Source organism: Caretta caretta, chromosome 2 (genome assembly GCF_965140235.1).
Source record: "Caretta caretta isolate rCarCar2 chromosome 2, rCarCar1.hap1, whole genome shotgun sequence".
Lineage (NCBI taxonomy): Eukaryota > Metazoa > Chordata > Testudines > Cheloniidae > Caretta > Caretta caretta.
In genome coordinates, this window is record NC_134207.1 from 32751374 (window position 1) to 32812321 (window position 60948).

At 40.2% G+C, this 60948-nt stretch overlaps 1 protein-coding gene across 2 annotated transcripts; it reads right to left on the reverse strand.

The window, feature by feature from the left end:
- Nucleotides 1-24278: 24278 nt before the first annotated feature.
- Nucleotides 24279-51185, reverse strand: TRHR (thyrotropin releasing hormone receptor). 2 transcript variants are annotated; one of them, XM_048841495.2, is made up of 3 exons: nucleotides 50046-51185; nucleotides 35289-35675; nucleotides 24279-33238 (listed from the first exon to the last, which is right to left on the reverse strand). In XM_048841495.2, exons 1-3 carry the CDS (start codon nucleotides 50835-50837, stop codon nucleotides 33230-33232), a joined length of 1188 nt encoding a protein of 395 aa, XP_048697452.1. In that variant the 5' UTR covers nucleotides 50838-51185; the 3' UTR covers nucleotides 24279-33229. The 2 variants fall into 2 exon arrangements, with proteins under 2 accessions (XP_048697452.1, XP_048697451.1); XM_048841494.2 differs by lacking the exon at nucleotides 24279-33238 and having other exon boundaries at nucleotides 35100-35675.
- Nucleotides 51186-60948: the final 9763 nt, after the last annotated feature.

Consider the following 60948-nt stretch of genomic DNA (forward strand, 5'->3'; position numbering starts at 1 on the left):
AATTGATGTGTACTAATGGCAAGAGAATTTAGAATTCATATTATGAGTAAGTCTAAGATTTTGTCAAGGTAATTTTTAGTAAAAGTCATGGACAGGTCACGGGCAAAAAAGAAAAATTCAGGGAAGCCCGTGACCAGCCTGTGACTTTTACTAAAAATAGCCCTGACAAAATGGGGAGTGGGGGGCAGAGATGGGGAAGAGGGGGTCCAGTACTCACTGCTGCTGCTGCTCACAGTGGCTGGGAGCTGCAGACCCCACTGCCCATGGAAGATCCAAGCTCCAGGACTGGCGTCTGGGAGTTGCCAGGCCCCCACCCCAGCTCAGAACTCTGGGGGACATCACATTTCTTGGAGCTCCAGGAAGCTGCCTGCCCCCCGCGTGGCTGGGAGCTCTGGGATCCCCCTGCATGGCATGGCTAGGAGCTCTGGGGCTGCCTAGTGTTCACAACAGCTGGGAGCTCTGGGGGCCACCCGTGGCACCTCAGACCTGCGGGGCCCTTGCTGTGGCTCAAAGCTCCAGCAGCTTGGAGCGCCGAGCAGACACCTGGAAGTGGGGATCCCCCACAGGGACTGGGAGCTGTGGGGAGTCCCCGCCACAGCTGGGAGCTCCAGGGGTTGCAGCTGGGAGCTGTGGGGCCTCACAGCTTAGAACTCTGGTGCCCCCACTGGCTGGCAGCTCCAGCTCCTCTGCCTGGGAGCTGATGCAGAAAATGCCATGGAGGTCCCTGAAAGTCACGGATTCCATGACTTCTGTGACATAATTGTAGCCTTAATTATGAGTATTTGCTCCTGTAACCCGAATTTAAGAGTTACCTTCTACTCATCAAGAAATAGAAGCATACTATGTGACCCAGTGTGTTCAATCAAAACAGCTTGTATTTTGAAGGTATATAACTTTCAAGGAACTCCCTTGAAACAAGCTACAGACCACAATCTATTTGCAGAACTTATTAATCAAGGGTGGGATTTCCAAAAGCATGCAGTGTTGGTCTAATTCTGCTCCCAATGATCAATGGGAATTCTAACGTTCACCTGAGTAGGGGCGGAGTTATTTCAAAGATGAGCACTTGTGACAATCTTACCCAAGTAAGTTAGAATAACTACTATACAAAACAAAACAAAAATTACAAATTGTTCACAGAGAATTTTCAAACTCAAAAAGAATAAGAATTCATTGAGTAAAGGAGTTCCTATGTATTATTCATCTATCTCTAGCCTTCATTATCTAAATCATTATTTTTAAATCACTCTGGGATACCTAGTGTATGAAAGGCAAACTAGTCTGTTCTAAAAAGCCTTGTATATACTTAAAACTATTTTCTTGTCCTCATTATAAATATTAATGCACAGTTTCTCCAAGTATTAGCTGTCCAACTTTAAACTGCTTGTTCACTATTCACTTGAGTTTTGATTGCATTATATTTATCAACTAAATGATAAATTCATTGCTAATGGAGCTGATTATCAGAAAAGTATGCCATGAGCTTTTAAATTATTCATGCTTCAGGAGACCTGCATCTTATTTAGGTATATTTAGGTATAATTAGGTAAAATTCTGCTGAAATGTAACATAAATAAATTTGTTAGTCTCTAAGGTGCCACAAGTACTCCTTTTCTTTTAATAGATTGTATGATTTTATCTTGCCTTTATTCTGTTCCTAGATATTTCAATATCTGTGTAGCATGTCCCTCGACCATACCTAAAAGTGTCAGTGTTTCTTTCCCCTGACTGAACCTTTAAATCACTAGTTCATTACTCCAATAAGCAATTGTGTGTATGGGATGTAAGCTTGCTCTCATTCCTTCTCTACAGTCTTCGGCTGAAGTGGATTTGCTTTTCCATTTGCAAATGGCTCCACTCTGAAAAGGTGTGGGACTTTGTGACATTACCCAGAGTACAATCTGGACTGTTAAACAGCTGTATCCCCTTAGTTGTCCAATCTGGGGTGCCTTTTACAATGTTTTGCTGTAAGAGCCTCCATTCCTGGTCCTGCTCACACATAGCCTCCAGCATACAAAATCACTCCCCGCTGAATTATAGAAATGCTTCTAGCAAGCCACTCCTGAATTACACGGCAGAGCAACATCAGCCAACTCCCAGTATCAGCCTTGTCCCCCAGAAATGAGCATCTTGCATTGCCAGGATCTCTACTGGGCAATGCTAGCTCATAGAAAGTCTGTCATTTCATGGAAAATGATATGCATAGGCCCTGTTATCTCAAGTGAAGATTCCCAAACACTTCAATCAAAACACACTGATTTTAGATAAAACAATAAAACAAGTTTACTAACTGCAGAAAGATACATTTTAAGTGGTTACAAGTAATGAGGCATAAAAGTCAGAACTGGTTATAAAGAAAATAAAAAAAATAAAATGCAAGCTAAATGCCTAACTTACAAAGTTAGGTGAACTCAAAAGCAAAACCTCAAAAAGGTTTCTCTCACCATAAGCTTACAACAGTCTGTACTGGATGAAAAGCCTCAGTCAAGACCTCCCCTTCCTCAGTTCAATGATGCTTCCTTAGTCTTTCAAGTGTTGTTGATGTTGTGAGCAGAGTTGGGGGGAGAGAGGTGATTTGGGATCCTCTGTTTCTCCTTATACCCTTCTCCCATCTTTGAGGATTGCCTCCGCTGGGGTTCAGGCAACAGCCAGTCTGTTTATATGGAAACTCCCAACAGTGTCTTTGCCAATATGTGCAGTCGTTACTCACACCCTTCTTCCTGCCAAGGAATGCCTGCTTCCCCAGCTAATAGCCCATGATACGTCATTTGATTATACTGATACCTGTCTGGGATGCCAGTGTGTCTTTGTCACAGAAAAATTAGTTTGGTCTGCTTTTTCTAAACTTGGAGCATGTCTCAACAAAGTCATACAGTAAAATGTTATACCTTTACATACAATGTTGTTACACACATTTTACCAATAATTTGCAGCAGATTATGAATTTTCAAATGATACTTCACAAAGGCATACCTTGTACAAAATTTATCATGGTCTTGTAAGAAGAATGAACACAGGGACACGGTCTGTCACAGACCTATACATGCAATTCCTGCTTTAAAGTGCTCCCAGAACAGGTGCCCAGGATCTTAGGGCTGTTCAGGGAAAACTCGTTTCATATGAAGTCGTGGGGGGTGGGGAAGATAAGAACCTCAATCTAAAACACCTGACTCTTGCTGATTTATTTAATCATGGAAATTTACCTTTAGTTCTGTATTTAATTACCTTAACTTATTGTATTTTAGGATATCGTTCTGGAAACATTGGAAACAGATTTGCTTTTCCAACGTCAGAGATATCCAGTGTCCTGTCTCTGATAGTGGCCAACACCAAATGTTTCAGAGAAAGGTGCAAGTCATAGTAGGTAGTATTGTAATAATTTTACCTATAAATTTACCGTGACTGTGAGATCAACTGTGGGAATGTAGATAAAAGTTTACTCAATATTCCAATCACACATCATGAGAAATGTTGATCAGAAAATGTGCAAAAGGGAAACAGACTGAATTAGTCCAAATATTTCATAAAGGCCTACTGATATAACTCAGTTAGTGTGTTGAGATCATGTCTGCCATAACAAAAGTGTGGGACTGGAAATGAATGAACCAAAATTAGTGTGTGAAAAATTCGACCTAATTGGTGGACAAAATAATGGGAGGATGGGCTATTCCACACACAACTCCCTTTTTGAGGAAAATAGGATATGAAGGAGCGCAACAATTGTTGAGTGAAAGAAGGAGAGAGTTTCATCTGTATGGCTACCACCCCCATCCTGAGATCCACTCTAACACTATAGGGTCTTTGTCATTCTGATCCTGTGAGATATCCTGATCAGACTGGATCAGAGAGATGAGACTGGGCCAGAGACTCAGATGACATCATCACCTCCACTGGCTCTGGCTAAATACCGAACACCATCTGGGAAGTGAGACTTGGTCACACACACGCCACCCTCCTGTGTGTCCGTTTCCTTTCTCACCTTATCTCTCGTCATTCCTATCCCTTTTCTTTTTCCTTCCAGTTGGCTGAGACTGTAAATTTTCCAACACTGCTCTGACCCTGTGACTGGAGAGGCAGTTAAAAACAATGCTCCAGACAGTACTGTACCAGTACAAATCTTTCAGGTCTTGGAGTGGCTAATAAGACTGCATGCCATACCTTTGTTCTCCAGCAATGACAGTGCAAGTGAGAGTCAATAATAGACACAGAAGTGGCATTCTCTCTCTTTGCCATTCTATTTTCTTTCGCTGTGCATTTGTGTGCAAGCGTGTGTGTTGGGGTGATCAGATGTCCTGATATTATCCAGACCACACCACTATTAGGAGCTTTGTCTTATATACCCAACTATACTCCATGGGCAGTGGGTATCAAGGCTAGACAAGGCTGAGCTTCCCCAAACAACCCTGTGTGGCTGTGCCCACACTTCACTCCCAGCCCAGGCCCCCTCCTGCTTTCTGCATGGTCTGCTGCACCTCTTCCCCCTTGGCTGGGGCCCAGGCTGGGGCTGAAGCTAGTGGGGGATTGCCTGCGGCCAAGGACTCTGGGCAGCAGGGCCTGGTGCTTGCTCTGCCCGCCTGCCTGGCACTCAGGGTCTGAGGGTGCTGGGGTACAGGCTGCCTGCCCCGTGCTCAGAGGGTATGTGGGGGGGTGGAGGCATTCAGGTGGCCCTGGGCTGGTGGGAAGGCCTCTGGGCTCTGGCGGGGCAAGGGGCCAGGGAGGGGCATGGCCCTGGGCAGAAGGGATGGGCCAGGCCGGGGGCTAGTCTCCCCGAGCCTGTGGTTCACCTCTCGCCCATGACTATACCCTCACCCCCACCCCCTGGGAAATTTTTTTTTTCATACTTGCTATCCGGTCACCCTAGTGTGTGTCTGTGTTTCTTGTTTTGTCATCTAGGAAATGGGACTGAACTTTAACAACAGCTCCAATAACAACAGCCCCAGCCCATTTCAACTAGTGCCTTTTCTTTTTCCCCAAAAAGGACATATAAAAGATTGTCAGTGAGGGTTTTTTTCCCTTTCTAAAACCCCACTACAGCTGAAGTGAAAGGGAGCAAGGGATGTTGTTAAAATGAAAGCCTTACTTAATACTTCAACATTTCAAATGTTTTGCCTGCTTTTCTTCCTAGTCTGTATCTTAAATAAAAGGTTAAAAAGATTCTTAATAATGTGTTTGCCATGGTACTAAGCAGGCTGAGGTCTCTGCATCGTACCTTCCTGAACCTTGTTTAAAACTGTTTAATGTTGGGCAATTACAGGATCATGTTAGCATCTTCAATTCCTTGGGTCCTTATATTTCATCAAAATTAATACAACAGAAATTATGGGACAATCTGGAGCACATGAGGCTGCTTCAGCTTTTGTTTTTGTCTTGCAGGATTACACATGTTGAATCGACACAGTCAAGGTTTATCTATTTTTAAAAACACATACCTAGCTCTTCTAATTGTACTTCACACCTTTTAAAACAGGTGTTTCTTTATACATAATATGTCTTTCTCTACTTATACAGCTCTGCACATTACTATGCTTGAGCTGTAAAGATGTGTTATTTTGTGGTTCACATTATCTCATGAGGAGGAGATGATAATTTAGATATTTGGATCAAATCTTACTTTCTAAAAGCTAGTAAGTATTGGTGCTTGTATTTGCCCCTAAATTATATGATATTGGAAGGATTAGATTGGGAATAATTTATTAGATATTTATGAGTAATGGAAAGAATTTCATACCTTTTTTGCAAGCCTCCTGACTACAGGAAAATAATAATTTCAAGTTAATGCCCTGCTCATTAGAGCAGATAACAATTTGACTGAAAATTAAACTAAGATGGAAGATTTTCTACTGTGTCTGATTTGGAAAGGACTTGGGAAGTTCACATCACTAGAGATGGTGCCTGACCCAAAGAGCTTGCAAGACAGATGGGGGTGGGGGGAGAAAGCATTATTCTTAGAGCAGGTTGGAAAAGGGATTTTCCATCCTATGAAATATTCCCAAGATTTTTTAAAAAATCATCCTTAATTGGGGCAAAAAGTCAAAATGTTCATGAAACGACATTTTAAAAAATCGTTTTGTGCCAATTGAAATATTTATTTTAGATAAATTTGAATTTTTTTGTTTTGATTTTGACTTTTTTCATTTTTTAATATCAAATAAACTTCAAAATAGAAAGTCCCTTGGAAACAAAGTATCACAACATTTTTCTGACTATGTTGAAATGGGATGTTTGAACATTTTCAAAATGTTTTTTTTAAATAAAATTTTGTTGAAATTGATACAATTTTGTGAACAATATCAAGTTTACTGAAACTTCATTTCCAAGCAAAAAACTGTTTTGATGGAAATTTTCTGACCGGCTCTATGTATTCTCTCATGTTGCATGTGGTGAACTAGATACGGAAATCTCAAGTAAGTGAGTCAAGGTCACACAGTAAGTGTGTGGTAGACCTGGAAATTCAACCCAGTTGTTCTGAGTTCCAATTCAAATCTTAATCATAAGACCACTATTCCTCTGCTGTACATTGGGTAGTTCCTTAGGCCCTGTGACTCCTGGCCTGGGCCTCAGACAGTTGTAATATTGAGAGAGAAATTCTGCATTTGGGGAAAGAAGGAGTAAACTCTGTCAGGTTGATTTTTTTAAAATGGTGGTGGTTTGAATCTGCTTAAGGGCTAGAATGTTAGAAGAAGTTGTGCAGAGGTAAATTAGTAGGCAGAAAGAAATGATGTGGTCAAAATGGTCAAAATTCACTTATCACATAGTTCTGCAGTTTATCATATGGATATCACTACTACAAATATACACAAAATATGCCAATATAAAATGAATTTTTCATTAGTGGGATTCAAAAACAAGAAAGCAAATCATTATATGCATGACAAAGTCAACAAATTTTTCAGTTTCCTGCAGGGTTAATTTTCTTTGTCACATTCTCTAATCACCTTATTCAGCGGCTATGAGTTATTTCCCTGCAGCTTTTTCTCTGTCTTTAAAGTGGATTCCTTGTGAGAGAACAAGATTATGTTCATTATGAGAGCTCTAGCAAGCTGTTTGCAAGAGATTCAAACTCTGGCAAGCAAATCCCTCCAAGCTCACTCCTGTTTGCCTCTGAAAACATCAGAGAAACATAGGAGGAGACACAAATGACAACAATAGCAACTCTTTCCTCTCAATTCCTTAGTAAATTGATCCTGTAGGATATGCCCACTGGACCCTGTCCCCACAGATGTTTAAGCCTATAGTGATCTATAACACTTGATCATGAGCTAGTTCCAAATGTGATTTTACTTCCCTTGTGTGGGCAAAAGAAGCTGAAGCGTCAGAAAACAAAGCAGGGAAAACTGCTGATTGAGCCACTGACTGAATTATAGTCAGACTTTACACTTCTTCAGAATCTTTCATCTGAGCACCTGAAAGCACTTCATAAACATCCATTAACCCTCACAGGTGTGTTGTGACACACTTAAGTATATTAAGGATAGAGAGAGATAAAGTGATTTGCCCAAAGCCACAGAGAAAGTCAATGGCAGAGCTAGGAAAAGAACACAAATTATTTTATTTTATTATTACTTAACACTTACTGCAGATCATAAAGCAATTCACAGAGGAAGGGCTTATCAATCCTATACCTGGACTATGAGGTGGATAGAAAGCTGGCTAGATCGTCAGGCTTAATGATTCGTGATCAATGGCTCCATGTCTAGTTGGTAGCCGGTATCAAGCGGAGTGCCCCAAGGGTCAGTCGTGGGGCCGGTTTTGTTCAATATCTTCATTAACGATCTGGAGGATGGCGTGGATTGCACCCTCAGCAAGTTTGCAGATGACACGAAACTGGGAGGAGAGATAGATACGCTGGAGGGTAGGAATAGGATCCAGAAGGACCTAGACAAATTAGAGGATTGGACCAAAAGAAATCTGATGAGGTTCAACAAGGACAAGTGCAGAGTCCTGCACTTAGGACAGAAGAATCCCATGCACTGCTATAGACTAGGAACCGAGTGGCTAGGCAGCAGTTCTGCAGAAAAAGGACCTAGGGGTTATAGTGGACGAGAAGCTGGATATGAGTCAACAGTGTGCCCTTGATGCCAAGAAGGCTAATGGCATTTTGGGATGTATAAGTAGGAGGATTGCCAGCAGATCGAGGGATGTGATCATTCCCCTCTCTTCGACATTGGTGACGCCTCATCTCGAGTACTGTGTCCAGTTTTGGGCCCCATGCTACAAGAAGGATGTGGAAAAATTGGAAAGAGTCCAGCAAAGGGCAACAAAAATGGTTAGGGGGCTGGAGCACATGACTTATGAGGAGAGGCTGAGGGAACTGGGATTATTTAGTCTGCAGAAGAGAAAAATGAGGGGGATTTGATAACTGCTTTCAGCTACCTGAAGGGGGGTTCCAAAGAGGATGGATCTAGACTGTTCTCAGTGGTAGCAGATGACAGAACAAGGAGTAATGGTCTCAAGTTGCAGTGGGGGAGGTTTAGGTTGGATGTTAGGAAAAACTTTTTCACTAGGAGAGTGGTGAAGCACTGGAATGGGTTACCTAGGGAGGTGGTGGAATCTCCTTCCTTAGAGATTCTCTCAATTCTTTTAACCAGCTGTAGTTCAAGGGAACCTAAGAATATAATAAATGACTAATCAGCATAAGTATGTGTGGCAGAATCTGGTCCAGTGCTAGCAATAGTGATTGTCTTCATTTATGTTTCTTCTGGTTTGCAGTTGCTGTTGCACTATAATCAAACTTCAGACAGAGTCAAAGATAATTCCTTTAGGAAACCAGGGATTTAGTGAATATTTCTTGTTCCATATCTAACCATCAGATTAAAAGAACCTTTATATTCTTCAAGAAGAAAATGTGTTAACCTTCTATTTGACATATACAAGCCTGGGAACCCCAAGAGGCCTTTCAACTTAATACCAGAGGGACATGATTAGACAGCACCTTATCTTCTTAACTGTGCCTGCATCTAAACTTCAACAATGATGATGTACTTTTTTTTTTCTGTGTAAGAGCTAGTTCTGAAGTTGGAGTTCTGTTTCTCTGTCTTGTGACTCATTTTAAAAGATCATAATAAGCTATTTGTATTTTAAAAGAGTGAATTAATGAAACCTATCCAAAATTAAAATACTTCACAGATGAAAAGGAAGGTGCAAAGAAAGCAGCCAGTTCTATTATGATAAGTAAGCACTTAATGTTGCTAATTTTCAAAGTACTGCCCAAATATTAACCTAAAGAATTAATCTGCAGCTTTTGATAACATTCTTTCTTTTGGCTGACAGCAGATTCTGCAAGTGTGAGTAAAACATACTACTGCTGACATTCTTAGCCTGTTTTCATTTTGTCCGTGTATCATCACAGATGTACCTAAAGGATTTTTCGAATCCAGTTCTAGCAGTGCACTACAAACAAATAAAAGAAAACAAAAAAACACCTTCATATTTCCTACCCCGAAAAGCTCAGTACACAAAGAGGATGACGTCTTTCAATAAAAAGGTGAAAACCTATAGATGCTATGTCTGACATACTGAATGTTATGCTATGTACTTTTAAAACTGTACCACTAGCACTGTAAGGTGAATATGTATTTCACCCCCTTTTTAAACCTGGGGAATCTGAGGCAGACAGTTTAAGGGTTTTGACTAAGGCAACAGAATTAATCTGTGCCAAAACTGGAGTTAGAAATAGGGAACGCCAGGTCCCAGTCTTGTGATCATACCATTTCCTTTACAGCATGAGTACTTTGCTTCTTGCAACATACTCATTTATCCAGTACATGCGACATAAGACTCCTATGCCAATGAATTCACTGCTACTTCTATTCCCAAGGGAAATCTGGAACATACCAGAGCTGAATGAGTAGTCTGTAGGGCAGAGGGAAACCCACCTATTTCTGCTTTAGATTTTGCTTTAGATGCTCAGAGCTTCACAAAGCACAACGCCCCTTTTCTTGGGAGCTCGCTGTCTACATATATGGGTAAATAACTTTGAGACAAATACCTGGGATGATCCAGGATGGTTTATTTCAGTGCACTGCATTGTATGACAGTGTTTCTTTCCACACTGTGTAAGGAGAGATGTGAACGAAGCAGATGGTTGCTTTATGGAACAGATGAGAGAGGTGTTTGAAGTATAAAAGGCTGCATGGAAGCAGCCGCAAGCAGGGGCGGATTAACGCACAAACCCATAGGGCCTGTGCCCAGGAGCCCCGGCTAATTTGGGGGCCCTGCAGGAGTCCCAGAACATGGGAAGAAGTTGGAGTGGGGCACCGGTGCCAGAGCTGTGGCCCCACCCTGCTCCTCCTCTTCCCCGAGGCCCCATCCCCAGCTCCTCTTCTTCCCCCTGGAGCCACACCCCCGTTAGGCCAGAAGCTGGAGCTGGAGTCAGACCAGGGTAAGAGCTGCCCAGGGAGCTGTGGGGAGCCCTGGACCCTCCACCTCCTCTCAGGGGGCCTGGCAAGGGAGTATGTGGGGGGGCAAAAAGTTCTTTGTGCCCTGCGCCCCAATAAATCTTAATCTGCCTCTGCATCAGGATGCAAGTGGGAGAAAGATACAAATGGAGCAGTGAGATTATAGGGTTGGGTGGACTGAATGGGTGGTAGAGGGAGAGCAGGAAGAAATGAGAGCAGAGATACAGAGAGGAACTGGCTTGAGCAGATCCTTTCTTGAAGATCAAGGGAGCAATTGAAACTTGACATGGTGACCAACTAAAGTTTTATCTCTAGTGCTAAATCCATCCAGCAGGCTTCTGAGGTCAGCTGAGACAGAGATATCATTGTTTTGCAGTCTTTTTAGGCTCCATGTGTCAGAATCAGAAAATCTTATCACATTTTGCCAATCTCAGTAAAATTATTGTGCCACATTTTACCCTCATTTGCACCTAGTGCAACTCCACTGAAGTTGGTATAGAATCTGACTTATCTATTTCTGGTTAATTTGTAATAACAGTCTGTAAAATAGTAATCACAATTTCAAAATGGTCCATCTTTCTATGGGAGGCATATTGCTAATGCTAGGGGAAGAGGGTACATACCTTACAATAAAAATAAGGATAAATATCTAGTGTCTTGGGTTGCTTTTGTGGGAGTGTGTTATTAATATTTTAACAATAGGCACCAAACTGTGGCTAATTCACTAGACTCAACTCTCTTGCCATCTGCAAGCATTCCCAAGATGAGGGAGCATTCAGATTTTAATTTCTCGAGAGCAGGGACTAGCTTCATTGTGAGTTGTTTATAGTGCTGAGCATGTTGTTGGTGCTTAACACATAATAATTAATGAGAAATAATTGTCTAACCCAAACCCATCAGAGCCAAGCACTGGTTTTCTTTGAGACTTGCCTCTGTGTTTTCCCACTTATGGGAGGGAGCCCTGGTGACACTGACTGGAGAGCAGATCCTCACTGGGACCAAATGAATGCCCTTTCATGGCATCAAAATTTGGAGTCAAGGCTGTAAATGGACAATGTGGTCCCAACAGGCCCAATTCCTGTTTCTCCATATAGGTGCAAGCATAGAGACCTGGGGTGACATTCTCATCCCAGCTCCAGCCCCGTCATACTTGATAGCAGGGCAGGAATGGTGTAAAGGGGCTTTAATAACTCTGGATCTGGCAGGTGGAGAATTCCCCTGATGCAGGAAGTAAAGATGCTGTTGCTGTCCTCTCAGGACTCCTTTTCAAGCTATGATGAGGGTGGGGTTGGGGGAAAGGCTGCTGTAACAGTCTTGAAAGGGGAGAAGAGGTTTGCACTGCCAGTTTTGACTGGTCAGCATAAGTTTCATGGTGGGATTTTTTCCAAAGCCAATACTTTTCAGCTTGGACATTTCATTTCTCAAAATGACAACTTTCAAACATGAAAACAAAAAGTTCCATAAACTTTCCACAGAAATGTTCAAACCCTGAGTCCCAGATCTGTCTCTACATCATAAAATAAACACAGTGGGGAATTTTTTGACCAGGCATTGGGCATTTGTGCATCCATGCTTTTGGACCTTCCTTTCTAGAGACATCAGTGCCTGTCTCTTACACCTTCAAACACAAAAGCCAAAAGAAACAGACCACTGGAAGGAGGGGGCTCCTAGGCCTTGAACCTAAGCACTGCCTGATGGATCCAACGTATCATTTCCTACCATATCAGTTTCCAAAGTGCATTTAGCTGCTGTCTCTATTTGAATGGCTTTAAACTGACCCATGATATCATCAGGAATTATTCTTTTGAATGGCTCCAGGGTAAGTCTCACAGCTGAGGTAACAAACATTCTATATACGTTCTTCCTGGGGGGACTCTGAGACATTCAAGAGTCTGGTTTGTTTATGAGGTTTCCTGTTGCCCACCAGGATAGGGGGTCTCTGCCTCAGGCTGTCTCAGCTTTGCAGACCAGCCTCTATGTGCATCCCTTACCCTTACAAAGATTCAGACATAGAGAAAGGGATAACAATTTAATCTGGTTTTAGTGAAAAAACAGATTGACAGAGCCAGAAGAGTACCCAGAAGTCACCTACTACAGGGCAGGCCCAACAAAGAAAATAACAGAACACCACTAGCTGTCACCTTCAGCCCCCAACTAAAAACTCTCCAACGCATCATCAAAGATTTACAACCTATCCTGAAAAATGATCCCTCACTCTCACAGATCTTGGGAGACAGACCAGTCCTCGCTTACAGACAGCCCCCCAACCTGAAGCAAATACTCTCCAGCAACCACACAACAAACACACTAACCCAGGAACCTATCCTTGCAACAAAGCCCGATGCCAACTCTGTCCATATATTTATTCAAGTGACACCATCATAGGACCTCATCACATTAGCCATGACATCAGGCGCTCGTTCACCTGCACATCTACCAATGTGATACATGCCATCATGTGCCAGCAATGCCCGTCTGCCATGTTCATTGGCCAAACCGGACAGTCTCTACGCAAAAGAATAAATGGACACAAATCTGACATCAGGAATCATAACATTCAAAAACCGGTAGAAGAACACTTCAACCTCTCTGGCCACTCAGTGAAAGATTTAAGGGTGGCACTTTTGCAACAGAAAAGCTTCAAAAACAGACTCCAATGAGAAACTGCTGAGCTTGACTTAATATGCAAACTAGATACCATTAACTTGGGTTTGAATAGAGACTGGGAGTGGCTGGGTCATTACACATAATGAATCTATTTCCCTACAGTTAAGTATCCTCATACCTTCTTGTCAACTGTCTAAATGGGCCATCTTGATTATCACTACAAAAGTTTTTTTCTCCTGCTGATAATAGTTCATCTTAACTAAGTAGCCTCTCACAGTTTATATTGTAACTTCCACCTTCTCTGTATGTGTACATATATATCTTCTTCCTATGTGTTCCATTCTATGCATCCGATGAAGTGGGCTTATGCTCGAATATATTTGTTAGTCTCTAAGGTGCCCCAAGTACTCCTGTTCTTTTTTCTGGTTTTTGGAGATGGCTGCCCTGGCACCCTGCAGTCTTGGATGTGTCTGAGGTCTGCAGGTTTTTTTTATTTCAGATGTATCCATCTGGGGGTCTGCGTATGTCCAAACTGCCCCGTCTCTGTGTCAAATTCCTTTTTTGCAACACTTGAGCACAGACTGCAAAAAGCTGCTTTAATATCCCTTCTAAAAAGCAGCGACCAGCTGCCTCTACCCTTTGTGGGCTTTCTTACAATCTGCGATGCTGATACAGATGATTATCACAGGTCCCAGGTGCCACATGGGAGGAATGACATACTGTCTGAAGTGACCTTAGATGGGAAGGTGGGCTTAAGAGACACAGGGAATTTTGAAATGGGGAGCTTGGTCTGGAAACAGCAGCTTGCAATTGGAAGGAGTTTTTAATTGTATCACGCTTGGGGTTATTTATCAAATAAACTATTTGATTATTATTATTTTAACCCATCTTATTTTCAAACACTGTTATTAACTCTTAAATGCTCATGGTAATTGGTCAACTTTTCATAATGTATGGAAATAATATGCAAATATTTATAGATTTATTAATAGATTTTTAAGGCTATATGGACCATTAGATTATCTAGTCTGACCTCAGTATAGATAACATATAATGTATATATTTCATTAGATAGTTATTTTAAGTAATCCTCTTTTATTACCTATTTGTGAATTTGTGAAGTGCTTTGAAATCCTTAGTGAAGAAAGTAGCTATACTATGTAAACATATTAGTATTTATCATATCAAATGTACATAGATAATAGTCTATGTAATGGTCTCTGTGTGTATATAATGTGTTCTGCAATTTCCACGGTATGCATCCGATGAAGTGAGCTGCAGCTCACGAAAGCTCATGCTCAAATAAATTGGTTAGTCTTTAAGGTGCCACAAGTACTCCTTTTCTTTTTATAGATAATAGTATAGATCAACAAAGGCACAGTTTATGATTAAATAGTTCATTAATAAAATCCTGGATTCTTCATGCACTTATGCAAATACTTCTATTTAGTTTAAATTTTAAGTACTTTAAATGTAAACACTTAAATTGTTAGATACAAAATGTTTTTACTCTTTCTCCTCTAGGTGTCAGCAGTTCAGAGGTAGCTCTGAGAATATAAGAAATATAACTGACAAATTTTCTTTCCTTTCTTTTCCTTTTTATTCTTGACTTCTGTAACCTTTCTGCCAAGTAGAGCCAGCAGCAGCCAGGGTCGGGTTCAATAACTAGTGGTTCCTTTCCACGGATACACCACAGAACCTGCTCGAGCCCACACCCAGTGACCTGGGAAAATTATGTATCAACCCTGGGCACCTCTTAGAGGCAATACTTCCTCATTCGCAAGCACAGTCTGAGTGTAGAAAAGAAACTTTTAATTAAAGGAGGGAAGTAACTTGATGTTAATTTGGGAAAACACTGCAAACAGGGTTCATAAACATAAACCATGAATAAAAGACCCACCCCCATGTAGGCTGGGCAGTGTGCTTTTCCCCTCAGGTTCTAAGTCCAGCAACCCAAAAGTCTCTTTCACTTGCCCGACCCTTCTCTTTACCCCACTCACAGTTGCTGTCCTTGGTCAGTGCAGACCCCGAGTTCAGAGGTGCATCTGCAGAGTTCATGTCCCCCCCATGATGGGGTAAAGAGGTACCTTACTTGCTCCACTGCTCAGGCACTTGCTCACCACCCCTCTCTGCTGGCCATCCTGCTGGCCACTCATCGGCCACTCCTTCTGCCCACCTACTCGCTGCTCTCATCGTGCCTCTCCGCTGCTGCCCCTCTGCTCACAGTTCTTGCTGCAGCTCTCCACCAGCTGCCCTGCTGACCGCTCTGCTGCACCAGCCACTCATTCACCAACTGATTGTCAGTCGCCTTCTGCTGCCACCATCCTCTCTGCTGTGACCTCTGCACATCAGTATCTTCATAATTTTCAGCTCTTTGCAGGCTGGGCAGAAACATTGCCACATCTCAGGTGACTTCAGCTCTCAGTGATTTTTAGCTCTTAGCAGGCAGGGCAGGAACACAATCCTACCACAACTGGTTTCAGCTTTGATTGGGCATTTAACATAACAAAGAGGCTCCTAATGAAGCCTATTTAGCTCTATTCTTTAAACACTGGGGAGGAACAGGTTAAACTAGTCTAGGAAGGACCCTTGCTGCTGTGCAGCCACCTGGTTACAGATACTTGTCCCCACCCCTCTTACTTTCACAGGGCTCTGACATTCGAGCCCCTGCTTAACAAGGTTCTTTCAACTGCGGATGGTCCCCCTCATTTGGGACAGGTTAAGCGCAGTCCTGCTTTCCTGTATTCCTACAATAATTACAACACTGGTAACCATATTTCACTACCCCTGCATTCAGTACTAAGGTCATTTGCACCCAACACCAGCCAGAGTTGATTCTTTGACATAGCTGTAAAATGATGAATATGTAAACAAAGCAGGGCAAGATATATTTACATAAATACACCCATAGTCTCTTCCCCTCCCAGCTAGCTGTCAGAGAAGCATTCGTTCAGACCCTGCTTACACTTCTATTCTTATTTTCGTCTGAAACATAGATACCAATTGGGCTTGGTAGTTGCTATGAAAAGACATAGACTCTGATCTTGCAAACACTTATTCATATAACTATGCACAATGAGACTACTCCCATGAAGTTACTCACATGCATAAGTGTTTGCAGGATTGGGGCTTAAGTTATTTATTCAGAAATGAATCTAATTCTTCAAATTGTCTCTTCATGCCCATGGCCTGAGTAAACAGGTGGCACGTGGTGAGAAATAAAAACAGATTGTGAAGAATGGAACCAGTTTCCTAAGCCACTGACTCAGGCATCGCCCTTCTGCGGTTGTTATTCTAGCCTACAGAATTGGCAACCCTTCTGCCCTCTTTATTTAGGCCTGTGGACCCTGACTCATCCCCCCAATTTCCTCTGCACTAGCCTGTTGGGTTCTGCCAGGGCTCACACAGAGGTGTGTTCATCTGTGCATCCCATTCCCTTCACAGCTGCACTGTGGGATATAAATAGCAAGCAGAGCTGCCTTTTGTTACTGAATATGTTTCTACCTCCATTCTGACTAAAATCTGTAATGACATCTTGGCACAATATTATGGTTCAGTGCTACTTTCCAATCACAGATTCATTAATAGATATGATCAGCCCAGTGGATGAATGGAAACTATTCCTACTGTCAGTGGTAGGAGAAAAATGATTAGCATTTTTTTTTCCAGGATCGTTTGCAGTTTTTTCCATTACATGAAATAATACTTTGCCATTCAATAGTGTTATACATCTGAGGCTCTCAAAACACTTTTCGTACGTTAATTAAGCTCCACATCATCCCTAGGAGGTAGTTAAATATTATGCTCATTTTACAGATTATAAAATGAACTACAGAAAAATGAAGTCACTTGTCCAAGGTCACACAATGAGTTAGTGACAAAGCCTGCAGTAGAACACAGGACTCCTACTGTGAAGCCCCTTGCTCTCATCACTAGACAATATTTCCCATTAACCTGGGAACTTTCATTACTTTAAATAGCAGGCTTTAAAATCCAATGGAACTGTAAACCCTCAGAGTGATCTTTCCATTTGAAACTGATCTTTTTCAAAGATGCTGAGTAAACGAGTCAATTTCTTTCATATTCTCCTTGTGCAACAGCTTATGTCTTTTTAGTTGAGTAAAAAAAAATCTGAGGCCTAAATTCAGGCCAACACATTTGAACATTTGTTCCTTATTGGTTATTGATCACTGGGGTCCTGGTAATAACACTCAGTAATGATACCCTGGTGAGATTTTTTTCCAGAAGGTATGGGTTTTTTTTCTGTATGGTTCCCCAGTAATTTTGGACATAACAGCAGATGAAATACCATCAGAAATGTCCTACCTCTCTAACTTATATCTCTAGTTATTGTTCCCAAATAGGCAGCTTTAGGACATAGCTGTAGCTATTAGTCCTCTCTTGTGATTTTTCCAGTGGATGATTTATGTTCCCAAATGGGTTGGTGTAGGCTTAGCTGTGATTATTAATTCTCTTTTTTGATTTTTCCAGTTTCCAATGTGATGTAATAGTTCAGAGGAGAGTCAATGATTGTAGCAGTGAGATGTATAGAAAGCACTTGCCTGAGAAACAGAATACAAAAAAATGGAGTGAAAAATTTGACTAACTAGGTTGTATTATTAGCTACTGATATCAGTTCTCCATCTGACCAGACTCATTACTGCTTATGTTAGTTTGATAATGCTTGTATTTACTATATATTCTTGCAGAAGTATTTCTACAACAAATCTATACATTGCCTAAGTTTTTCCAAGGCAATATGACATTTGTACATATCCATTGTTTCCATAAGTGAAATGTAACATGATTGTTTAACGTACTACCTGTAATGATTAGTGAACATATATTTAGCTTGGTTAATTACAGTTCATTAGTTACTTTGTATTTGTAACATAATCTGTAAAAAATCAAATGCACATTTCAAATGACATCAAGAAGATATTCTCCCTCATTTTAAAATGCCTGCAACCCTACAATTTTGACCTGTGCTCTTTTCATAAATTCATTGATTTTAAGGCCAGAAGGGACCATTAGATCATCTAGACTGGGTCTGGTAAATGAAATTACTGTAGCTTAAAACTAGGGTAATGGAGTGTTGAATCAAATCCAGTCAAATCCCAGTTTTGGTGACTTTGTTTAGCTTTCCTAAATCCTTTTGGCAGTTTCAGTCAGATAGTCTTTTTTGGACCCAGCTGTCAAGAGAGCTGGATATAAACCTGGTTCTGACAATGGCTTGCTGTGTGACCTGGAACCAACACATTAAGTTTATCAGAGTTTTCCTATTGACTTCAGAGGGAGAGAGTAGGGTGAGACCTTTAACCTCACTGAACCTTATTTTGCACAGCTGTGAAACATGCAAATGACTGATATGTTGGGGGTGTGAGGTCTAATTAAATAATTGTTTGTAAAGTGCTAGATAAATGAAATATTATTAAGGCCAGTCAGTGGCAGGATGGGATTAGGATTTTCTAGCTTCCTGGTTTCTGGCCCTATCTTTATAGGTCTGTAGGTTTTTTAGATCTTTGGGTTCTTGGGTACATTAATGTTCTTATATAGTGTTCGTGGCTGTACTATATAAGCACCTCCTATAGTTATAAAGTGTACAGATAAAGATACATTTCTCTGTTTCTTCTCTCCAGTCAGCAAAAACTGGACATTGTCCACCATCCATTTAACTTTTGTGAAGCACCATCCTCCATCCTTAAATTTCATCAATCCCACCTGAAAATTCACCTTCCCCTTCCTGATTGAAATTTTGCACTGAAGATGCTTCTTTGAGTTTTTTGCATGTTGCCCTGTGAAAAACGTCAATCTCCTTAAGTGTCAAATGAAAAATCTGAATTTTGTGAGTGCTGGAAATATGCACAGTGAACAAGACAAAAAATTGGCCTGGATATATCAACATATTTTCACCAGTTTCACTTAGCCTTAGCAAGAATCCCTGATAAATCTGAAACAGGACTGTGAGTTGAAAGAGGAAACCCAATAGGATATTTCAGTTTGAAATTTTTCTCCTGAAGTCCAGCAGTGGCATTGCTCTGTAACAGCTAGTTGCTGAGCTATCATGTGTTGACACAACATGTCTTGAAGCCCTCTGTGATCCCAAGGACAGCCATAAAAACATGCAAGTGAGGGTGTTAACTTGTTAAATTACAGGCTGTCTCACTCAGTGTGAGAGGCTTGAAAGGAATATGAGAACTGAAATCTTTATCCTTTCCCCTCTACCACAGATGGCCACTAGTTTGTGATTGCATGGTTGCTGCTGATACTTTTAAAAACAGCATTTGAATAAATAAATAAAAAATATAAGATTTAAAGACATAGTGTAGTCTTGTTGTCATGAGACCATAAGAACCTAAGAATGTTCATACTGCGTTAGACTAATGGTCCATCTAGCTCAGTATCCTGTCTTCCAACAGCGGCCAATGCCACATGCTTCAAAGGGAATGAACACAGCTGGGCAATCCACCCGCTGTCATTTAGTCCCAGCATCTGTCAGGCAGATTTTTATCATAACCCTCCTTAGTTGTCTCTTTTCTAGGCTGGACAGTCCCAATCTTTTTAATCTCTCCTCATATGGAAGCTGTTCCAAGCCCTTTCGTCATTTTTGTTGCCCTTCTCTATATCTTTCCATTTCTAATATAGCTTTTTGGGGATGGAGAGACCTGAACGCATGCAGTATTCAAGGTGTGAGCATGCCAGGGCTTTATAAAGTGGAATTATGATATTTACTGTCTTATTATCTAGCCCTTTCCTAATGGTTCCTAACATTCTGTTCGCTGTTTTGACTGCTGCTGCACACTGAGTGGATGTTTTCAGAGAACTGTCCACAATGACCCCAAGCTCTCTTTCTTGAGTGGTAACAACTTGTTTAGATTCCCTTTTTTATTGGTGGAATTATGTTGATGTGCACTACTTCGCATTTATCAACACTGAATTTCATCTGCCATTTTGTTGCCCAGTCTCCCAGTTTTGCGAGGTCCCTTTGAACCCAGTCTGCTTTGGACTTAACTATCTTGAGTAAGTTTATATTGTCTGCAAACTTTGCCACCTCTCTGTTTATCCCTTTTCCAGATCATTGGTAAATATGTTGAACAGCATTAGTCCCAGTATAGATCTTTGAGGGACACCACTATTTACCTCTCTCCATTCTAAAAACTCACCATTTATTTCTCCCCTTTGTCTCCTGTCTTTTTACCAGTTACTGGTCAATGAGCGGATCTTCCCTCTTATCCCATGACTCCTTACTTTGCTTAAGAGCCTTTAGTAAGGGATCTCATCAGAGACTTTCTGAAAGTCTAAGTACATTATATCCACTTGATTGCCCTTGCCTTGCCCTGCCCTTGCCTCTCACCACCTCTTTTACTCTGTTGTTTGGCCATGGTAGCCCTTTTTTTGGGTCCTCTTACTATTTTTTTTTCCATTTGGGGGGTATACGTTTAAGTTGAGCCTTTATTATGATGTTTTAAAAAAGTTTCCATGCAGCCTGCAGGCATTTCACTCTTGTGAATTTTTCCTTTTAATTTCCATTTTACTAGCTTCCTCATTTTGTTTCATTCCCCTTTCTGAAGTTAAATGCTACTGTGCTGGGCTTCTTTGGTATTTTCCCCCTCAGAAGGATGTTAAATTTAATGACATTACGGTTGCTATTACTGAGTTGTTCAGCTAAGTTCACTTCTTGGACCAGGTCCTGTGCTCCAGTGAGGACTAAATCAAGAATTGTCTCTCCCCTTGTGGGTTCCAGGCCAGCTACTCCAAGAAGCAGTCATTAAAGGTGTCTAGTAACTTTATCTCTAAATCCCACCCAGAGTGATGTGTCCAGTCAATATGGAGGTGGTTGAAATCCCTATTATTGTTGAGTTTTCTATTTTTGTGGCCTCTCTAATCTCCCTGAGCATTTCACGGTCACCATCACCGTTCTGGTCAGGTGGTCGGTAGTAGATTCCTATTGCTATATTCTTATTATTCATGCATGGAGTTTCTATCCATAGAAATGGATAGAACTCTGTGATACAGTTTGATTCATTTAAGATTTTTTACAATACTTGACTCTGGGCTTTCTTTCACATATAGTGCAACGCCTCAACCAGCACAACCTACTGTCATTCCTATATATGTTGTACCCTGGTATTACCATGTCCCATTGATTATCATAATTCCACCAAGATTCAATGACGTGCTGTGATGCCTATTATATCAATATCCTCATTTAATACCAGGCACTCAGATTCACTCATCTTAGTATTTAGACTTCTAACATTTGTCTGACTACAGAACTGAAATGTTGCCAACCCTGATGAGTCTTATGATGTTTCATGGTTTTTCTCAAAGCCCCAACTCCTGGAGTCATGTGATAACATGAGAATCACAGCTTTCCTCAGGGTGGGGTGAAGAGAATTTCTACTTCTCGCTGTCATGGAGAAAAGAGTGAAATTGTGACCCACATGTGACATAAAGGCTCAGAAACCCAAAGGCAAAGAAAGAGATCCCAAAATGTATTATTACTGTTTAAAATCTCAGAATTGTTAAAACAATCTCATGATTTTTGGGAGGGGGGGGCTAAATCTTGATTCTTGCATGCTTGGGATGGTTGGTATGAGGACTGAGATCCAGGAACTCATGCACTGCTATCCTAGTTCTGACACTAACTCACTGTGTGACCTTGAGCTTCTGATTTAACCCCTCTGTGTCAGTGATGTTCTGTCAGTATTTTAACCAGGGACATGCACAGCAATACTCTGTGATCAATTTGTCTCCATGGTGGAAATGCTCACAGAGAGGTGAGGAGGAACTGGGGAAATGTATCCTTTTATTTTTCCATTGAACTTTCCTATAACTAAAGCCAAAGCAGGAGGCACCACCATTTGGCAAACAAACTTCTCAATAGCTGCAATGTGTTGGAAATGTTGACACTTGGATCTCAAAAATAAAATACAGAGTATATTGATGGTACGGTGTAGTGTTCAGCCAAGAAAGGGGTAAGATGAAGACCTTGTAGAAGGAATGTCCTTTTATGGGACTTTTTTTCATAAATATCTGTGATTAAAAACAACCTGGCCCATTCCAAAAGTAGAATAAACTGCACTTTAGATATATTTTGTTGAGCCCGTGGGATACGTCATTTTGCCAAGGAAGGGTAGTGGTAACCAGAGTGGGGCTGAGATCCATAAGAGGTGGTGGAATCGTTCCACTCATTCTTTTATTTTAGTGACAGGATTTTCACAAGGCCTCCCGGGAGCCCTAGCTAGCTCCCTCCAGCACATCAGTGCTCTGTTTCTCAGCTGCCACATTTGAAACGACACGACTAAGTCTTGTTGGACACCTCATGAGAGAGTTGAGAGGATTCATTTGATGACATATGTAAAACACCTGTATAAATGCTTAGTGCCATTCTATAATAGGAGGAAGAAAAGGCAATGACAAGGTAAATTCTGGGCCTTCAGCCTTGGAATCTCAATCTTGTGAAGTGCTAAGTGATCTCAGTGCCCACTGAAACCAATGGGTTTTCAGAGTGCTCAAAGCCTTAAAGGATTGGGTCCTGCCAGTATTTCTTTGAATTTCTGCCAATTCTACTTACCGCTAGAAGGCTTTTAGGAAAGAAATACAATATATTTTTCTGCTAAACAAACTTGATGATATTGAGCAGTGGGTGATAGAATCAAATACTATTCCACTGTACTTTAGAGTTAAAACCCAGGATATTTGTAGTATAAAAATAAATCTCTCAGCATAAAGGAATGAAGCTTATATATTTTATACTTATTGCACTGTAAGCGTTTTTTTCCCAGAAGGCTCTCTAGCTAGTTAATTGATACTCTTTGGCTACTTTACAGGAAATAATCTTAGGGAGCAGTGGCAATCAAAAGGGAAATTCTTATTTTAACACGGTGACATGCTGTGACAGATATATTCCAAACATGTTGAATGCTTCACTGTCGCAAAACATTGTAAAATGCTTCTTGCTCTTGCAATATGGGAAAATTAGACATCAGATACTAGTCAGGAATGGAGTGGAGTATGAATGAGGCCAATTTGACCCTTCACCAAAAACACAACCCGCACCTGAATGGAAACACTTTTGAAGTTTAGAAGAGTTTAATGAATGGGATCTGGACGTGGTGTAGAAAACTCTAACCCATTTTTCTCTCTAAATGTTCTTTTGCAAAGGCCACTCTAGTGTAATTTGTGCAACAACCAAAAAAGTTTTACCACCTCGCAACAGAAATGTAAGTGCAGCGCTACTATGCATCTATCCAACAGGGTCACCTGGTGCTTTTTTCTCTTTGATTGTGTATCCCACACACCTCCCGGGTGCGGTGTTCTGTCCCATCTAGTGGCACCAAGACCACTTAGAGAGAGAGAGAGAGAGAGAGAGAGAGATTAATGAGTTTGCTCTACAGCCTTAGCTAACAGCCATATGGTTTTTAACTCATGCAGCAAAGGCTCATGCGTTTAGCTCCAGAGGATCCAGGTTTGATCCTGCCCGCCGACAACCGGGGTCTGTCAGTGTTACAATTGTAAGCATCTTGAGGCAGAGACTATGTCTTGCTCTATGTTCTGCTTAGCACAAGCCCAACCCCACCATCAGTACTCCAACACATAAAGAATAATATTCTTTCTAATTTAGGGTCTTGACCCAGAAAACACTCATGAACAAGAGTAACTTTACTCTAGTGAGTTCAGTGAGACTACTTATATGAGTATTTGTAACATTGGCACCAATAGGCCCCAACCATGTGAAGATTTAGTGTGTGTGTGCTTAACTTTCGGTGCTGTTAGTAGTCCTAACTTCTTTTGGCAGACAGACGGCTTTTCTGTATGTCTGTACAGTCCCATGCACCCCAGTTATGTTACATAATTCATAAAGCTGGCTGAAATCTATTCATTGAACACATTACTGGACACATATAGCATTTTATGGAATTGTATATTCAACTGATCCATTTTTCTGGTATTTGACCAGGTGTAATGAATGATCCTAAAAATACAAAATTTATATAAGCATCTCAACTTGTGGCTGGTTTTCTGTACTGAAGCACTGAACTTTTATAGGGTTTCTTGTCACAGATATCAGTGCCTCTATGTCTTGCTTCTGTTTAAAATAATCTGATATGCTGTAGCAAGCTGGGAACCCCCTTACTTTTCTTCAGAATTCTCATACATGATGGGTGTAGGTGAGCTACCTTTCTATGCTATTGGAGAGTAAAAGCAAACAAAATATATGATTTAATTTATATTGTACAAATGAAAGCTGCAGAGTAATTAATTAGTTTGACACTTTATTGGAGATGTGACAAAAAATCCCTGTCACAAAGAATCTTTACAGTGGCACATATCGAAGAATAAAAGATGGGTTTTTTTTAACAAATTCATTAGAATGACTACACAAATCAGCAACACATTTTTCGACTTCAGCACTGATGAATTTCTGGATTTTATTCATAACTTCCTTATGAGCCACAGGCAGTAACAGAATGAGATCAATACTAAGCTGGGTGGGAGACAAAATCGGGTCTTTCCATAGCTTCAGTCTTTGAACCATCCAAATAAATATGTAGGTTTCCAACAATCCACTCCCATATCAAGTGAATCTGGCATCCTGATGATTTGGACTGGTCCAATTCAGCTTACTTTGATGCATTAGGATTACCCAGAGCTAGTTGAAGGCCCCTTAGAAAACAGTAAGTTGTGAAAAAAGTGTGTAACACAACTATTTGAGTTTTTGCAGATGTGACAAAACAGTCAATGATCATTTTGCAATTTCACCACAATTTGTAACAAATAATACAAATACATAATAGAATTCATACACTATTCAGAAAATAAAGAAGCACATACAGTATTGTTAAAATTCACAGCAACTTTTACTTCAAATATTTATGCACTGTTGAAATAATTAGTTTGTTCCATAGTGGTAAAGTTCAGGCCTGTTTTTTTATGTATGTGTTTTTTAAAATTGATCAGGATCTCTTTTATGCTTGTAAAGGCTAAAGGACTGATCCCAGTAGGTGCTGTGCAATAGGAGTTACTGGTACTTAGTGACCCTCAGAACCAGTCCTTCAGTCAGTTGTATTAGGCTTTGAACCTGGATGGCTGAAGTCAGTAGGATCAATATGCCATTGATTTTAATGGGAGCTTGATCAGACCCTTTTAGAATAAATCGGAACTGCTTTGCGCTAACCTTAACTCTGACCTGAAAAAGCTACACTAATTCTTTTTCTGTTCTGAGAATACTTGTGTGTAAAGAAAATTGTACTAAATTGCAGGGTATTTTATTTGCTCTCCAGTAAAATCTGTATAAGAACTTCAATTTGCATACAGACCGTACTTCCAGAGATTAGGTGCCGGAGCTGTATCTAATATGCCAACCATCATGGTTTAAAATTATATGTCTAAATATCAATGCACTAATCCAATCTTCTTTTTATATGAATTTCATTCACTGAGAATTCACTGAGATAGATATTGCAACATTACTATCATTCAAGACATCATTTCCAAACTGAATGTTGTAAACATAAGCTAAGTAACTTGCTAAGCAATAATATTTGAAAATAAATAGTTCACTACTCCATTTGGTAATGACATCTAGTCTCTTCCAGTTCAAGCAGACAAGTTTTGCTGTAGTACTATTATTGAGATTATACTCAAACAACTGTATAAATGAAACAGACAGTATAGAATCATAGAATATCAGGGTTGGAAGGGACCTCAGGAGGTCATCTAGTTCAACTCCCTGGTCAAAGCAGGATCAATCCCCAACTAAATCATTCCAGCCAGGGTTTTGTCAAGCCTGACCTTAAAAATATCTAAGGAAGGAGATTCCACCACCTCCCTAGGTAACGCATTCCAGTGTTTCATCACCCTCCTAGGGAAAAAGTTTTTCCTAATATCCAACCTAAACCTCCCCCACTGCAACTTGAGACCATTACTCCTTGTTCTGTCATCAGCTACCACTGAGAACAGTCTAGCTCCATCCTCTTTGGAACCCTCTTTCAGGTAGTTGAAAGCAGCTATCAAATCCCCCCTCATTCTTCTCTTCTGCAGACTAAACAATCCCAGTTCCCTCAGCCTCTCCATGTGTCATGTATCTCTATCCTTGTAATCTGTACAAGGATGAAAAAAGCAGATCAGTGTTATAAACAAAATTGCAAAGAAATAAATTGATAAGTTACAATAGTTAGAATGAGATGGGGCACAATTTCTAAATGGTTAATTGTAATGCATATAACATTAAAATACAGTTAATGAATAATGCGTACATATCTATATTTAATCACAACAAATGAATCTAAAACAAAGGGCCATATTTTCTAAAACGGTATCTGAAGTGCACACATAATGTGTGTAAAATCACTTGTGCCCACAGTTTTACATGTGTAATCATTTCTGTCTGCAAAAGAGATTTTAGGCATGCAAATGATTTGTTGTTTTTGTTTATTGCAGGCCCAAATGATTTTGCATGCAAAATTGTGGGTGCAAATTTAGAGGCTTTTTTGATACACCATTAAGATGTGGGCCTAATTTGAACCCACAGAACATGGAAATATGGGCAAAAAACAATGATATTCAGTTTTTCGCAAAAGTGTAAATTAAGGGCCAAATTTGTGCTCTGGTGTAAATCCAGAGTTATTCCAGTGAAATCAAGGCCCTGAAAGCAGCAAAAAATAAAAGCACAATTTGGCTCAGAGTGACTCAAGAATGTTTAGCTCCGCTCTCAATATGCTCACTTCTCATACAATAACATAACTTTAATGTAGTTGTATGTGGTTTGTTTTTCTTCGGTTTGTTGACTTTTATAACAGATTTTAAAACCCACTTCTAGCTCTCATTGCAACCTCTGGCAAGAACTAAAGGAATGGGATATATTTCAGACCAACAACAATATTTTCAAGTATTCATATTGCAATACAGAGAAATAAAATATTCTTCTTCAGGAGAACATAAGCTTGTCATTGCATGAGTCACAAAGGAAGATTTCTCCCAGCAGAAAGCACTGCACAAGTATGTAGCTGTACTGTGGGGTTTCCCACCCCCAGCCTCCTCTAAAGTAAAGTCAAGGCTAGTGGCGGGATATTGAAGTTGATGCACAAATTGCCTGATATAGTATGGCAAATACTACCAGTCAAATTCATCCTGGGTGTAACATCGGTTTCACTGGTGTTATACCAGGGATAGATTAACCATGCTAATAAAATACACATCTTCCTCTCTGTTCCTTATTTGACTTATCCAGTCACTCAATTTCTCTGTCCCTGTGACTCCTGCACCATCATTTTTCAGCATAATCATAGATCCATAGAAATATAGAGCTGGAAGGCTCTTGAGAGAGCTTCAAGTTCAGCCTCCTGCTTGGAAGGAGCTCATCCCCGATGGGTGTTTGTCTAATTTGTTCTTAAAAACCTCCCATGAGGGGGGGATTCCACAATCTCCCTTGGAAGCCTGTTCGAGAGCTTAACTATCCTTATAATTAGAAAGCTTTTCCTAATATCTAACCTAAATCTCCATTGCTGCAGATTAAGCCCTTTACTTCTTGTCCGACCTTTAGTGGACATGTACAACAATTATAACAGCCCTTAACATATCTGAAGACAGTTAGCAGGTCCCTACTCAATCTTCTTTTCCCAATTCTAAACATGCCTAGTTCTTTTTTTAACCTTTCCTCATAGGTCAGGTTTTCTAAACGTTTATCATTTTTGATGCTGTCATCTGGACTCTTTCCAATTTATCCAGATCTTTCCTAAAGAGTAGTGCCCAGAATTGGACACAATATAGAATAGAATATCAGGGTTGGAAGGGACCTCAGGAGATCATCTAGTCCAACCCCCTGCTCAAAGCAGAGCCAATCCCCAATTTTTGCCCCAGATCCCTAAATGGCCCCCTCAAGGATTGAACTCACAATCCTGGGTTTAGCAGGCCAATGCTCAAACCACTGAGCTATCCCTCCCCCCCGCTGAGGCCTCACTACTGCCGAGTGGAGTAGGATAATTACCACCCAAGTGTTGCATATGACAGTCCTGTTAATGCACCCCAGAATAATATTAGCCTTTTTAGCAGCTGCATCACATTGTTGGCTCATATTCAATTTGTGATCCACTATAACCCTCAGATCCTAAGCAGTTAGGTGATAGTACTGCTGAAAAGGATTTGGGGGTTATATGTATTTTTCAGTTGTGCCTTTGATTTAACTTCCTAATTCTTGTTGATTTCAGTCCAGTTCTTTAATATGTCAAAGTCATTTTGAATTTTAATCCTGCCCTCTAAAGTGCTTGCAACCCCTCTTAGCTTGAGTCATCCACAAAATTGATAAGCTTCCTCTCCACTCCATTATCCAGGTCACAAATTAAAATATTGAATGGTACCAGACCCAGGATTGGCCCCTGCAGGATTCCACTAGAAATGCCTTCTCAGTTTGACAGCGAACTATCGATAACTTCTCTTTGAGTATGGTCTTTCAACCAGTTGTACATCTACCTTATAATAATTCCAGCTAGACCACATTTGCTTATGACAATGTCATGTGGGACTTTGTCAAAAGCCTTACTAAAATGAAGATATATAGTCAAAGAAGGAAATTAGGTTGGTTTGGCATGATTTGCGCTTGACAAATCCATGCTGGCTATTCCTTATAACCCTATTATCCTATGGTGCTTACAAATTGATTGTTTAGTAATTTGTTTCAGTGTCTTTCCAGATATCGAAGTTAGGCAGACTAGTCTATAATTCCACTGATCTATACTGTTAATGCTTGTTTCACTATGCACTGTAATATCATTTCCCATCTAATAGAGATAGCATTGTATAAAAAAGTCTATTTAAGATTTTGTTAGAAGTACAATAAGACTAATAAGGCTTGAAGTCAACATGAATTGTTGGAGCTTTATATAACCACTTAAATGTCCACTAGAGGGACTTCATGTTTATTATTAAATTAAAAATCATATTAATTTAATTTTTTAAAATAGTTCAGTATACTAATACATGTTTCTAGCAAGGACAGCAAGCATTTAGGGCTGATCCTGCACATATTTTCTATTATGTGGAGAGGCTACTATTGTGAGCATTCTTATTGACTTCAGGGATTGGGAGATGAGGGGGAGAGATCTGCCCTTAAATATTTATAATTACCACAAGCAATCTAAAACTGTACTTTTAGAAAGAGAGGCTAGCACTTGGAAGACGAGATACTGGCCTAGATGGACCATTGGTCTGAACGAGTATGGGCATTCTTATGTTCTTATTTTCACACTTGAAGCCATGTGATAAGGGTTATGTGTTACATACACACAGGATTGGCTTCATAGAAATAACACAAAGGTAGTTCAGCATATTCTCAGGAATCTGGAAAAATATTTAGGCTACAGTTGCACAAACCTGTACATGCTTAACCTGATGCACTTAAACTCAATAGGTCACAGTGCATTGGACTAAGCATCTGCATAATTATTTTGCAGATTAAGGGCCTTCAGTTGTTATTTGTTAGCTGATGGTAGCTAGGTTGTGGGGCACTTGGGGATAGCTGATTTTGTTTTCAAAAAACTTTCAGATGACAACTTGTGAGAATAGCTAATGATGAACTTATTATTGTTATTATGTTCCTCCTCCCTCCAATCTTCTGTCCTACTGATTATCACACTCACTTTGTTTCAAATGTTATGATCTTCCTGTGCATTTGTACAGTGCTTAGCACAATGGGCTTTCAGTCTAATATAGTAATAATAATCTTGACAGTTAAGCAGACTAGTTTCTGTTTCAGCAGATTCACCGGTCCTATCATGTCCACTCAATTTCTCTTTTATTTTATTTATTGGACCTGTATAGAGGGATGTGTGAAAAAGAGCCTGACATTACATATAACAAAAGGATGTTATCCACTACTTTATCTTTTCCTATCCATCATACCTCCAACACATACTATTATTATTATGGTTCAGGAATAACCTATGAATCCAGTTCTGCAGTTTTGATTTTACCATACACTTGGTTTTGCCTAGTTGGAATTTTTTTGATGGCATAGCACTATAAAATTGCATTTATATTTTTCATCTCTGCTGAATAAACATAAATGCCTATGTAAGATTGCCCAGAAAATCTTATTTTATTATGTCATTTGTGAAACTTACTCAGGTGGCTATTCCTTTTAATTTCTCTTGTAGTCAGATACCCATAGTTTAAGGCCATCACTTATGTTGAAAAATGAAATAGTAGAGAGCTGAAATTGTATTTTCAAACCTGGAGGGAAAAAATTGTTCATATTGAACATCTTCACTATACAGTATTAAATCTTAAAAAGGTTTTTGTCATGAGATATAATCACCTAGTACTCTACAGAGGAAAACTTGTTTTCTCCTGTTCTGACCATTGAGCTTCTGCTGAGCTTTCTTGTTTGATTTTTGTGTGGCCTATTTTGAATTTTTTTCCATGTTATTTCCAAAGTACCCTAATGATGCTGAACACTCCCTTTCACTTGATTCCCTATGTGCTGAGATACCAAAGTGATGGGGGCATTTCAATAGAGAGAATGTTAAATATGCAGGGTGGCCTGTGTTGATTAGTGAGATGGGCAGAATTCAATTTTTATTTTTGTACAGTTTTGATGGACAATATAAATGTTCATTTTAAAGGATTTTTTTTATTTTTTATCAATTTAAATTTTCACAGTTGTACAAAATTATGGGGTTTGTGCATTTTTTCCTGTTTTTATCCATTGAAATTTTCACACTTGTGGCAAATTGGAGTGTGTGTCACACAATGGCGGGGTCAGCCAATAATTTATTTAATGGCTGTAGATGCTGGGATTTAAAAACGTAAAGCTTTATAATGGTTAAAACACAAATTGTCAATATCACACATCATAATTTACAAAGTAAATATCCTGAAATCAAACTCTAAGTTCTCAAGCAGAATTTTTCTGCTTTTGCCTATCTGTAAATTTTGATGATTAGTGATGGAAATATTTTTCCATTGGTTTGTATGTGTGTGGTGAAATCGATGTTTACCTACTGTGACAGGGCACCTGCCCTGCACTGGCCATGAGAGGGTTAAAACCAGCCTAGGGAGGCTGAGCGGCAGGCAGTGAAAGGAGGGGCTGCAGGGGAAACAGCCAAATTAGGGTGGCAGCTGCAGACAAGTAGGGCAGCGGCTGGACCAGCCAATCAGGGCCTGGTTGGCCCATATATAAAAGGAAGCTGCAGATTGAGGGAGTCTGCTGCAGGGAGCCCTAGGGAGAAGACTGGCTTCCTAGAGGGCTCCTGGCAGGCTGCCAGGACTTACAGGCTCAAGGCCCTGGGAAGAGGGCAAAGGAACTGGAGCCAGAGCAGAAGGAACTGAGGCTGTGGGGAAGTGACCCAGGAAATAGAGACAGTGAGCTGGAAGGAAGAGGCAGCAGGAAGCTGCTGTTTTGCAGGGTCCCTGGGATGGGGCCCAGAGTAGTAGGTGGGGCTGGGCCCACCCCCCACTAGCTGCTGAAGGAGCAGCAAGGCCTTGGACTGCCAAGCTGCTGCAAGGAGTGGCAAGACTCTTGTTCAAGGAGTCCCCCGGAAGGGGGAGAAATGGGATGGTGACACGGCTGGAGGGCTGTGCCACAAAGCAGATGCCGAGAGGAAGGAGCCGTAATGGCTCTGCAGGCAGAGGTGAGGATGAGAGAGCCACCACCAACTAAGGCCACACCTGCTGGGACTGAGCTAATTCCCAAAATGCCCAGCAGGAGGTGCCAGTGTGGTGAGTGACCCTGTGACACCAACATTTACCGATTAAAAAATCTAATTCTTCCAAGCCCACTAATAAGGTAAGTCAGACTGAAAAGACTCATCATTCTCCATTTAAAAAAAAATGACTGCACTTAAGGAAGAGTTTTAAGAAGAACCTACAATATTGAAGATTTTTTTAAATTAAATTTTTGGAAAAATCTTGAAATATTTTGAAATTTCAAACTTTAAATGTTGAGAGAAAATAGGACAAAGTTTGAACTTTTTTTATCATTTTTTCTCCTTTTTCTCAGCCAGTGCTAGGCATTATCAATATGGAAGCTTCAATCCACTTGTAGCGATCTGAGAGAGACTTGCTGTTGAGCCAAGTTAAAATTAACTAGCAGAACATGTAAGTCTGCTCCAGTACTTTTGAGTACAGAGCAGGTATCCATAGGATTGAGTATGAGTAGACACTTGTATGGCAAGTAGTGTGTCTGTATACCAGCTGATTAAAATATAAGACTTTGAAAAGCTTTATACAGATTTTGTTTTCTTGTTTATTCCCAGCTGTGAATTTATTGAATGTTTTTCCTATTTCATGCTATGAAAAGTAAGAAAATGGATTTCATGCTCTTTACCATCAGAAATCTATTCATTAAAGTGTGTCATGATCTTACAATTAGATTCACTCTAATCTGAAATTAGGGAGTCCATGCCAGACAATAACTGTAACCAGCAATGGCTCTGACTGTTCTCTAACCTTTGACCCAAGATTGTTTCTTTAAAAAAATAGTGAGTCAAATAGCCTGTGAGATTCTGACTGAGCGCTCTAGGAAAAGTGATGAGTGCTCTCAATTCAGCACCTTTCAGGAGGCATTCATTGCCTTGCAGTTTTGAGCATGGAAACATTGCACTTTTAGAAATGTCAGTCAGATCAGCCTACTTTTGTCAGATGGACATCAGGTTTAGTTTGATTTCACTGGCAGAGAAAATACATTTGCAAACTTCTTGCTATATTTGATAGATCAGCATAAACAGAGCCTGATCCTGAAGTCTCTGCTTAGGCAAAAACGTCCATTGAACTCTGAATTGATGATTCACGATGTCAAATGGGAATTTTGCCTGAGTAAAGACTTCAAAATCAGTGCTAAAGTGTGCCTGACCTTTTAAAAGAGAGCATGAGAACTTAGGCCACAATTCAGCATACATGTAACACTAAGCAAATCTGTCATCCCACTGAAGTCAACTCTCATGCTAAACTTATACACACACTAAGGTAATTGGATGAATCATGCCCATAGCATGTTTTCTCCGGCCCCATGAGCCTGCTTTTGCTTAAAGCAAGAAAACTGGTGTGTAGAGATGTACAGCAGCTCCTGGGTTCTGTAAGCAGAAACAACTCTCGGTTTAACACAGGCTGTCGTAAATATTGCATCAAAATATTAATGAAGACCAGAGTGATCCAGAATGGCAAAATCCTTAGGCCTGAAATTAAGAGAAGAAGCGGTATGGAAAGAGAAACATCTTTCTTCATTCTCACATCACCTGTAAAAGGACATGGAAAAAATAGTTACTCTGTGGATCATCTGTTGTGAGATCAGAGGAGTAAATGAGACCATGACACTATTTCAGTCATACTGCACGAAAAGCCATCACAAAGCCAGTAACATTAGGCACCATTAGAGCCAGGTAAATTTTTTTGGCCAAAACTTCTTGTCAGCAAACAATGTAGCTTAAGTGACACCAAAATATTTCACTAATTCTTGCTGGTTATCTCCAAATTGTTCATGTTGGAAAAAAGGCAAACAAAACAAAAATCCAAAGAAATCAAAATGTTTCATTTTTGACATTTTTGAAATGTTCTGAATTTTTTTATTGAAGATTACTTTTAATTTAGAAATTTCCTTCCATTTTATTTTTTTTAAAGTAAAAAACAACTTGAGATCAAAATGAAATGTTTAATTTGGGTCAACATTTCATTTGACCCAAAACAATTGTTCTTTAACTTTGATTCACTGAGAATTTTGAAAAATGTTGGTTTTGGGTTGTGCCAAAAGGATACTTTTTTATTTTTCAGAATTGTCAGTGAACCAAATCAATTATTCAGAGCTCTATTTTATGTGGGTGTTTGGGAAATTAGCACCTCCTGGGTTGTGCCAGCTATATGTGTGTAGGTGTGGTAGATGAGGAAAGCATAGTTTACCCCTAAATTGTGGAACTTAGTTACGGATATGTGTCGGGACGGTGTGTAAGTGGTTGCAGAGTGGGCCCACAAGAGAATGCCACACCTCTTTCATGCAGAGGAGCTGGACCCATGCCAGCTGTGCATAAGTCTCCATGGATGGGAATTTTGGGGCAGGACATAGTCAGAAGCACTGGGGTCACAATAAAACGATCATGATATCTCCAGTGCACTCATATGAAGTACATAAGGCTTGCAGCCCTATTCCAATGGTTGGAATAACAGCCATGGATGGGCTGCACCATTGCCCCATTTTCTGACCACAGAAGGAGTGAAATGCACAGCCTTCCACCAACAGATGACACTGACTTATGGCTTGATCCTAAAAGATGGTGTGCACCTCCTGTGAGCTGTTGAGTGCCTTGAACTCCCATAGCTGCATTCCATCAATGAGTACTGAGGGAGCTCAGTACCTTGCATGACTGGGCTTTTTGGCCAAGTGTGTAGGAGTAAGGAATTTTACTCCAATTCGTTTGGTAGGGAGAAGGTGATTTGATTCCCACTCAACCAATGCAGTGTTGACTGTCATTCTGGTAAATCCAGTGCTTTAAAAGCATAGCACTGTATGCTTCTGGGAAAAACTAATGCTTCTCTTCTTCTTTTATTTGTGCAAAAGTTTGATTTCCAATATTTTTTAAGGACTAGACAGCTGTCAAAGGTATAAAGGCAGCATCTGTTCACTAGCAGATACTTTGTAGATAATTGGCAATTGCTGCAGAACTGTCCAAAAGAATTTGCCATATAAAATGTGTTGTGATAACTTTGATGTTTGTTGTTTTGGTGGAAAACAGCAACAAAAAAATCCCAACTCTTAGCAAGGGTAATTTTTATCAAATAAACAAAAACTACCTTTTTGTTTAACAAAATTAGGAAGTTTCATGATATCTAAGAACAAATTTGTGAAACGTATCAAACTGAAAAAATTCAGGAAAAATGCCTCAAAAATGAGAAAGTAGTTGAGGAAGTCATTAATGGTAAATTCACAAAATTGAGCAATAGTTGAAATTTTGGACTGCAAACTATTTGCATATTTCACACTTTTAATGTGAATTTTAGTTTTAAATCTGCAAAAAGAACGTTCAGAATAGTTCTTAAAGGTAAAGAATACCATATGCTAATGGAGTAGGGTAAAGTATTCTATTTTTCTGCTTTCTGCAGGTACAAATGTGTTTTTAACTCTCCTTGTATATCTTCACAAGAAATTTCTTGGGCCCAGATCCTCAGCTGGTATAAATTAATGTAGCTCCATTGAAGTAAATGGAGTTGTGCTGATTTACACCAGATGAGGGTTTTTGTAATCTGGTTCCTTATATACTAAATATACACAATGTATTAATTTCTGCTAAATGTTACCTCAGAGGATAAACACGTATCATCAAAGGACACTTTTGTTGGGGACAGATAGGTGTTGGTGACAGTAATGTCTTCTAGTTCAGTGCTGAAGTGATCAGACTCCTTGATGGCACTGTAGTTTAGGGCCACACTGTAACTGGCAGGTTTCTCTGACTGCTTCTGCTGGCAATTGCAGAGTTTCTTGAAGGACGCTCTGAATTTCTGGGACATGAGATTGTAAATCACGGGGTTGATGGCACTGTTTAGATAAATGCAGATTCTACAAAATAATAGGAACCAATTTTCTTGGAAAGGGTTGGAGAGAAAGGAGTTTACAACAACCAGTGTCCTATAGGGCATCCATAAAAATGCAAACAGGATCACAACCACAGCCAGCATCTTGGTAACCTATGGAAAACACAAAGATATACAGTGAAAAAGTAGAAAATCAGTACTCAGTGCTTTGTAGGGATGTGCATATAAAATTTGTATTATATGTTCATGATGGACCCAACCTAAAACTCTATATGTGAAAAACCCTGAATTGGTGATGTTCAGATCAATGTCTGGCTCTTGGTTAGAATTTTGCAACTTGTCCCTATCTCCTTACCACTATAATGGGCTGACCCAAATTCATGGATCCAAACTCTCCTGAACTTTCATAAGAGATGGATGAGTCCTTATGGCTAACATTCATATTATTCAATTAATATCCAATTAATCCCCATTAAACATATTATTTTAGGTCTGAGTCTTTGCAACAACCATAGTTAGAAACAAGTGTCTACTCCCTTGGAAGGAAAGGCACTCCCATCCTCCCTTCAATGCTATGGAGCACCTACTTCTAGCACTGATTGTTTCTGACATATTGTAACTGAAACCAACCTACCTACTTTAATGACGACTATTGCGTAATAGCAGTTAGCCACATTTAATACAAAGAAGTCTGATTTTAGATTTGTTTCTAATAAAAACAATTAATTCAGACATAAGTTCTGACCAAATGATTGATACATAATATTCTGAAACTCTTAATGATTGCCTTAAAATTGCGGGTTACCCTTAGAACATAATAATCTTAGAAAAACTCGCTTTTTTCACTTAGACAAGGTGGGTGAGGTAATATCTTTTATAGGACCAACTTCTGTTGGTGAAAGAGAGAAGCTTCTGAGTTTACATAGAGCTCTTCCTCAGGTCTGGAAAATGTACTCAGAGGGTATGTCTACACTGCAATAAAACACACATGCTTTGGGACCCTGGATGGCTCAGCATGAGCCCAAATGTCTACACGGCAATTTTATAGCTCTACAACCCAAGCCCCACGAACCCGAGTTAGCTGATGTGGGCCAACAGTGGGTGTTTTATTGAAGTGCAGACATATCCAGGCTGTCACAGGTAAATACATGGTGAAACAGATTAACACATGTTGCAAAAGACCTTTTAAGGTGAAGGGGCAGTTAACACCTCACGGTTGTAGGACAAAAGATGGTTAGTAGGTTACAGATTGTAATGAGCCATAAATCCAGTGCCTTTATTGAGTCCATGATTTGTAGTATCTAGCAAAGTTATGAATTTAAATTCCCAGGCTCACCTATTGAAGGTGTTGCGCAGATTGCCTTTGAGGATGAGGACTGAGAGGTCAGATGTGGAGTGATCATTTTCTGAAAAGTGTTCACCCACAGATAATAGGGTGTGTCTGTCATGTAAGATTTTATTACTTAAGTAAGTTTGCTTAGAAAGAATGGCAATGAAAAACTCTCCCTTGAGGGAATCCCAAAAAATTGAAGTAAAGCCAATAAAAAATAAAAGTGAAAAATGGGGGCAGTAAAAACAAAACAATGCGTAAATCAATATAGAATTACGGCCACTGTGTATGTGGGAAATGGGTAGAGTGGGGACTCTTTCTGGTGAACTAGGAATGTCGTCTTTTAAAGTGCTTCTTTGTATGTTGCCATCTCTTGTTGAAAAAATGCAGTTGCATCTTGCTGACAAATTAATGGATTTTCCCTTTCCCTGCTCATTGATGCTGTTGCACTTTACACGCTTTCTCAGGGTAGCTGTGGCAATAGGACAATGGTACTAAAACTCCTACGATTATACAAGATATTCACAGTATATAATTTCATTGCTCCTAGGGTGACGATGTAGGCGTGTGGGATATAAATTTTTATTGACTCTGCAGGAGGACTGAAAGTTACTTCTGTAACTCTCCTATTGACACTAATATTGTATTTTTAGTTGTGCTGTTTTTTGTGTCTTTGTTTAAAGAAATAGGATGTATACTTTTCTTGCCTCTTGTGATCAGATTTTTCATTATGTAGAAAATATGCAGTCTCATTGCCTGAGGTATATGTTTTCTCCTATCTGGCTAGAAGCCCATATATTCCAGATGTACATATTTAAATATACTTATAAGTGTTGTTTTTTTACTTATGGGTGTTGATGGTAACGTATCCAGTTGAGAGTCTTATAATTTAACTTTTACAAAAAGAAAAGGAGTACTTGTGGCATCTTAGAGCTCACTGCATCGGATGCTCACGAAAGCTTACACTCAGATAAATTTGTTAGTCTCTAAGGTGCCACAAGTACTCCTTTTCTTTTTGCAAATACAGACTAACACAGCTGCTACTCTGAAACTTAACTTTTACAGTTTAGGGCACTGCTTTATTTGCCGCTTTCTGGTCACAGTCTTACAGCAGTGTTACAAAAAAATCTTGGTTGGCTAAAACAGATTCTTGTTAGACAGAAGTAAAAAGAAGAGAGATAGGAAAGAGAAGAAATAAGGAAGGGAAGGAAACAGACACATGGGAGGGGAGGGAGGCAAAGTTTCCATTCCAGGTGGTGTTTGGGATTCACATAGAGCTGGTAGAGGCAGTGATGTCATCTGGTTCCCTCTCTCTGGCCTGGTCTGGTCAGGACATCTCTCAGGATTAGGAAGAAGAAGATTCAAGGTCCCAGGTGATGTTGGGGGTGGAAGCCTTGATGGTGAAGCTTGCTCCAGTAGCCAATTTTTTTCCTCAAAGTCTGTTTAAGGACTGCAAAAGTGAGTGATGGGCAGAATAGCCCATCCTCATTATTTTGTCCACCATTTGTCCATGGGGGAAAGCCCATTGCTGCAGAGGAGCACATGGATCCGACAGACTTCTCTTAGAGGAGAGTCTATTGATAGAGACTCTCTAGGTTTTAGTCAGGAGGAGAGGATGGAAGAGGATAAAGTATGGGCCAGATCAGACAAAACATTCACATAAAGAATCTGACACATCAGAAAAGGGCAGACAAATAAACAGTGACAAGTTTTAAAAGTGCTTGTACACAAATACTAGAAGTCTAAATAATAAGATGGGTGAACCTAGAGTGCCTCATGTTAAAGGAGGATATTGATATAATAGGCATCACAGAAACCTGGTGGAGTGAAGACAATCAATGGGACACAAACATTCTGGGGTACAAAATATATTGGAAGGACAGAACAGGTTGGGGGGCGGGGGGAGTGGCACTATATGTGAAAGAAAATGTAGAATCAAATGAAGTAAAAATCTTAAATGAATCCACATGTTCCATAGAATCTCTATGGATAGTAATTCCATGCTCTTATAAGAATAGAACAGTAGGGATCTATTATCGACCACCTGACCAGGATAGTGATAGTGACTATGAAATGCTAAGGGAGATTAGAGAGGCTACCAAAATAAAGAACTCAATAATAGTGTGGGATTTCAATTATCCCCATATTGACTGGGTACATGTCACCTCAGGATGACAAAATTTCTTGATACTTTAAATAATTACTTCTTGGAGCAGCTGGTACAGGAACCCACAAGGGGAGAGGCAATTCTCAATTTAGTCCTGAGTGGAGCGCAGGATCTGGTCCAGGAGGTAACTATAACAGGACTGCTTGGAAATAGTGACCATAATATAACAACATTTAACATTCCTGTGATGGGAAGAACACCTCAGCAGCCTAACACTGTGGCATTTAATTTCAGAAAGGGGAGCTATGGAAAAATGAGAAGCTTAGTTAAACAGAAATTAAAAGGTACAGTGACTAGAGTGAAATCCCTGCAAGCTGCAAGGACACTTTTCAAAGATACCATAATAGAAGCCCAACTTAAATGTATACCCCAAATTAAAAAAACAGTAGAAGAACTAAAAAAGAGCCACCACGGCTTAACAACCATGTAAAAGAAGCAGTGAAAATAAAAGGCATCTTTTAAAAAGTCGAAGTCAAATCCTAGTGTGGTAAATAGAAAGGAGCATAAACACTGCCTAATTAAGTGTAAAAATGTAATAAGAAAAGCCAAATAGGAGTTTGAAGAACAGATTGTCATTACCTTTTGAGTTTTTGGCTAAATGTTTAAGTACATCAGAAGCAGGAAGTCTGCTAAACAACCAGTGGGGCCCCTGGACGATCAAGATACAACAGGAGCACTTAAAAATGATAAAGTCATTGCGAAGAAACTAAATGAATTTTTTGCTTCAGTCTTCACGGCTGAGGATGTTAGGGAGATTCCCAAACCTGAGTCGTCCTTCGTAGGTGACAAATCTGAGGAATTGTCACAGATTGAAGTGTCGTTAGAGGAGGTTTTGGAATTAATTGATAAATTTAAGAGTAACAAGACACTGGGACCAGATGACCCAAGTGTTTTGAAAGAACGCAAATGTGAAATTGCGGAACTATTAACTATGGTTTGTAACCTGTCCTTTAAATCAACTTCTGTACCCAATGACTGGAAGAGAGCTAATGTAACGCCAATATTTAAAAAGAGCTCTAGCGGTGATCCCGGCAATTACAGACCGGTAAGTCTAACGTCAGAACTGGGCAAATTAGTTGAGACAGTAGTAAAGAATAAAATTGTCAGACACATAGAAGAACATAAATTGTTGGGCAAAAGTCAACATGGTTTCTGTCTTACTAATCTATTAGAGTTCTTTGAAGGGGTCAACAAACATATGGACAAGGGGGATTCAGTGGACATAGTGTATTTAGATTTCCAGAAAGCCTTCGACAAGGTCCCTCACCAAAGGCTCTTAGGTAAATTAAGTTGTCATGGGATAAGAGGGAAGATCCTTTCATGGATTGAGAACTGGTTAAAAGACAGGGAACAAAGGGTAGGGATAAATGGTAGATTTTCAGACTGGAGAGGGGTAACTAGTGGTGTTCCCCAAGGGTCAGTCCCAGGACCAATCCTATTCAACTTATTCATAAATGATCTGGAGAAAGGGGTAAACAGTGAGGTGGCAAAATTTGCAGATGATACTAAACTGCTCAAGCTAGTTAAAACCAAAGCAGACTGTGAAGAACTTCAAAAAGATCTCACAAAACTAAGTGATTGGGCAACAAAATGGAAAACGAAATTTAATGTGGATAAATGTAAAGTAATGCACATTGGAAAAAACAACCCCAACTATACATACAATATGATGGGAGCTAATTTAGCTACAACTGATCAGGAAAGAGATCTTGGGGTCATCGTGGATAGTTCTCTGAAGACATCCATGCAGTGCACAGCGGCAGTCAAAAAAGCAAACAGGATGTTGGGAATCATTAAAAAAGAGAGAGAGAGAATAAGACAGAGAATATTTTATTGCCCTTATATAAATCCATGGTATGCCCACATCTTGAATACTGCGTACAGATGTGGTCTCCTCATCTCAAAAAAGATATATTGGCATTAGAAAAGGTTCAGAGAAGGTCAACTAAAATGATTAGGGGTTTGGAACGGGTCCCATATGAGGAGAGATTAAAGAAGCTAGGACTTTTCAGCTTGGAAAAGAGGCGACTAAGGGGGGATATGATAGAGGTATATAAAATCATGAGTGGTGTGGAGAAAGTGAATAAGAAAAAGTTATTTACTTGTTCCCATAATATAAAAACTAGGGGCCATCAAATGAAATTAATGGGCATCAGGTTTAAAACAAATAAAAGGAAGTTCTTTTTCACACAGCACATAGTCAACCTGTGGAACTCCTTGCCTGAGGAGGTTGTGAAGGCTAGGACTATAACAGGGTTTAACAGAGAACTAGATAAATTCATGGAGGTTAAGTCCATTAATGGCTATTAGCCAGGATGGGTGAGGAATGGAGTCCCTAGCCTCTGTTTGTCAGAGGGTGGAGATGGATGGCAGGAGGGAGATCACTTATGTTCATTTAGGCCTAATATCCAAAATACCAGTTTTGGTTCACTGATTTTCAGTCTCACCCTGTTCTTGTTTACCAGGCATGGACATAACGTAGTCCTTGAATTTTATCAGTTGGCCTTTTTGTTTAGACTATTCAGTCTGTCTCCCTTTTGTACATTTTTCTATCAATATTTATTCATAAGATGTCACAATAATTTATAATATCAATGTTTGTTGTTATGGGTTATTGTGACATGAACTTATACTCACTTTTTATGTTGAACTCACAATTATGGTAAATTTATAGGCCTAATTATACAGTTGGCCACAGAATTTCCTGAATTAATTCCAATTTTAGGTCCAATAGCTATGGTTAAACTAGAGCATGTCTTTCAGAAAAAAAAAGTCCAGTATTGATGTAAAAATATACAGTGATGGAGACTATTCCACAGTTGTTGGTAAATTGTTCCAGTGGTTAATTACCCTCACTGTTAAAAATGTGTACCTTATTTCTAGTCTGAATATACCATTTGATTTTACCTTTGTTTGTTGGATTGAAGAACCCATTATTATCAAATTTCCATTCCCTCTATTTTTAGACTCTGATAAGTGTCCCTTAATAATCTCTTTAGTAAGATAAATAGATTGAGCAACTTGACTCTACGTTTAATCATTGTCATGGCTCTTCTCTGAAATTTCTCCAATTTATCAACATCCTTCTTGAACTGTGGACACCAGACTAGACACACTATTCCAGCAGTGGTTGTATCAGTACCAAATACTGAGGTAATATAATCTCTCTTCTTTTACTCAATATTCCCCTCTTTATCTAGAAGATCCGGGTGTCTTTCTTCTAATTTGTTTCTTGTTTTTCTGTTGGTGGTGTTTGTGATACTGAAGCCTCATTCTCAGTTTGTGCTGGAAGCTTGAAAAGCTGCATATTTATCCACAACCTGTGATATCACATTGGATTGCATAGTACTTTGAAGAGACACTGGGGTGAAATCCTGGTCCCACTGAAGTTAGTAGCTAAACTCCCATTAACTTCAATGACAAAAGGATTTCACTCCATATATCAAAAATCTTCAAAGATCCATCTTTGACCTTCTGGGCTATCTGGCTTCAAAAGGCAGACTTGCCAAGACACTCAGTCTTTTAATCTTCTTGATCTTACTTCCAGTTAAAGCTGTAAAGTTGACATGATCAACTGGAGTGATTTGGACACTTCTGTTTTCTGACCCACAGTGCCATTTAGTATGGTAATGAGAACTGATTGGTTTCCTGAAACAGTAGTGTGCAACAGGATCATTCTGTTCCATTTTCTCCTGCTCAGATTGTGCTTGAGTGCACTTACAGTCTGCATGGCCATCTTACTTCCAAAGTGATATGACTTCACTCTTGGCGACTTGTGCAATTTCTCCAAAATCAGTCTATTTAACAGTAGAACTGCAGAACACTATATAAACAATTGTCATTAAGTCAGTTTCCATTATCACTGGAACCTTTCTCCAGGCACTAGCTGTGCCCAAATCTCCTCACACCTTATTGCTTACCTAAATGTGGAATGCATTGGTTCAGCTGATTAGCTACACCATTTTCTTTTGCTAAGTATTTCTGAAACCCCATCTGATATCAACATCACCCCCTTCATTAGATACCAGATGAATCTTACAAAGTCTATAAAAATCATTGCGGCTAAGCCTATGCTTAAAGTTGAGCACATGCTTAAATTCTTTGTTGGATCAAAATTAGAGTGCTCAGAACCTTGCAGGATTGAGGCCAAACTGTGATTCTGCTCTGAAAAGGGAAAATGTCAAATTTGCACCGTCTTCCACTGCAGGTCTCTTCCCTGTATCGAGTGGCATACCTACGTATGCCCCTTCATGCTTTGACCACCATTCCAGAGGACGTGCTCCCATGCTGATGACGGGTTCTGATCGATAATGATCCAAAGCAGTGCCGACTGATGCACATTCATTTTGGTCATCTGACACCAACAGAAAGTTGATTTTTCTTCTTGGTGTTTCAGGTTTTGTAGTTTCTGCACCGGAGTGTTGCTTTTTTAAGGCTTCTGACAGCATGTTCCACACCTTATCCCTCTCAGATTTTGGAAGGTACTTCAGATTCTTAAACCTTGGGTCAAGTTCTGTAGCTATCTTTAGAAATCTCACATTGGTACCTTTGCGTTTTGTCAAATCTGCTGTGAAAGTGTTCTTAAAACGAACAATAGGTGCTGGGTTGTCATCCGAGACAGACATCACACGAAATATATGGCAGAATGCGGGTAAAACCACAAAGCAGGAGACATACAAATCTCCCCCAAGGAGTTCAGTCACAAATTTAATTAACACATTTTTTTTAATGAATGGCATCAGCATGGAAGCATGTTCTCTGGAATGGTGGTCAAAGCCTGAAGGGGCATATGAATGTTTACCGTATCTGGCACATAAATGCCTCGCAACACCAGCTACAACAGTGCCATGCGAATGCCTGTTCTCACTTTCAGGTGACATTGTAAATAAGAAGTGGGCAGGATTATCTCCCATGAATGTAAACAAACTTGTTTCTCTTAGGGAATGGCTGAATGAGAAATAGGACTGAGTGGACTTGTAGGCTCTAAAGTTTTACATTGTTTTGTTTTTGAGTGCAGTTATATAAAAATAATTCTATGTTTGTAACTTGCACTTCCATGATTAAGAGAGTGCATTTTATGAGATGAATTGAAAAAACTCTTGTTTATATTATTTTTTATTACAAAGATTTGCACTATAAAAATATAAAGTGAGCCCTATACACTTTATATTCTGTGTTGTAATTGAAATCGATATTTTTGAAAATGTAGAAAACACCCAAAAATATTTAAATAAATGGTATTTTTGTTTAACAGTGTGATTAAAACTGTGATTAATCACAATTTATTTTTGAAATCGAGTTAATTTGTTTTGAGTTAATTGCTTGTGTTAACTGCAATTAATTAACAGCCCTACTGAAAATGTGAAGTTAATGTGGATTAGTTGAAATATGTTCAATCCCCATATGAATGTTCTCATTCAGGAGTAAGTGGCCTTAGTTTGTGGTATCTTAATCCTCTTTGGATGTGTCCTAAGAGAAGAATTTGGCAAACCATATTAATATAGGAAGATATATAATAGTTCTATTAAACTGTATTCATAATTGCACTGAAAATTTATCTTAAGCAACTACGCAAGAGCAGCAAAAAATGAATGTCTACCCGAGATGGGCTTTACCTAATAGTCAAATGAAAATGCTCTTCAAATGGAGATACTTTAAAGATGGCCCAAAGAGGGGAAAAAAGCTGGTTTTGTGCCTTTCTCCCTCCTTTGGACTGTATCAAGAAGGCCCGAAAAATTTTCAAAAATAGGAGGCTTTTTTGGCTTCTCTTTACCTTAGAATTATCAGGAATATCAAATCTGTTCTTCTCTAGTTTTGCTGGAGAACTCCTTGGAGGATGCAGAGATGTGACTTGGAGGCTTTCTCCACACTTTTAATTATACATATTGGAGTGTTAGAATCATAGAATCATAGAATATCAGGGTTGGAAGGGACCCCAGAAGGTCATCTAGTCCAACCCCCTGCTCGAAGCAGGACCAATTCCCAGTTAAATCATCCCAGCCAGGGCTTTGTCAAGCCTGACCTTAAAAACCTCTAAGGAAGGAGATTCTACCACCTCCCTAGGTAACCCATTCCAGTGTTCCACCACCCTCTTAGTGAAAAAGTTTTTCCTAATATCCAATCTAAACCTCCCCCACTGCAACTTGAGACCATTACTCCTCGTTCTGTCATCTGCTACCATTGAGAACAGTCTAGAGCCATCCTCTTTGGAACCCCCTTTCAGGTAGTTGAAAGCAGCTATCAAATCCCCCCTCATTCTTCTCTTCTGCAGGCTAAACAATCCCAGCTCCCTCAGCCTCTCCTCATAAGTCATGTGTTCCAGACCCCTAATCATTTTTGTTGCCCTTCGCTGGACTCTCTCCAATTTATCCACATCCTTCTTGTAGTGTGGGGCCCAAAACTGGACACAGTACTCCAGATGAGGCCTCACCAACGTCGAATAGAGGGGAACGATCACGTCCCTCGATCTGCTTGCTATGCCCCTACTTATACATCCCAAAATGCCATTGGCCTTCTTGGCAACAAGGGCACACTGCTGACTCATATCCAACTTCTCGTCCACTGTCACCCCTAGGTCCTTTTCCGCAGAACTGCTGCCTAGCCATTCGGTCCCTAGTCTGTAGCTGTGCATTGGGTTCTTCCGTCCTAAGTGCAGGACCCTGCACTTATCCTTATTGAACCTCATCAGATTTCTTTTGGCCCAATCCTCCAATTTGTCTAGGTCCCTCTGTATCCTATCCCTGCCCTCCAGCGTATCTACCACTCCTCCCAGTTTAGTATCATCCGCAAATTTGCTGAGAGTGCAATCCACACCATCCTCCAGATCATTTATGAAGATATTGAACAAAACTGGCCCCAGGACCGACCCTTGGGGCACTCCACTTGATACCGGCTGCCAACTAGACATGGAGCCATTGATCACTACCCGTTGAGCCCGACAATCTAGCCAGCTTTCTACCCACCTTATAGTGCATTCATCCAGCCCATACTTCCTTAACTTGCTGACAAGAATACTGTGGGAGACCGTGTCAAAAGCTTTGCTAAAGTCAAGAAACAATACATCCACTGCTTTCCCTTCATCCACAGAACCAGTAATCTCATCATAAAAGGCGATTAGATTAGTCAGGCATGACCTTCCCTTGGTGAATCCATGCTGGCTGTTCCTGATCACTTTCCTCTCATGCAAGTGCTTCAGAATTGATTCTTTGAGGACCTGCTCCATGATTTTTCCAGGGACTGAGGTGAGGCTGACTGGCCTGTAGTTCCCAGGATCCTCCTTCTTCCCTTTTTTAAAGATTGGCACTACATTAGCCTTTTTCCAGTCATCCGGGACTTCCCCGGTTCGCCACGAGTTTTCAAAGATAATGGCCAATGGCTCTGCAATCACAGCCGCCAATTCCTTCAGCACTCTCGGATGCAACTCGTCCGGCCCCATGGACTTGTGCACATCCAGCGTTTCTAAATAGTCCCTAACCACCTCTATCTCCACAGAGGGCTGGCCATCTCTTCCCCATTTTGTGATGCCCAGCGCAGCAGTCTGGGAGCTGACCTTGTTAGTGAAGACAGAGGCAAAAAAAGCATTGAGCACATTAGCTTTTTCCACATCCTCTGTCACTAGGTTGCCTCCCTCATTCAGTAAGGGGCCCACACTTTCCTTGGCTTTCTTCTTGTTGCCAACATACCTGAAGAAACCCTTCTTGTTACTCTTAACATCTCTGGCTAGCTGCAGCTCCAGGTGTGATTTGGCCCTCCTGATATCATTCCTACATGCCCGAGCAATATTTTTATACTCTTCCCTAGTCATATGTCCAAGCTTCCACTTCTTGTAAGCTTCTTTTTTATGTTTAAGATCCACTAGGATTTCACCATTAAGCCAAGCTGGTCGCCTGCCATATTTACTATTCTTTCGACTCATTGGGTTGGTTTGTCCCTGTAACCTCAACAGGGATTCCTTGAAATACAGCCAGCTCTCCTGGACTCCTTTCCCCTTCAAGTTAGTCCCCCAGGGGATCCTGGCCATCCGTTCCCTGAGGGAGTCGAAGTCTGCTTTCCTGAAGTCCAGGGTCCGTATCCTGCTGCTTACCTTTCTTCCCTGCGTCAGGATCCTGAACTCAACCAACTCATGGTCACTGCCTCCCAGATTCCCATCCACTTTTGCTTCCCCCACTAATTCTACCCGGTTTGTGAGCAGCAGGTCAAGAAAAGCGCCCCCCCTAGTTGGCTCCTCTAGCACTTGTGCCAGGAAATTGTCCCCTACGCTTTCCAAAAACTTCCTGGATTTGTTAATTCTTTAACAAATAGATTTTTAGAATTCTTTAACAATAGATTTGTTAAATCTTTAACAAATAGATTTTCTCCCTCCTGTCTGTGAGGCATTTTAGTTAAATAGGTATTAACTAAAATTAACATAATTCAATGAGTTTTAAGCCATCTGAGAGAAAAAACTAACTTCCCATCTCATATAATTCAGTTTCACTTGCTTGATATTTCTGGTTCTCCAGTCATTCATAGTGTTCCTGAAAAAATATGGTAGATTTTCTAATGTAAAAACATTTCAGGCCTTTTTACATCATAAAAAGGGTAAAAAAAAAAAATGACCCACGCCAAATATTCTCCATTCCTGGTTTGTCTTCTCCATTAGTGTTGTCTTTTACCACTGGTTCCAGACATGAAAGAACATCCAGGACCATATGGACCAGTATGCAAACTAAGAGCATGCAATTCAGGCTGCCTTGTAAATTGTTCCATTTGCATTTTCTATCAGCCAGTTTCTAACTTGTGCTAACTCTCATACTCAGGGCCAAAGCAGAGAGCAGGCTGCCTAACTTTACATACTTTTAGTCATTTTTCCTGCTGCTTGCACCCTGGGGATCAATTTCTATTCTGTTGCATCAGTGCAACACCAATTAAGAGAATGAGGATATACTGATATAAACAAGAACAGAATCTGACCCTTAGAGCTCCATTCTGCCCTCAGTTATGTAGGTGTAATACCCATTGATGTCAGTGGGAGTTTTCCCTTGGTGCATCTTGGACTTTATTTAGACTGTAAACCCTTTGGGATAGGGACTGTTTTCCCATATGATTTTGCAGCACTAAGCACATTTTGGATGCTACCATAATATAAATAATATTACTACTACTACTACTACTAATAATGCCACCCTTTCATGTCTCCTCTCTACATACAGCACTACTTGCAAACATTAGATTTACTGAAAAATAATCCAAGAAGTTGATGGTCTCCATGAAAAGTCCTCTCTCTTCACAAAACAGAAAATATATGTTGTATATGCTGTAAATTGTCATTTTAATTTTAGAACATGGCAAGAGCCATTGTCTGCAATGCTAAATAAAAAGACTATTCAATTTTTTGAAAGGATGCTAAGTAATACAAAGCACACATTTATGAACACATGGATCTATCCTTTGTGATGATAACTTGAAAATTAGTTAAGAAGAGAAAAATATTAACTAATAGATGAATAGCTCCACTATTTCTCACCCAAATAACCAAGCATAAACAGATATGTATGAACAATTACAAACCACAAAACAGAAGGTAGAAAATGTAGAAAACAAAATAGAAGGAACAGTTTGTATTTGCCTTAACCTGGGATCTCTAGATCTGTACACGTTGGTTCTCTGCTAACCAGCTCAATTAACTTGTGGGGTGAATGTCAGTCCCACAGCAGGAAAAACAACTAGCCTCACTAAATATCAACAGTCTACACAAAGAACTATGAAAATCTGACTCAAAATTATCATGTTTCGTTGCCTTATCCCTCACCACAAGGATGCAGATGCATTGGGCATTTCAAAAAAGATGACCACTTCAGGTATAATACCTACAGAAATTATGACAGGTTTCAGAGTAACAGCCGTGTTAGTCTGTATTCGCAAAAAGAAAAGGAGTACTTGTGGCACCTTAGAGACTAACCAATTTATTTGAGCATGAGCTTTCGTGAGCTACAGCTCACTTCATCGGATGCATACCGTGGAAGTACACCACAAGTACTCCTTTTCTTTTTACAGAAATTATGTTACCTGTTGGTTGCTGAAACATCTCTTTTAGTCCGTACTGAGACTCGAAAGCATGAGGCTTCTGAAAACAATTTTTATCAAAGCAGGTCCGTGTGGAGGAATTGAGTACCCACATTAATATGAAAATATAAAGCATGATGTGGGTGTGATCCTGAAAGATCAATGGGAGTGCTCTGCACTTTCAGGATTGGGATCTAAAAGTGCTAAATGGTACATGACAGCTGAGTATTGTGTATGGTTATGAAGATGGTTGGTATAGACACACACCTTTGTGCTATTTTAGCATATATATCAATTTATAATGAATATGATCAAATCTATTCAAATTTAAAGCCTCAAATACATTCAAAATATTTACCTATTGTTAATTATCTGAGAGATGGAAATAATAATAGTCATTAGCATTTGTACAGCATTTTCCACCTACGGATCTTTACAAAAGCAAGAATATGTTTATCTCTGTCACAGAAGGGGAAACTGAGATACAAAAGGTAGTAACTTCTCACGTCACATAGTGATTCATTAACAGAGCAGGGATTAAAACAGGACTCGTGCCTTCCAGTTTAGTATCCTATCTGCAGATCACAAAAATAACTCTGGAATCATAGTGTATTTGTCTGACTTCTTAGCAAGCTGTAATATGGTGAAAAATAGATTTTTCTTAACGTTTCCTTTCGACAGTATCTAGTTGATTTCTTGACATGTCATGATAAGACACTTGACTGTCTTTCAATACATGCCTTCTGTAGGAGTAGGCAGTCATTTGTAGAGACTGGAATAAATTCAGTTTACTTAATTAAATGCTCTAATCACATGCCCTGAACTGGTAGATTTTAGGGGTTTTTTGTATGCCTTAATCTAAATAAAAGAGATAAAGCACATTTTTAACATTTTTCATGTATTGTAACTCTGTACTTTTTCATTTGTTTTAAAATCTAAAGAGTACATGTGTGTGAATATCATATTTAAATACATTTCCTACCTGCCTTCTAGAAGCAATAGTGCTATTGAAACCCCTGTTAGTCATCTTGGAATTCATAGTCTTGTTTTGGTGAGTTGAGTTGTTTCTCTGTGTCTTAGGGTTTTCTTTTGGATCTGAAAGGATGGGATTCAGGAACAATATTCTGGCAATCAGTCCATAGAGGACAGTGGCCAATATCATTGGCACAACATAAAATATACCAAAGTCCATCATATATATAGGGGAGTAGTAGCTCCTGGACACCTTGTAGCCGCAAGAAACAATGATGGTATCTTTGTAGACTACTGTGTTGAGATCTAGCAGGAAAAACCAGAGGGTACAATATATGGAGGTGAAAGCCCAGACAAAAATAATGATCTTTTTGGCTCTTGAGAAAGTACATAGGAATTGGGCTTTGATTGGGTGGCAGATGGCAATATATCTCTCAACAGTGAAGGCGGTGATGGAACAAGAAGAAGCATTGATGCCTAGGTATTGGAGATACGTAATGCAGAGACATCCCACGTAGCCATAGACCCAGGATCCATACAGGCTCTCGGTGATGTTGGGAAGTCCTGCAGCCACCAGCACCGTGAGATCAGCCACAGCCAGACTCACCAGGTAGCAGTTAGTGGGCGTCCTCATGTGTTTGGTCCTGAGGACCACCAGCACCACCATGATATTGCCCACTATGCCCAGTCCACAGATGAGGAGAACCAAGAGAATGGTAACTACTTGGTAGTCAATACTGATCACCTCTTGGCTTGGTAGCAGCCCTGTTTGGTTCTGTTCATCCCCTGTGCTGTTCTCCATCTTCACCAGTTTGAAGCTGCTTCTGCTGGGCAATTGCTGTCAGCACATTTCCTCTTTTTCCCCCTGTAAAAATGTTAAGCACAGTAGAGAGTGGATGATGAAGAGCCCTATCGCACAGTCTCCATAAGGTTACAGTCCCCAAACAAGCCACCTTCACTTCAAGACTCCTGGGCTTTTTTCTTCACAAGTTCAATTACCAGACAGGTAGATCCCTCTCGGATTCTGTTTCATTAGTACAGGATAAAAAGCTCGTTCTTTGTAGTCCGTCTGAGACACTCATGAGAATGAATGCAACTAGAGATCAGAGCTTTCTCTCTCTGCAGAGCAGAGCAGAGTGAGGGGAGGGGAGGCGGAAGACAGGGAAAGAGAGGGGGAAGACAGAGTCCTTTCCCTGCACTGACAGAGATTGCCAGCTAGCTATCACAATGCATGGGACTGTACCAATCCAATACTACCAGATTTCAGCATCACTGCTTTTCAAGGAGCAATCACAGTGTAAGGACAGGTGAGAACAAGTATGGGGAGGCAAAGGGAGGAAGTTCAGTCATGCCCATCAGAATTCCTATGCCTTTACACTGTTTTGCCGTTCTGCTATCTGGTGGCAGTTGTCATTTTGTGTATTCCTCAGCGCTATACAAACAATTTGCAACAAAACACACATTATTACATTCTGATTTCCTATATGTCCCTGAGGAGGGTAACACTTATCTTGTGCTCTGCAGGGTTCTCAGAGTACTTGTCCCATCAGAATGGATGCAATGAAAACTGTCCCAACTTTTGAAACCTGCAGAAAGCCCTATCTTATACGTTACTCCACAAACATTTTGCTTCACAATGGTTTGGTCACTAAGGCTATACAGTCCCTCCACCCCCTAAACACTCCCAGTTTTCATCTAGATCATATCACAGCAATAAGCTGTCATCACAAATTGTCCCACAGGAGAAAACACACACACACACACACACACACTATACTGACTCATAGTCTTCTTTCCCTTGAAGAATCTTCTCTGGTAACACAATCCTTTAGGGAGAGTAAAACCATGCACAAACAAGGCAATCAGCACAAACCATCTCTCTTGGATTCACTAATGAAAAATCTAAAACAGTGCTTCTAGTAATAGCATTCCCTAAACAAAACGCACCTGGAAAATGTGTGCAGTGCTCCTTGCTTTGTAACATGCTAGGAGTCTCCACGTTTTACAGAGAGTGGGTAGCAAATCCTTCACCAGTACTCCCTTAAAGGGACACTGCCACCTTGATATCAGATGTTTTCAACTCCTTATTTTACTTCTGTTTTTAGTAGCACATTAGAAGTCTGAAGCTGTTTTGAAATCCATTTTCTCTTTCTCCATTTACGGAAATGTGCAGGTTTTGTCTGAAATTGCAAGCATTCCAAAAAATAACAAGTTGCGTGAATGACAACAGATCACTTGGGTTTCAAAACAGATTTTGGTTTTTAAAGGTAATTATTAACACAGGCACACAGAACAATGATTTTTTTAAAAATGAGATTTTAAAGTAGGCCTGGCAAAAATGGTGACAAAATAAGAGACACTTAAACCTTAGTTGAAAATTTGAATTAAACATTTTTGAGGTTTGAAGGTTTGGTTAACTTAGTCCATTATTTTTCAATCTGTTACCTGTAGTGATAATACGTATGTATCTTTTTTATCTATAGAACTGAAAGCACTTTACAAAATAGGATAAGTACCATTATCCCCATGCAACAAATGGGGAAACTGAGGCACAGAGCAGTGCATTGATTGCCCATAGTCTCGCAGATGGTCAGTAGCAGAACCAGGAGTTGAATTCAGGTGCCCTGTCTGCTAGACCAGTCTTTTATCAACTGGGTCACCCTGGAAATATCAGAAATTCTGTTCCATACAATTTCCAGTCTAGTTTTGCAGACCCAATTATTTTTTATAAAGCTAAAAGAAGCACATGGTCCCTGCTAATCAGATGCTTGGAGGTGTGGGGAGGAGGATTAAGCCCTTCTCCCATCACCCCCCAACATTTTATCCTCAAACCCAGGACAGATCTCACATAACCAGATTGAGACCTTAATCCTGTGAGGTACTGAACAGCCTTAACTTCCATTGACTTCAGTGGGAATTGAGGAGCTCAGTGTGTCACCAGGGCCACTTTTCACTGGCAGCTGACCACTGCAGCCTACCCACTCCTGCCTCCAAAAGTCACTTCTCAGGTAAGTTCTGCTTCCCATTGAGGCCATATATTCAGACATAGAAGGGAGAAAGAGAAGTGTGGTTAGGATTTTGGTAATCTCCACATTGCCAGTAATATTGGGCAGGGAGGCAGGTTTAAGAGGTGATAGGGGATCTCTGGGTGGGGACAGGACAGAAGGAGTAGATGGACTGGATCATGACAGGGGTGGGACAGATATCTAGAGCAGTAGGTCAGAAACTATTTTAATAGTGTGGACCCCATCTTTAATCAATTGGGCATGAATGCAGTCAAACCCAACAGCAGTACCAAGAGGAATCCTGAAATCAGATGACCCAACTGGCACCGTGGAGGTCCTAATACATGTTTGTCTACTGGTCCATTTTATAGTATACACAAATATACAAGCACATACACACATTTAGATTATATGAACAAATGAGTATGGAGACAGAGACAATCTATCAAATCTATAACAGGCAGAAAAATCAGACTCCTGATGTGTATTGACTCTTATTAATACATTTCTGCTCCATCAACCTTTATGAGGGCATTATGTTTCCTAAAAATTGAAACTCACTGTGCTGGTTGCTGCTTAGCCAGCAATGCTAAGGGGCAATGTTGTTTTTTTTTCACTTGTTTCAATTAAAATGTGTCCAAGTTCACCAGGGCACAATATGCCCATCAACATACCTTCTCATTATTTCAAGCACACCCAGGAATTGAATAATGAGTCACTATAAATAATAATTTCCTCCACCAACTATAAAGTCTAGTTAATGTCATTTCTATCACTCTGATCACTTCTCCAGCTGGCCTTTAAATTATTGTTCTCCTCTGAAAAATAGCAAGTTCTTACTCCTAAGAGCTGATCTCTGCCTATGCTTCAGTCATATCTGTTTGCTTTTAGTGATAAAAGTCTTAAGAGAGAGAGCACGAGAGAGCTGGATTCCTTTCCTGTATATGCACCTTAAAAGGAGCTGCTTGCAGCATTCCAGTCAGTTACTCCTGCACAATCTCCTTCAAGGCAATAGTGCAGCACAGCACAGCTGTTTCCAAGGACATAAATTGAAGGCGTGTCAGTGAGGCATTGCCCACGCATCAGCTTTTGATGTTTGTAACTAGCTATTGGCATGGTTGGCTATACGCGTGTGTGGGGTCCACACACAACATGGTTCAAAAGCTTACTCACTGTGGAGAGCTAAGAGTGTTTCGCTTCTGCCAGAGGCCTAGGCTGGCACACATTTGTCTCACTGTAAATGGTTCAGTGCAGACAGGATTCATTAACTCCATTCGTGTCACTGGCTGCTACTACTTTCTACCAGCATTCTTTTCAGCAGGACATCTGAGCAGACATGGGTTAAAATATTACTGGCATCACTCTGTGTACATACCATCTGGGCAACCTGGATAGATGGCCAAAAGCGCCAGAGTGACTTAGGAACACAAGTCCCTTTTGAACTCTGTCCTTTGCTATGGCATCATGGGACAGTTGACCAGATTTTCCCAGTATGCACTAATACAAAGATGTGGCTTGGAAGAGCAGTAGATGTAGAAGAACAAACTTGGAAAACCTGCTGTGTGAAAATATTTCTGCAAACATTTCATGTACCAGGGATAATTTAATGTGAACATTTTCTTTATTTTGTTATGATGTATAAAGAAGGCCTGAAAGTTTTTTGTTTGGTTTTATTATTTTTACATTAGAAGGATCAGGTCTTGTCTTACAGACATCAGTCTTGTCCTTGGAAGACAGAAGTCTTTCTGTTGGGTAGAGGTTTTCCATCTGAAGAAGTTTGTTGAAGGCTTTAATTTGGAGATAATGAGTCATGTTAAGAATCTTGGCCTCAGTAGTGATGCATACAAAGCACATGTATCCGGTGTGGACTATAATTTGTAGCCCTGATTTTTTTCAGTGCAGATACCTCACCCGCTGTTGGTTCCCTACCAGAACCCTGCCTCTCTGGCATGACCCCTCGACCCATTGTTTTTCTGCATAAAATGGTGTCCTCCATGTGAAGCAACCCCACACATACAGTGTGCGTGAGGTCAAAAGTGCTCAATAAAGCAGGAACAATGCTCCTGTAGGTTCCTGCCCCACTACCTTACTTTGTGGTATCATTTATTCTGTGACAACTCAGATGGGGCAGCCACAAATGCAAGTTTAAGGTAAATAGATCATATACTCAGAGTCAGAGCTTTTTAAGTTGTTGGCTATCTGCTTCTGTTCCTTATTTTGATAATTCCTCTCAAAGTCAATAATACCTGATGCAATTGGACTGTAGTTTTGAGGTGCATACAGCTGCATCTTCATGATTTTGTTTTGTGTAATGTTTCCTTCATTTCAACAAATCAATTCCATATTTTTTCTTGTCTACTGACAAATTGATTGAGAACCAGAATTCAAAGCAGTTATACTGATACTAAAAAATAGATTACAGCACGGAGAAATGGAAACAACATTTAAAGGATACATTTCAAAGAAGAGGGGAAATGAGACAAAAAACTGGCAACAAACAAAAACAGCATTAAAACAAAAGGAAAGCATATCATAAAAAAAAAACAGGCTGAGAAAAAATTACAGACAAAAGTAAAAGTGATGTAAAAGTGTATTTTAGTCTGTGTAGCAGGAAGAAGGTCAGCAGAAAAAACCCACCCCAAAGCAAAAACAAAAAACACCAGAAGGAAGTGGGTGAGAGGAAAGAATACCGTGATAAAAATGGTTGTGGAGGAGAGAAGAATGCACAGTGCCATCACTGGGAAAGGCAAGGCTGCAAAGCTGAATTTTTTAAAGAGTGGTGAGAAGAAGAAAAGAGAAGCAATTAAGAAAGGAAATGCCAGACTAGAAAGGTATGACAGAAAGGAGGATATAGAAGAAGCAACAAAGAAATGCAGTTACCTGGCTGGGTATTGACTTCCTTACACAAACAAAACCACTTGGATATGAAGTCTCACATCCACCTGCTTGTCAGGAAGCATTTTTGTAGCACATATAAGTATGCCAGAGAGTCTTGGGATAGATCACTCCACCAAAAAATAAGGGGCACAGTTCTTGGGTCCACTCCAGCTGCTTTGTGCCATTCAAAAGGCACAAAGAAGCTAAAAAGCTGGCTTAACTTGCTTCTTCAATAGAGCAGAAGAAGCTACTCCCTCATTCTGAACCCTAGCATCAGGGTGTTTCTAGAGGAAAAGGTGTAGCTAAGGTCTCCTTACAGCTTGCTTGAAATCCAAAGCTGGCTCAAGGATTGGGGAGCACACAAGGGGCTTACAACATCTTTCACCTCCCAGATCTTCAGCTGTGCAGGTATATCATAGCTGCAGCTGAAGATATAGTATACTGATTTCATTCAAAGCGATGGTTTGCGGCCAATTTTCATACTGACATTCCCATCACAGGTGGTTCAGTATTCCTGTCACAGGAGCCTCAGGTGGAAATTAAATTCTGTAATCACTCTATCTGTGGCAAGTGCTCAACAAAATAGTGTGTGTACAAAAGGGGTGTGTGTACATGAGAGGGAGAGAGAGAAATAAAGACTGGAGAAATAACAATGTGGCTTCATTCAATGACTCACGAAGACTGAAGGAAAAAGAAAGAAACCTTCTTATTGGAAATCTAAAATAACAGAGAAGGAAAAGGTTGAATGGAAACTAACAGTGAAAACTTTACTAGAAGAACTTAAAGAAGCCAAAGGAAAAAAAGCTGAACAGAAAGTATATTGTTAAATACACAGATGCAAAGAATTACAAGAGCCTTTCTGTAGTGGGACTGGAGAGAAGTTAGTAAGAAACGAGACTGAAGAAATTGCTGAGAGTCTGCATGTAATATGTGGTTTTCTCTTAGCATTCACAAAGGGTATTGCTGAAGCTCACATCTCAGATACTCCCATACATTTTTCTAAAGTGAAACAAAATAACTTTTTAAAAGTTATGCGAGAGAAGACACTGTAGTTCAGTAGTACTCAGACCTCAGTGGCTCAGGAGCCAAATTAGTGATCAACCTTACCCCAAAGAGCCACAATAGTGTGAATTCATGGTTTCATTTACCATTTATTCTCACAGCAAAATGACTGACCAAGTATTCTACAACTGGTTAATAACACAGTAAAAGCATCCTGGTTGGTTAATAACTTAGATTGGTTAATAATTAAATCACACAGTGTTTTAATATCGTGTGCTGCAAAGAGCCACAGGAGACGCATTAAAGAGTCACTTGCAGCTCCCAAGCCTCAGTCAGTATCACTGCTGTAGTTACACAATTGAATTAGAATGATTAAAACTTGACCAGGCATCAGAAATTATGAACGAAACAACAAAAGAGACAAAATATTAGATATTTCTGATGGTCAGTTAAGAAAAATGTCTAAGTGCTCCAAGAGGATCAGATGGCTGTTATAGTTCATGAACACACCATTGAGGAACTGCATATTCTCCTGAATGGATCTGAGGAAAATCATGGAATCATAGAATATCAGGGTTAGAAGGGACCTCAAGAGATCATCTAGTCCAACCCCCTGCTCAAAGCAGGGCCAATCCCCAACTAAATCATCCAGCCAGGACTTTGTCAAGCCTGACCTTGAAAACCTCTAAGGAAGGAGATTCCACCACCTCCCTAGGTAACCCATTCCAGGGTTTCACCACCCTCCTAGTGAAAAAGTTTTTCCTAATATCCAACCTAAATCTCCCCCACTGCAACTTGAGACCATTACTCCTTGTTATGTCATCTGCTACCACTGAGAACAGTCTAGCTCCATCCTCTTTGGAACCCCCTTTCAGGTTGTTGAAAGCAGCTATCAAATCCCCCCTCATTCTTCTCTTCCGCAGACTAAATAATCCCAGTTCCCTCAGCCTCTCCTCATAAGTCATGTGCTCCAGCCCCCTAACCATTTTTGTTGCCCTCTGCTGGATTCTTTCCAATTTTTCCACATCCTTCTTGTAGTGTGGGGCCCAAAACTGGACACAGTACTCCAGATGAGGCCTCACCAATGTCGAATAGAGGGGAACGATCACGTCCCTCAATCTGCTGGCAATCCTCCTACTTATACAGCCCAAAATACCGTTAGCCTTCTTGGCAACAAGGGCACACTGTTGACTCATATCCAGCTTCTTGTCCACTGTAACCCCTAGGTCCTTTTCTGCAGAACTGCTGCCTAACCACTCGGTCCCTAGTGTGTAGCAGTGCATGGGATTCTTCCGTCCTAAGTGCAGGACTCTGCACTGGTCCTTGTTGAACCCCATCAGATTTCTTTTGGTCCAATCCTCTAATTTGTCTAGGTCTCTCTGTATCCTATCCCTACCCTCCAGCGTATCTACCACATCTCCCAGTTTAGTGTCATCTGCAAACTTGCTGAGGGTGCAATCCACATCATCCTCCAGATCATTAATGAAGATATTGAACAAAACCGGCCCCAGGACCAACCCTTGGGCACTCCACTTGATACTGGCTGCCAACTGGACATGGAGCCATTGATTGCTGCAGTTCAGCCTGACGATCTAGCCAGCTTTCTATCCACCTTATAGTCCATTCATCCAGCCCATATTTCTTTAGCTTGCTGGCAAGAATACTGTGGGAGACTGTACCAAAAGCTTTATCTCATCATAGAAGGCAATTAGATTAGTCAGGCATGACTTGCCCTTGGTGAATCCATGCTGATTGTTCCTAATCACTTTCCTCTCCTCTAAGTGCTTCAAAATTGATTCCTTGAGGACCTGCTCCATGATTTTTCCAGGGACTGAGGTGAGGCTGACTGGCCTGTAGTTCCCAGGATCCTCCTTCTTCCCTTTTTTAAAAATGGCCACTACATTAGCCTTTTTCCAATCATCCGGGACCTTCCCCAGTCACCATGAGTTTTCAGAGATAATGGCCAATGGCTCTGCAATCACATCCACCAACTCCTTTAGCACCCTCAGATGCAGTGCATCCGGCCCCATGGACTTGTGCTTTTCTAAATAGTCCTGAACCACTTCTTTCTCCACAGAGGGCTGGTCACTTCCTCCCCATACTGTGCTGCCCAGTGCAGTAGTCTGGGAGCTGACCTTGTTCGTGAAGACAGAGGCAAAAAAAAGCATTGAGTACATTAGCTTTTTCCACATCCTCTGTCACTAGGTTGCCTCCGGGGCCCACACTTTCCTTGACCTTCTTCTTATTGCTAACATACCTGAAGAAACCCTTCTTGTTACTCTTAACAACAAAAGCTGTCTTTTGGAGGCTGTCTCGTATGAGAATACATGAGAACAACTGGATGACTATGTTTTGTGAAACAAAATTTAAACCCCCTCAAGGTGAAATGAATTGTAGTGGCCAGAGTCTTGAAAAACAGGTTCTGTATCACAGAGGAGAGAGAGGTCTGTGTAAGGCTGAGGACAAGCCAGCTGGGTGGGACATTGAAGGTATTTAGTTCACTGTAGATACAGATAAGGAGAACTTTGAACACGTTTTCAAAAAAGCTGTGATATATAAAGAGATTCTTTTGTTTTATCTGATTTTTTCTTATTTTTCTTAATAAATCTTGTGTTTAGTAAATCCATATGAGACATTGGACAGAGAGGGTGGGCATGGTAATTTCTCATGGGCTATCTTGCCTGAAGAGGGGAAAGTAACTCCTAGAATGGAGAGGTTCTGAAGCTGCTCTCCACATGGAAATTTTGGTCAAAAGAACATGAACCAAGGGGTCCTCTCCCAGACAGTCTCTCAGCAGGGCTCTGATCCAAGGCATGAACCAAGTGATCCTCTGCCAGACACAGTGTCTATAGGGGCTTGATCCGAAGCCCCTTGAAATACTCCTGGACTTCAATGGGCATTAGATCAGGATCTCACAGTACTGAGTTTGTGACAAACACAAAAGACAATCATGCAAGGGGCACAAAGGAGGCATGAGTTTAAAATGGTGAGGGAACAGTCAGCAGTGTCAAGTTATGTGTTATTGTTTCTGTTCCCTCAATAAATAATCTTTGTACAGTTACTCATAGCACAAACCACTTTGTCATAACAAAAATCGCAGATACTTTTCTATGATTTGCAGCAGACAATTCTGTATTATGGATATCTCAAAACAAACACCTAGCCTACAGGATTTCATGATTACAGTAGTATATAAACGCCACAGTGAAAGTTGTAATATAAATAAACTCTCATCTCCCTTCAGTTATCAAGAAGTCAGGAATCACAGGCAATTTTAAAATCAAGATGTTTTTCTATGCTCTAATTCAAACAGGAATTAATTCAAGGAAATTCTATGGCCAGTGTTATGCAGGAGGTCAGGCTAGGTGTCTCAGTGGTACCTTCTGGCCTTAGTATCTATGGCTCTATGAAATGTTCTATGACTCAAGATTGTTGCATTATCTAAAACTTCAATATCTCTTTTTAAAAAAAAATTGGTGCATGAGACAATAGGAGTGGATTGTTCCATTGTTGCTCTTTTATGTTTTCATTATTTAGAGGGTTTTATTTGAAAGTTTTCAGTTACCAGTGCATCTTTAATATACTTTTATTAGTTCATCTCTTTATACACAGAATTTTGATGATCATTAATGTGTAAATAATGGTGTTTGTAAGGTATGGTAAAGCATTTGTGAATTGAATTTGCATGAAGTGAATATTGATTGACTTGCTAAGTGTGTTTTATTTCTTCATAGTGTAAATGCATTCAGTGTTTAAGGAATTGTAAGATGGCATTAGGGGACTCTGTAGTAACATAATAAATAATAATAATACATAAAGATGGTGAAGTATGAAGAACTCTGCCACAAAGTGGAATGATTATGAAAATCTAAAACAAAGAAGATCCCAGTGATAATTGGAGCACTTGGAGTGATCACTAAGCGTATGAACGAGCAGCTCAAGAACAGTTTAGGCATGCAAGACTTCATGATCAGTGACCTCCAGAAGGCAGCACTCTTAGGCAGAGAGAATTTTAAGGAAAGTCAGAAA

What these genes read in the sequence shown, in the direction of transcription:
- TRHR (XM_048841494.2), bottom strand. Translation starts at nt 50,837, where the DNA reads ATGGAGAACAGCACAGGGGATGAACAGAACCAAACAGGGCTGCTACCA. An exon ending in CTATTGCTTCTAGAAGGCAG is followed by an intron (nt 35,676 to 50,045) that starts GTAGGAAATGTA and finishes TGTTTTCCATAG; the next exon opens with GTTACCAAGATGCTGGCTGT.